The sequence below is a fragment of the Delphinapterus leucas genome, chromosome 4 (assembly GCF_059928025.1).
Source record: "Delphinapterus leucas isolate spDelLeu-1000000601 "Yukka" chromosome 4, BTC_Dleu_Yukka2, whole genome shotgun sequence".
NCBI lineage: Eukaryota > Metazoa > Chordata > Mammalia > Artiodactyla > Monodontidae > Delphinapterus > Delphinapterus leucas.
In genome coordinates, this window is record NC_143132.1 from 61,966,885 (window position 1) to 62,038,973 (window position 72,089).

The following is a 72,089-nucleotide window of genomic DNA, read 5'->3' on the forward strand; positions in this document are numbered from 1 at the left end:
TTTTCTTGAAGCTGTACACCATTTACCTGACATCCTCACCTCTTTCCACCAAAAACATTCATTTGTTTTTTCCACGCATGGAAGAATAAAACAACATATCTTCTAGAATCAGAAAGAAAACATACCTGCTCTTTTTTTTCTTTAGATTTCTCAGGTACTGTTCTAAATGTGCAATCACTTACCTGGTGATTGATACAGACCATTAAGGCATCTGCAAACTATTGTTGACAGATAGCAATGTCTCTGCAAAATCATCCCACCTCCTAGATATAAGCATATTGTACAAAGAAATATGCTTGCTGTGCCACTGCAATTTCAAGAAAAATCACCTAGTTCCCCTTTTCAAACATGTTCCTGCCCCCAATTCCTCCTATATAGAGATTCTGGAGCCACCTCTGTTATAAGATCAGAAATATAGACCAATTCTGATTCTGTTCATTAAAAAGTAATTCAACTAGTCTCAGTACTGATATTAGGATTGCTACATATTCGGTGACACTTTTTTCTTTTTCTTTTTTCTTTTTCTGAGTGTTTAGTGTTCAATTCTTAGACTGAATTCTCTGTTAGGTTCCTTAAAATGTAGGGAGATGGGAGGCCTAGGTTTAAGACCTGTTCTAGCATTTGTGGGGCCTTCCATCAATCCGGGATTTGGTTTCTTCATTTTACAAAGGGGATAGCACACTTGCTCAGCCTACTTCATTGTAATTCCTCGAGGAACTTTTTTATGAGGTGGAAAGTACTTCATAACCTGGAATATAAAAATTTAAGTTACTGTCATTTTTTTTAAAGCAAATGGCGTCTCAAGTTCTCCAGCTCCCATCAGCTAGGCTTCATGATGAAGTGCGCTCTGATGACATGTTATGTACCCCCCTGCATATTATGTACACTGACACTCGGAGAGGCTTCACTAACTAGCCAATGCGGGTACACTGGGTAGAACTGGAAATCCCAAATCTCGAAGTCCCTCTTTCCTCAGGGCCACAAGCTCCTAAGCTAATTCCCCACAAAGTGTCTGGTGTCTGCATCCACAGCTTTTACCAATGATGTGTAAATAGAGGAGCTCTCAGAACCTGCAGGGCAGTTGTTTTCTTGAATGTGGAAGGGATATACCCAGATGGTGAGATAGAAATATGACACAGTAGCTATATGAGATTTTTTTTTGTGGGATGAGGGATGTCAGGTAAAAGGTATATATTTTGAGAATGAACAGACTTCTAGTCTAAGTGAATTTCCATCACCAAGTTGCTGGACCAGGTAGAGGTTTAGACATGGATAAGATTAGAGAGAGTTGGTGTGTGTTAGGTGGTAGAAGAGTGGGATTTATCCTTGACAATGTAAACAGATCTGCCCCCTTGCCAAGGATAGGAAAGAACTAGATTGAGTATGTGGCATACTTCAGATGGTTTTTTGCTTATCTCTCTGAGGATAAGTTCTCGTGGACTCAGTAATGGTAACGTAGAAATTACTCTGAGATGAGGGTGATGATGACAATGATTATGAGAAAATTAGCTGTCCCTTTTTGAGCACGTAAAATATGTCAGGAACTGTGCTAAGTACTTTATATATATTAACTCATATAATCCTCACAACAATCCAGTGAGATAGCCCTGTTACTCCCCCATCTTACAGATAAAGAAACTGAAGTTATCTTACCCAAGGTCAAGAGCTGGTAATTAAGTGGGCAGAGCTGTGATTTGAACCTATACATATCTAACTCTACAGCCCATGTTCTTACCCACCAGGGAATATTAGCTTCCTACAATCTATTTTAAAAAGCACTAAACATGGAGTGGGCTTGAGGGCAGGCCTGGTCTTTAGAAGCTGGATCACACTGAGCTCCTTTCTGTTTCCTAATTTACCTCGATTATAAAACAGGCTCAGTGATGTGTTCCTCACATGGTTATGATGAGAAATGAACTGAAATACTAACATATGTGGTATACTCATTATAAAAGTAAGAGGCGGGGGCTTCCCTGGTGGTGCAGTGGTTGAGAGTCCGCCTGCCGATGCAGGGAACACGGGTTCGTGCTCCGGTCCGGGAAGATCCCACATGCCGCAGAGCGGCTGGGCCCGTGAGCCATGGCCGCTGAGCCTGCGTGTCCGGAGCCTGTGCTCCGCAATGAGAGAGGCCACAACGGTGAGGGCCCGTGTACCGCAAAAAAAAAAAAAAAGTAAGAGAGAGGGATATGGCTGCTGGAGAACAGTTTGAGGAAGGCCCAGAGCATTAGTTTCCCAGAGAGAAGCACTGATACCCAGCCAGTTGGCTGTGTACCGCCCATTTACATGCTCTCTGATCACTAACATAACACAGCACATAGTTACTTAACAACAACTCCAAATAAATATTTTTGGAGCATCAGCCATGTGCCAGCACTGTTTTAGCCACCAAGGCTTTGAGGATTGTACAAAACCGACAAGGTCCTGCTTCCAGAGAGTTTATAGTCCAGGGGAAGAGTCAGTGAAAAATGAAATACAAATGTAAGTCAGGAGAATATAAGCACAGAAAAGGAAAAACAAGATAAACAGACCAACAGTGACAATATTTGGAGAAAGGCATATAGTAGAGCGGGTGAGGAATGTCTCTCTCACTCACTTGTTCACTGAACAAAATTTATCAGGTACTGCTGACTTAGAATGTAATAAATTACATTTCATAATGAAAAAGGTTTAATTAAGAAAAAATAAATCAATAATCACTATCCAGTAGAGCAGGAAGAAATAGCAATTTAATTAAATATTTATCTCATCATGTTTTATATTCCTGAACATCCAACCAGAGACATTTTGTGGCATCATACCTGAAAGGAAGGCAGTTTTTGGCAGAGTTACCTGGGCCTTCTCTTCCTGCTGGTTGGCTCTGAGCACCTTCTCCAGCAGCTTGGGGTGTGGTTTGCTCTCGGGAATGCTCAACTGGGTGGAATTCACCAGTGATGGTGGTACAATGGTCTGTCTGCTGGTTAGGCGGCTTTTCTATCTTTTCCCAGATGTACTGGCTGCCTGCTATTCTCTTGTCTTTCCCCAGTTGTTAGCAAAAGCCTCACAGTCCCTCTCATAGTCTGGTGTGTGAGTCCAGCCTCTTCAGCAGCCTGATAGGGAGTCCCTCTATCTTGTTCCCAGCTCAGTGGCCACTGTAGGCACCGAGACCTCTCCCAGAGCAAGGTTTAGTATCCCCTCACCTTGTCCACCTCTCCCTCCTTCCAGTGTGCCACTTAAGAGGTAGTGAACGACTTCTTGAGGTAGTGAACACTAGTAACTGTAGTGAACACTAGCAGAGGTAGTGAACTACAGTCAGCAACTCTCATCAGGGGGTCTGCTTTTGCTGTTCAACAGTTGAGCCCCTTCCTTTCAGAGTTGACTCTCAGCAGGTATTTGCTTAGGCATCACTGACTTTGACCCTTTGTTCAGTTAGGTGACTTATATCTCTGTTTGCCATACCTAAAGCTTTTCTGAAAGAATTTAGTCAAATTATTCTGTCTAGCATGAGTCCTGAGAGATAGACCAGCATACGTATGTGCCTCATCTCATAAGTATGTGCATCTTCCCAGCCCCTATCTGAGGAAGAGGGGCTTCCTTCCTTGAATATCTGAGGGACTAGTCATCTCCAGCCTACAACCTTAGTAGGACATGGGGCTCATTATACAGATCAACTCTAAACAGAGGGAAGGAGAGAGTCTCCAACAATCCTCTATGAATATTTTCACCTCTTTAACTTATGAAGAAGCAGAGATATATATTTGAAAAATAATTTGATTGCTATGATTCCAGACAACCCATGGAGAAAATGTCAGTTGTTATATCTTAGATTTATTTCCAAGTGCTTTTAAAATTATTATTATCAATGTCATTTTGTGCCTTCTTTCCTTGTCTGACTCCTGTACCTTTATTTCCATAATTGGCTTCTTTGTTCAACCTCACTGCATGAAGTCAGTTCCTCAGTTAGGTGTTGGGGAAACATATACCTGTCTTAGACAGATGCTCTTGAAGTCCATCACTGGGAAATGAAGGGTATGAAAAGTTGACAAAATGGAATCCCATATTAATTTGCCTATCATCATCTTTCTGAAATGGCACTAATTGAGAGGTTCGAATTTTGGATTCATTCAACAAATATTAATTGAGCATCTGCTATATGCCAGACACCATTCTAGAAACTGGAGATTCAGGTGTGAATGAAATAGACAAAGTGTTTCATTTGCTGACTTCTGTCTGTTAGAAGGTGCCAATGATAATATGCTCTTTGCCTCATCTCCATCTTTGTGGGACAGCTGGAGTTCTACATATACAAAATAAAATAAAAGATAAGTCTTTTGGATGGAAACTGAGTTCTCCACCAGGAGTACTTTATACTGGGTTGAATATGCCACTTCATATTCTTTAGGAAGTAGCTGGGCTGTACATGTTATAAATAATATATGAAAATGAGCTGAAGACCCATCTTTTGATCACCAGCTATTTTCTGAAAAGTTCACATTACTATTCCAGTTTCCAATGTGGGATATTTGGTTTTCTATATAGTCAGCCAATCAATGAGCATTTCTTGCCCACTTAATTAGGACTGTGGAGCTGCAGCATTATGCTGCACACTTCATCTGAAGTGGAAAAGAGAATCCCCTCGCTACCACTGTGCCAGGATTTGCAAAGTCACTCTTGATGTCTCACGTTCCCCTGGAGAATTGCTCAGTTGTCATATGTCAGTGCTCCCACCTGCCCAGGAACTAAAAGAAGACTCTTCACTGGACTGAAAATCAGAGTTAAAAAAATGGTGGCCATTGCTGGCAAATGCACAACTGTTTCATTATACCTACTTGCATCCTGCCCCCCATCCCCTCACACTGTTAGTTGGATTTCCAAACCACATTGAGTGTTAAGGGACCCCTGTATCCCAGCTGTGCCTATTCATCTTTTAAATGACACCTTCTTCCCTAGAACTGCCCAGAAACCTGAAGACACTTCCGCTACAGAACTGGAGAAGGTTTGCCCATCCTCCTTTGGCTCCTCCATAAGGGGCCGTTCTCTGGACTTCTGATCTTTGACTAGATTCAAAGCAGGTACAGAAGCTCCACTGGGAGCTTCTTTAATACTTGGACATTTCTCCTAAAGTATATGCTTTCAACTGTGCTCAAAGCCAACTAAGCTGAAAAATAGAGTGAAATTTTCTTATGTGACTTTCACCTCACTAAATTATTAATAAAAACTAGAGTGAGCCATAAGTAGGTATTTGTTAGATTCATACATATCCATCCACACTTTATTCTGGTTCTGATATCCCTGGCCTTTCAATTTTGCTTCTCGGAAATATCTTTTGCTCAATCAAATTGAAAATATTTTGGTTTACTAAAGATGTTCTTAGAAAGAAGAAGTGGTGCACACTAATGATTTTTAAAAGCATTTAAAATTCAATCCTGTTTCAGAGAAAATTTGAAGTATTATCATCGTAGTGTTTAGAGCTAGCAGAAGTAGATTCAGGCCACATTTTTCTGTGCTTGGAAGGTTGAAGTATTCCTATGATAATTAGAAATAGTTAAATGAATTGAAGTGTCCCAGATGAATGGATGACATTATTTTAAGTCCTGAAAGTTAGGCATTTATAGATTTTTTTGCCTAAAGCTCTTTTGGAACATAATAAATGCAAATTTTGGACATCTTAGACTGAATCCTAATTTGTTCACTCTCTCCTCCCCCAAGAGGAAAAGGAAACTACTAACCACAGCAACAATGTTGGGTATGAAATAGTGCTTCTTACATTTGGCTTTCTTATCTGTGATTCTTAAATGTTGATGAAAAGTATTGCCCTTTCACCTAATGGACTTTAAAATTTGACCAGATCCCAGCAACTTAGTAGAATGGTACCCTTCATCTTCTTCAAACCAATATTCATCCAAGGTTTTAGCCTTGGTTGAACAGTTAATATTTCCCATACTTGGTTTCCTTTAAGACTTCATAAATTACAGAGTTCCTGAACAAATTAATCAGTCAAAATTCTAAACTATAGCAATGAAGATTCCTGAAAAAAAAGTATGGCAACTAATAATGATCCTCTTCCTACACGTAAGGAACTGCATTGGCATGTCCACATTAGTTAATTCATGGATAGCAACAATTCCATGTAAAAATGAAAGAATTTTATCAGAGCTCAGCACAAAGCTTGTTTGTGGCAACGCTGAGTTTAAAAAATAAATCTATTTTTATGAGACTATGAACTAACTCTTTTTAGCCATTAAGTACCAGAATCCCCTTTTTTCTGGACTTCCTCCATCTCTAACTGACATATTTAGACTATTGGCCTTGCTTTATAGACAGGTGTAATGTCGGGTGTCTCCTTGAATTCCTGGGAAATTATTGATTGTTAAATACTATGAGCTTATTTTTTTTAAAGTGTATTTTAAAAAGCGTCCTGTGTGGATAGATACAGTCTCTGTCTGCTCACTAGTGTGTCTGTGGTGCTAGCATAGGCACTCAGTATTGCTAAATGAATAGATGAATCAGGATGTTGACATGATGCTTTATGCACAATCGGCTACCAGGAAGACTAAGCTGTTCTAGGTCATGGATGCAATAAAATTGGACTTGGGGTTGGGTGGGAGGGGAGAAGACCTGAGTTCAAATACAAACGGGGCCACTGACTGATTCACTCATGCTATCAAGTGAAACAAGCGACAACTTTTCAGGGCACAGTTTTTCCCTTTTAGAAGCTAAAAGGGTTGTGCTGAATGTAATGAGTAATCTCCAGTTTCTCTGGGCTCACATGCTCTTTGTTTTAGGCAAGCTCTTCTATTTCCAGCTGGGAAAAGGTCTATGTAGCCTGACATCTTGGGGTTCCCCCACAGCCAGTCTTGGGAAATGTTCTCTTTATTATTGTCACCTCTCTCAGCAAAATACACTCCCAATGCAATTACCTCTAGCACTGTGAAAGGAATTTTACCAGAAAATAACCTGTAGTTTAAGCCGTATTTATGGAATTAATTACAGGTATAAAAGAAAGACACACACAAACACATCCAGAATTGTCTGGCCTAAGACCCAGTTTTAACTTAAAATATTCTTATTTCTGGATGCCTCTGTTCAATCACCTCATCTTAGGCTGGTTTCCTCCCTCCCTTCCCTTCCTTCCCACTCCCCTTCTCCCCTTCCTTCCCCTCTCTTCCCTTCTCTTCCCCTTCCCTCTTTGTCTCTGTCTCTTTCCCTCTATCTGTACAATTTGTATTAGTTGTCTATTTTCAACCAATTTCTAAAATCCAATTCCCCTAAATCTCTAATAATATTAAGTGGCCCAGCAATTCCTCCTGGAGAAGCTGCATGCCTGTGGGGGTACTTTGATCACCTACTTGGGTATCCAGCTCTTGCAGGATTGTCTCACTTCTCTCCTAACTATGGTTTTTCACATTCTCTCCCTTCCTGCCCACACCTTTCTGTCTTGTGTCCCTTATACTCTTGGATTTTTCAGGTGAGACTGATCCCACAATCTTGGCACCCAAGTCTAGTCTGAGCGTTTCTAAATAGTCATTTCAACATAGAGGCTGTGCACAGAAGCTTAAGTCCTGATCATGTGGAAAGTTACAGTGGCAGATGATCTGAGAAATTGAGAGAGAGAGAGCGAGAGCGAGCGAGCGAGCGAGAGAGAGAGAGAGAGAGAGAGAGAGAGAGATTGGAGTTGGAGGTGTAAAGAACTTAGAGGGACTCTTCCTTTATCCTTGTAAAGCATCTTCTTTATGTCATTCAGACTCTTGGCTTCCTTCTTTTTATGTTTTCTAGCATTTTAAGTTTCATCTCCTTTTCTCTGTGTTCTTAAAGAGAAAAGGGTGATGTAGCTTTCTTGAGTCACCAGAGGGTTTTTTCTGTCCACTTGCCTACTCTGAAAGAATTGGTTTGTTTACCTTCACAAGGAGCAGTATTTGTATTAAAGAACCACTGGGCATCAAGGCCCAAGTGCAGATGTCATATCATGTAAGATGGTGCCTCATTCAGAAAATGCAAGATAGAGTAAAATAAATTAACAACATCTTGGCTGCATGCTCCATTCATAACTATTAATTTAAGAGGGTTATGCTTCCATCTCTGAGCAGAGAGCTCCTGGCATGGACAGCTGCTCCCGTGCCCCAGATCGTGTTGTGTGCACCCCAGTAGGAGTCATCAAGAGCAGTAGGAGTCACCAAGAGCAGTAGGAGAGCGGGAAGGTGGTAGTGTATCAGAGCACTGAGCAGTGTGGCAGCATGGCACTGGAAAGAGGCAGCAGAATGGGCCCTTCCAAAGTGCTTTCATGCACTCCTTCATTTTTTGTATGGATACATGCACCATTAACTGAGGAAGAAGAGAAACTTGCCTTGAGTTTTACTGGAAATTTATTAATCCTGCTTTTACTCTCACATGCAGCTTATTTTCAAAAATACCTTTGTATACGCACTAGCATGTTGATGGACCTAAGCAATACAGGCCCATATGCTTGTCCAAAGAATGTCAGACAGGTCTACATCACGATGAACAGGATCTGGGTCCCTCGGGCAGAGCTTGTATGACAGGTGGAAAGCATGCCTTGTGTTGGCCTGCTGTGATTTGCATCCTAAACTGGAGCAAAAGCCAAGGTCAGGCCAAGGTCGAGACTGGGGCCAAGCAGAGGACTTGGTACATGAGAAGCATTCTTTAATTATTGGTCTTTTGCTGCATTGTTCACTGCTGTATTTCCGTATTGCTAAGACAGTGTTCTCAGAAGTTAACCAGACTTATTGTTGCAATATATACAAATGTTGAATTGCTGTGTTGTATACCTGAAACTAATATAATGGCTATATGGGGACTATAAGTGACCACACTGGGGCACCATAGTGGGCAACGGAGCTATATAGAATTCTGAGTGCTTGCCTAGGCATTTCTTTTCATGACTATACCTTCTATTCCTATCCTGTGATTTAATTTCCATGTGGAAAAAAGTTATTTGCAGCCTATGTTACGTTGTAACATGATCAAATGGTAAAAATTTTGTATTCTAGTCTCTTGCCTTCAGTGCTAGGATGGCTCTGTTGATGATAATATAAAACTAATTTTAAGTTTAAATTGCTTTGGGAATAAGAAATTGTGATGTAGTGAATATATGCCACTCTTTCAAAAGCGGAAGCAGTGTTTTCCACTCTTTTTTTAAAACTCAGGAATAATGACCATTTTCTGAATTCAAATTTTGAAGGCCTGGTATGTTCATTACTGATGTTGGACCACACACAGAGGAAAGCAGACGTCATTTTGTGACCAGCATTCTGACTTGTCACATCCTGAACAAACCCCTCAAAGCCCTGGAACTCATCTGCATTTTGCACAAGACCCTGATGGAATTTGCTGTTTAAACCTGAACCATATTCTTTGCCCCGAACCTACTGGTTTCCTGATGAGACCTGAAATCTTGGGGAAACAAATAGGCTTTTCCACAATATTTTTTTAAATCATAAGTTTTTCACAGGGACCCTCTCAGAAACCCTGAAAAACCAATATCTTTCAGAGGTCACTGATGAAAACCTAGGCTGGGTGGACTTGAGTTGTCAAAGTACATCCGCAAAAAGGCTGATTTAAGTTTAGCAAAGGAGAGACATTGAGTTGGGGGAAGAAAGACATATAAAATAATGCCAGTGATTCGGGAAGGCCAGAAGGACATTAATTTTCCCAGAAACTAATGTGTTCTCTCCTAAATTCTTCATCAGAAAGAGAGGGGGGTTGGTTTGAATTTCCAGGGTATTGCTGATTTCTTAACTCCAAGTATGGAGCCTGGCACAGAATAAGCCATTCAGTATGCATTTATTGAATGCTGTGATGTGAAGGAAAAGAACATTGCTCCATCTCTCCTTTTTTCCCCCCTTTTCTCCATAAAGGTTGAAAAAAATGATGAGGACCAAAAGATTGAACAAGATGGCATCAAACCAGAAGATAAAGCTCATAAGGCCGCGACCAAAATTCAGGCTAGCTTCCGTGGACACATAACGAGGAAAAAGCTCAAAGGAGAGAAGAAGGGTGATGCCCCAACCGCTGAGGCGGAGGCGAATGAGAAGGATGAAGCCCCCGTCGCTGAGGGTGCGGAGAAGAAGGAGGGAGAAGGTTCCACTCCCGCTGAAGCGGCCCCAGCCGCCGGCCCCAAGCCGGAAGAGACCGGCAAAGCGGGCGAAACTCCTTCCGAGGAGAAGAAGGGGGAGGGCGCCCCCGAGGCTGCCACAGAGCAGGCAGCGCCCCAGGCTCCTGCCCCCTCGGAGGAGAAGGCCGGCTCTGCTGAGACAGAAAGTGCCACTAAAGCTTCCACTGACAACTCGCCGTCCTCCAAGGCCGAAGACGCGCCAGCCAAGGAGGAGCCTAAACAAGCCGACGTGCCTGCTGCTGTCACTGCTGCTGCTGCCGCCACCACCCCTGCCGCAGAGGATGCTGCTGCCAAGGCAACAGCCCAGCCTCCATCGGAGACTGCGGAGAGCAGCCAAGCGGAGGAGAAGATAGGTGAGCGACCTCCAGGGTCAGACGCCATGGGGGGCCAGGCCACCTGTACTTGGGGGCCTATTTGGAAGGCCAGGCCCCCTGTGCCTTCAAGGGAGAGGGGACATTTCTAGAAGGTGTATTCAGGAAATCAAGGGAAGCTGCGCTGAATTCCCCAAAGTGGCAGGGCTGAGAGCTAACTCTGGCCACTACGTTCCCAAATATCTCCAAGCCTGAGAAAGAACTTGGGCAGGTTTGTGTAGCAGCCGGTACTAGACAGGTCTGACAATTACCTTGTTAACTGGATTGGCATAAAGAGTAAAACTAGGTAATCCTGGTTGACAAAAATATTCTGTGTGCTGGATAGACTTAGTTTAATAAGTAATTACTGAGGTTACATATATTTTATGGATGGGAATTAGCTAATGTGATTATTTAGCTCTGGGAAGTGCCTGGTGTAGATGCAGCCAACTCCCTATTGATTCAGATGATGTAGTTTGTGAATTACCAGCAGCTAAAACATACTCTCAGACCACCTATTCCTAGCCCACAATATGTTTCTGGGCGTTCTCCCCCATCAATTGGTGAGCAGTGTGCGTATGTGTATGTACGCTCAGAGAATGTTAATTGTAACCTTAATCGGGGTCAGACTAATTAGGAAAATAAGTCTGTTGATGTTGCCAAAAACAAAAGAAAAACCCCAAATATGGAACACGTTGTGAAGTCAAACATAAATTATTTTATTATCAAAGACACTACTTTCTACCATACACATACATAATTGAGGGTTGACTGTGATTTTAAAAAGTTCCTAGATTCTCTTTGGTTTAGAGCTCTAACCTGGAGTGTTTTCACTATTATTGCCCAAAGAGCCTGTGTAGAATTGGAATAAAGCATTCACAGTACAAGATAAATTTAAGGGAACTTCACCCCTCAGCACTAGATCTGTCCCTCCACTCCAACCCATCCATAGTGGTGAAGGAGGCCAATGGTCTCCAAGGTCTTTCTCTAGCCTAGTGTGACCCATGAATACCTTTCAGCCCCAAACATTAAAGATAAAGTTTCTTCTGTGCCAGTTGAAAAGGTTGGGTTTACTCCTTTAGAATTTAGTGATTTAACCCACTATGTGTCCAAGGACCCAAATTTGGACTGGACCACACTGTGCCCTTGGGAAAACACCTACTCCATGAGGATGCTCTGGGAAATGCCTTGCTATCTGACCATTAGATTGAGAAAGTAATTATTGAATATTTGCCATGATATCCATCTCTCCACATTAGATACTGCAGGATAGTGGAAGATTATTCTAGATATTTTCTGGTCTACTTCTTTCAGTTTACCCCCAAATTCTGTGAGTAAACAGCCAGATTATATTAACTATTATTGTTATTAGCATTATCTAACTTCAGATAAAATACACACCTCTTTCTACCAGTGGCTCATCTTAAATCTTTATTCTAACTATATACCTGCCCCAGGGGCCAGACCTTGAGGTTAAGAAGATGGGAATATTTCCCTGGAAAAGGTAAGGCATGTGATAAAAATGGTTTTGGTTTTAATTTACTCAGCAAAACAAACCTTGTTAACTACGCTTCTTTAGTTTTAAGTTCCAGCCTTAGATACAATGGCTAGAAATCACTTTGCATATGACCGACTACCTATTGGTAATTTTCATAAATCTTAGAAATTAATCATGATTTTAAATATAGAAAATATTTGACATTACTCAGATCATATTTTTAAACTGGGATTTCTGAAATTGTAAGTAGAGACAGAAAGACATAATGTGATTTTAGGTATATGCTCGTGATTTGGATTAATAGAAAGGAAGACTGCTTGAATCAATGGAAAGTCTAAAAATAATATATTTTAAAGGAAATTCAGTTTTATTGTTTTTCAAGTTATGATAATTCCAATGAATCAATGAAATACGTTATGTAGTACATGCTCAATAAATGTCAAGTGATGAATGAATGAAAATTGGACAGATTCAATTTATAGATAATAATTTGTTTACTCATTCATATATTCTTTGTGCAGCCTTGCTTACTCCATTCACTTATTTAATTAAAAATATGTCTGGTCAGTAAAAGCAATAGGGATCATGCTCTGTCCTAAATCTTACAATTTCTGACTAAAAAATGCCTCAGTTAGTCTGAGCGTAATATGTACATTGAAAGGTAATTGAAAAGTATAAATGAAGTTCAACTTGAAGGTAATCACAAAGGGCAATTTATTTTACATTGTTTCTGAGCTTTGGGTAGGTATTGCCCTCTTGGTTAGATCTTGAAATGCTGCCTATAGCTTCTTTCTGGACCGATGTATCTATTAGCCTTGCCTGCTGTAGGTGACAAGCACAAATTACCCAAATATGATGAGTCTTATGGAATCACAGAAGCTACAGGTGACAAGGAGATCTATCACAGCATATCAAGCCCAAATTCCCATGGGCCCTGTACCACATTTTCATCTATCTCGTATTGGATTTCATTCTAATCCTGGTTAAAAGAACAATATTCCCCGTTGAGCACTACTGTTTGGGAATGGATGGCTACCCTGGGTGGCTTTAGGATTCTGTGACTGCCTGGAGGGGTGTAGAGAGACAGTCTGATACGGTGGAGTAGGGTTGGGGGGGCAGAACAAGCCAAAAGAGAGATTCAAGACAAAAATTGCTGTCAGTAAGAGGGTCAGAATTTTGGACCACTCTGATCACTACTTTAATACAAACGGGAATTCTTTCTAAATTATAAATGTTTTCTTTATTTTACTTCCTTTACTATTAGTGGGTTTATTACAGGTGGATGCCACTTGCATTAGGACATTTGGAATTTTTTTTTTTCATTTTTTTTTTAAATCTTCCAACTATATCTTCCTGTCTCTGCTTTGCCACTCTGCACATCTCTGCATATGTCTATGGCCAAAAAACTTCCGTGCATTTCTGACGATGATTCCTTTATAGGAGGAGAAGTGTTTGTGGTATCTTTAGGGTACTGCCTCCTTTCAGCCATGAGGAGAGGACTTTCAAGCCTCTTTGAATGATAATGTCTTTGGTGTCTCCTGCTGGATAGTATCACAGTGCTCATTGGACTCACGGTAAAAGAATTCTCTGCTATGTCTCTTCTTCTCCATGATAACCTGCTGACTTTCCCTAGTAGAGGACTCTAAAACTTCTGCTCTGGCTATATTCAGTGATGTCGTATTACCAAGGGAACACATCCAGGAGGCTAGAAATCAGAGATGTTGACTGGGTAGCTCTCACAGGGTACTTGACTAGCACTTAGTAGAAAGTGTAACTGGGTTATCCTAGATTTTCTGTATGTTGATTTTGGCTGCATTTTATTTTCGTGGTCTCTTTACCCTTTTCTAACTGAGGCCATCAATAATGATCCAGGAAAGAGAGGAGTTCTATTCATCATTCCTCTGAATAGAAACTCAGTGTCTTCCTACCTCTCTTCCTTCTTTTTCTTCCTCCTTCTTCTTCCCTCCCTTCCTCTCTTCCTCTCTCCCTTTGTTCTTTCCTTTTTCCCTTTCATTTATATTTACTTTCTACCATGCTAGGCATTAGCGTCACAAAGATGCATTAGTTATGGTCGCTGATCTTAAGGAGTTCTGATTTGGTAGTAGGCGTGGGATGAAATTCAGGGAGCGGTTTTGAAAACTATCACAGTAATAATCTCAACTCAGTTAAATTCTACAAAAAGATATGGAGTATCTTTATATGCCAATATACTGTGGGACAAAATATGGATGAGACAGTGCTTCGTGCAGTTTGCTACACGCTAAAAAGGTTTTAATGTGTGCCTCTATAGCCAAATTATTAGCAAAAGAATAATGCAAATTTTATAGTTTCTGGAAAGATAATTATGTGTAAAAAAATGAAATACCCAACCCACATTTTTGGAGTTGGAGAAATTCTTTACTTTCCCCAGAACAAAATGTTCCAAAGGCCCAAGATAACCATCCATAATATTCTTAGCTCTCCGGAGGATAGACCCACTTCCACCACACTCTGTGTTACATGTGAGATTAACCAAGAATATTTACACTTATTTGACACAGTGCCTCAGAAGCAGTTTTGATTTGATATGTGGTTTCAACCGCTTCCCAAATTTATACACAATTCATAAAGAGTGAAAATTTGGGATGTGAAAGTCCATAAATGCTATCTATAAAACAGGAGCACCCTGTCAGCTACTCAGGAGCACGCTGCTTAAATACTGTTGATTATTAAGCTTTTATAGAGCACTTTTATATTGCTCTAGTAATCATTTTTATTGGCTTTTCTTGAAAACACTCCAGTGGCATTCGATAATATTTTTCTTTCTGCTTTTACATTCTGAGAACAGGGGCAAAGTAAATGGGTATTCTGCCCACAGACACAGTGACAAAGTAGGGGTCAAACTGATAGACCCCCTAAATCCTCACCTTAATCTTGGCCTTGCAGTTCTTTATCTCTCTTTTAAGGTGCTATGTTTTATCTCAATTCCTGCGTTTTCTCTTTATCTTAGCAGTTGTGACAATTTCTGATTATTGTCAGGAAATACTAGCCAGGTCCTAGGACATTCTGTGCCCTCCATGCCCAGTAAGATATACCAAGGAAAGAATGCTGGAGACCAGGGGTATAGCCTCAATAATTTTACTAATGAGATGTGTGATATGAGGCAAGTCATTGCTTCTCTCTGGGCTTCAGTTGTCTCTTCATTAAGAGAAGGGGTTATGGTAGTTGGTTTTTAAGGTTTAAAATATATAGTTTCTACTGAGCCTGCGCTCTAGAGCTCACGTGCCACAACTACTGAAGCCTGCGCGCCTAGAGCCCGTGCTTCTCAACAAGAGAAGACACCGCACCGCAACGAATAGTAGCCCCCGCTTGCCGCAACCAGAGAAAGCCCGCGCGCAGCAACAAAGACCCAATGCAGCCAAAAATAAAAAAATTTAAGAAATAAACTTCAAAAAAAAAAAATCAGCCAAGTAAATAAATAATAAAATATATAGTTTCTATATTAGGTAGCACTTAATGAGCATATATGAAGTGTCAGACCCTGTACTAAGTGCTCTGTGGGGATTATCCTATTTAATCATCAGAACCGTTCTGTGGTGTAAGTGCTTCAATTTCCCCTTCCACTTTTACAGATGTGGAAACTGAGGTTAAGAGACATTGAGGCATCTCATCAGCATCAACAGCTGGCAAGTAGCTAAACCACAAGCTGAACCCCGGCAGCTTGATTGCCGAGGTCATACATTGAACCCTGACACCCAGGGAGAAATGAAGACGAGAGGAATGTCTAAGAACCCAGGCATCGTGTCCTAATCTAAGACCATCCCCCTCATTTGTATAATTGGATACTCCAGACTCTTGTCTGGGAATCATTAATGATTGCATTTATAGGCGGGTATCCAGTAACTAACCACACTCCTTGGTCATAACTTTCTCACAGCTCCGTCACCCCAGAGTTATTGGGGATATTAAACTGGTTTTGAGTCTTGAGTTCTTAGTTTGAAAATCCTTCAAGTACTGTTTGATTAGGCCCCAGAGAGCTGCAAGATCAGTTAAAATTGATTGTTCTTAACAGGAGTACTGCTGACTCCATTAAATATGCCAGAGCTGAAATTTAGAAATTGAAATGTTCGGAATTCGATCAGATGAAAGCAATTTCATGTATTCTAGACAATTTCTATCCTAAATTTATCAGAATTAGTATCTTTCAAAATTCTTGTTAATATTGTTGCTCCCTTTTGGCAAGCACATTTCCAAAGGACCCCCGATACCTTTATATTTATAACTAGAATAGTATAAAGAACTTAATAGGTAGAACAGATAGGAGAGCAATCACTGTCTCTTCAAACAAAAAATTTAAGCAGACAGAAGATAGGAAGAGATGTAATTTAGAGTCAAGAAACTCATATTACGAGGCTTTTTATCCATTCTTTTATAGCTCATATTTAATAACTACTATCACCTTATTAAAAAAGCCAATAAACAGAAAAGCATGTAGCTCCCCCAATTTTAAAGTGGTGAAACTATATTTGGAAGTGAAACTCAAACAATATTTCTTAAAGTGTAGAATATTTTTCAGACACTAATGCATGTTTATCAAATATTTTTTCCTCTTTTTTCTCTGCGTACACACACGCACACATGCATATCTACCCAATTCTAAAAGGATTACAAGGAGGAAAAACCAAGAGTAGCAAGAGTTACATAGTCAGTCCATTTGGCTGAACATGGGGAGAGAGCAGAACACCCGATCTAATGGACTAGAAAGCACTGAGTGGTCGTTACTCTTATTTTGTCCTCACAATCATAGCTTAATTAAGTAAAGAACGAAAAGCTTTCTATAACCAGGCATAAAAGGAAGGGAAGAAGGAAACCAATAATGCTGCTTAAAGCTGCAAGACTGGAGCCCTTGAAGATCTCCCAAGACTATACGGTTTACAGTATGCACAGAGGAGGGAAAGGTTTGGAAGGATGTGTAAGTTTTGCCAGCCGTCTTAGTCATGTTTTAATTTTGTGCCCTAAGAAAATGCCTGAATCAGGTGCTGAACCGCAGACCAATTCATATCATCAAGAACATTTGAGTCACTGCTTTCTTCAAAAAGTCTTTAGCCAGTTGTTAATCTCACAACACTAAAGCTTGGCTCTCTAAGCAAATAATTTATTTTGAGGCTTATTTAAAAGAATTGCCCATAAATTGTTTTCACAAGGATGATGAATAACATCATGTTTTTTAATAGATCCAGTATCTTGTAGGAAGTACATAGAGCAAATGCTCTGTATTTCCAGCGTAATAGACTAAAGACTGCCTATAGTCAAGGGACCTGGATTCTTGTTCAGATTCTGCTGATGATTTCAGTCCAGCTCTTTTGCCCTCTAGAGGAGCCTGGTTTCAACATCTTCAAAGTAAATGGGTTCAACTAGGTTTTCTCTGCTTTCTAGCTTCAGAAGGCAAGTGTGCAGTGGTAGACTAAAGAGGCATCTGGAAGAGTGGGCATATGGCCTCTCACTCAACCATTCTCACTTCCCTGTAGTGCCTTATTTTCTAAACTATTAGATAGTGGGTTTAGGGGACAGGGCAGATAGTAGAAGAAGTCTGGATGGACGGGCGAAGATTTCAGGAAGAGACAGCACTAAGACAGTTTATGGTTACACTGGAAGCCCAGGAGACTGCAAGGAAATCTCAGTGGAATTTTCTAACCCACCTTACACTTGAGATTGAAAATAAAGGGTTGACAATGATGTTTTCAGATATGGTTAGACTTGCTTTTAACCTCCCTGAGATGGAAAACTACAGCTCGAGTGGCTATAATTTACTGTCAATAGTTTCACTTTCATCTTAGACTTAATTTATTATTAGTTTATTTTTTAATACCCATCTTATTTCATTAAAGTAATTTAAACAGCTTCAAGGGTATATAAAGCCTTGGATTCTTGTGTAGAGCAATGGATGCATTTGACAGACAGTTGTTGTTGATAAGCTTTTCAAAGATTTTGTCAGTAGACCTTCATTAAAACATAAGAATGATAGGAATAGGCCTAATACAACTTTCCTCCAATTCTTTTATTTACTGTACAGTCACATAATTGGATCTTCGACCATCAGTGAAACTGACTAACAGGCCCAAGTGTTTGGAATTGGGTTATTGTACATCCCAAGAAAAGATGCACAAGTTAGATATGCTTACTCAGCAATTCTCACATGTATTGTCACTTTTTGAATCACAAATTAGGAGACTGTGGAAGATAAAATATTTTAGTTCGATCATCTCACACCATTCTATTTGGAATGGAAACTGCAGCATCTTCAGGGGAAAAGAAAGTACCCTAGGAGGGCTATTTGCCTTTCCTTATGAATCATGTTCAATATTAATGTTCTTTCCTGGAGGCATATATATGGTCAAGTAAGTCCTGAGGCTAATTTTTTGTTTTTATTTTTTTTCAGTATGAGTTGGTAGAATCTTTTGGAATTCAGAATAGAAACCAGAAACGATTCACCTAAATGGTCCCTTCTGTGTGTCTCTCAGAGTGGAGATGAACATTTTTATAGATCCACAAGAATATTCTCTTTGCCTTGGGGTATGAAAAAGTGAAGAATATAATTTAGATATGTTTTAGGACCGTATCCATGACTATAGCATAATTGTCTGCCAACTCACAAGCACATACATACACATACAAACACACACACACACACACACACATACACAGATTCAATATGTAGGGAAAGGCCTGCCCAGGGGTTCAGGCCATTAGAGAAAATCTAGAAGAACAATGAACTACACATTTTTTCACTCTTCAGGCCAACAAGAAGTGGAAAATGGCTCCAGGCACATCTCTCTGTCTCTTAGAGGGGGTGTGGGGAGAGTAAAGCTCTTTTCTCTGCTGGTTGTGTTATTGAGACGTGTTTGTGAATCTACAATGAGATGGGGAGAGCTAGGCATTAGGATTAAGGCTACCTATGATGAAATTTATAGTGTATGAAAATTAAAGTCGCGATTAGGCTAATTAGGGAGAGAGAGTCCAGGAAGACTTCTTGGTGTAGAGTTACTGCAGCTGAATCTTGAAGGACAAGATGTATGTAATAAAAAGGGATATCTTTTATTTAAAAAAACTTGAGAAACCGCCTTTCATTCAAATTAACACAAAAATACAGATAACTTAATTCATGTCATAATTCAGCAGTAGCTTTCAAAGATTAACCATCAGTGGAAAAAGTAGCTCCATCATATGTTTTGTTTATTGTTGAAACTCTTGCACCTATAACAATGGGAAATAGAAGGCAACCAGTAAGTATTTGCTGAATGAGTTAAGAATGAATGAACAGGGACTTCTCTGGTGGTCCAGTGGTTAAGGCTTCGCCTTCCAGTGCAGGGGCTGAGGGTTCAATCCCTGGTCAGGGAGCTAAGATCCCACATGCCTCGCCGCCAAAAAACAGAAGCAATATTGTAACAAATTCAATAAAGACTTTAAAAATGGTCCACATCAAAAAAATCATTAAAAAAAAAGAATGAATGAACAATGTTATCACAGTAGAGAAAGTACTAAAATTGACCTAAAAGACTGAATTCTAACCTTAACCTAATTCTAACTTTAAGCACTCAGATTACTTCGAGTGTGAGTTTACCCTTTCATAAAACAAAAATGTTGGGCAGAGGGTTTCCAAATCACTACCGTTTCTAAGATAGCTCAACAATGCCCATTATGACACTTCCAACTTATTTGCAGATTCTAAGTGACAAGGGGACGCAGACACTTGCTCAAACAGAAAGCTGTGCCGCTGTCCCCCTTTCTTGTATTTTGGAAGCTGAATACACAAGCTTCCCAGAAAGTTCTGTTGTTACTCAGGGGCATACATCATCCTCGAGGTAGCCAGAATCCACACCACTTAGGGCTTCAGAGACCAATGTGAGCATTTTGCATTATGTTCAGGAACATATTGAAAACTAGAGGAAACCAAAGCTGCTCCCTTCTGAAAGCAGGTGATTAATTTCATTCCAGCCCCATGAGTGACCTGTGTGGCTCTTGCCAGTGTGTGACAGGTACACCCAGGGAAGGAATGATCTGCCAGGTTCCTTGGCACCTTTTCCTCATCTGACACGTTTAAGTAATCTTTGCAGGGTGTTAAGAGTCTCCTGAACCTGCTGTGCCCCTGCTATAGGATGAATTGTTAATAGGTTCCCAAACTAACAGCGCTGGGACAGAGACCAGAAAATAGTCTTTCCCACTCCCGTTGCTGATTCTCCTTTTCCACAGTAGTGTAAACATAATTTGCATACAGCTTGTGAGCTGTTCAGACTGCAGACCACAGGGGACATTGGACTGGGAGGCTGAATAGATTCCCCCCGCCACATGTAAACTGTAACTTGCAGCAACTCTCATGTATTTGATAAAAAGACAGAAAGGACTCCTCTTTGTGAAACTACTCTAGTTCAATCTAAAGGGCTAAGAAAGGCCAGGTTTAGCAATGTGATTATTGCATTCTCCCCAGTGCTGTAATCAGATCCTGTGAGAAAGAAAAGCAGTTATGAAAGATGTTTGTCTCCCTCCTTCCTTCTCCTTCAATACAGGTGGCTTAACTCTAGTAGGTGGAGAAGAGAACCTGGCTTCTATTGGAAGATACAAGCCGGTTCCCTTTTCCTAGCCTGTTTTTAAAAAAGGAAAAACAGAGGGTAAAAAAATGAAGCAAAACCTTGTCACTTTCTGATTGGCTATTTATGTATGCTTTTTACCCCAGCAGAAAAGTAGACGTTTAAGATGTACCATTGTATTTGTAGTACATGGAGAGTGGTCTGGATACAAGGCTGGTGTAGTTGTCAAAGTATGTAACGCCTGGGAGGAGGAACCCTTCTCTGTTTTCCTAACATCCTGATAGAGCAGGTTTTTGTAAGAGTGCCATACAATAAGTGAAGAAATTGTTTTGCATGTTCAAGATTAATCTGGAATTCTGGTTACATGTTTATCACATTAGGAGTCTCCACCAAAAGGTTAGTTTGAAATATGAGTTAGAATGAGCATTTATCACACTTTCAGGTACTACTGAATAATATTTCTCTTTCCCACTCCTCTCCCTATATTTCTCTTAGTCACTGTCTGGCCATCTGCCCTGAGGTACATGATGATTGTGACTATACGTGGGTATATGTTGCAGTGTAAAAAAAACAAAACAAAACCCCAAAACATAAAAATCATTCATGATTGATGGTTTTATTAGATATCTGCAGTAATGTGTTGGTAAACTGGCTCTCAAAACGAAACAACAAACAAACAAAAAACCCCAAACTCAAAAAGCCCTGATCTGTAGTGTTTGTTGCAAATACACCCATTGTGGCTGATTTCAGGCTACCCATGTGTTGCCACTGAACACACAGTTGGGAAGCGAGGCTGACAACTTGCTCTCAGTAGCCAGTGGGAGCCAACTCCATCGTATCCCAAATCAATATATTTTAATAATTTAATAAACTTTACTTTTGGTAACTAAAATACGAGAACAATAATTATCAGTTCCCAAACAATGTATTAGTATGGAAACACACAAATATCAATTTATAACATTCACTTACTTATATGCATATGTATGTGAGGCCTTGAGAACTAGTTTTAACGTTTGCAGTGAATTCTGTTGTGCATTGTACCCTTATTATAAAGGTTAAGAAAAAGGATAAAGTTTAGAATTGCAGTAATTACTACTGAAGGGATGGATGGATATATGCCCTCAAAAATGATCTGAGCTACATCTTTTTAATGAATTGAAAGGCCTTTTATCTTTTCAGAGATGAATTCAGCATTTGGGTTGAATTGTGACCATGGCTGACTTTTCTAATTTCTAGTGCACAGCAAGGGTTGCCTCTTTCCTTTCCTCCTAGTAATTTTTAGTGCAGATGACGCTTTTTTTTTTTTTTTTTTTTTTTGCGGCACGCGGGCCTCTCACTGCTGTGGCGCCTCCCGTTGCGGAGCACAGGCTCCGGACGCGCAGGCTCAGCGGCCATGGCTCGCGGGCCCAGCCGCTCCGCGGCATGTGGGATCTTTCTGGACCGGGGCACGAACCCGCGTCCCCTGCATCGGCAGGCGGACTCCCAACCACTGCGCCACCAGGGAAGCCCACAGATGATGCTTTTAATTCTAGGCAGAGCATTGTGAAACAATGAATTCACAGACGGTATGATCAGATTAGGGAGTAATTTTTGAAGAGTGAAGCTTTCAACATTTTTGGCCTGGGCATCATTTGTTCAAATAAGTTTCAAATATATATACTAATCCCCCAAACAGAGCTGATCTGGTTGAGAATGGGAGGGGGAAATGGCGATGGCTGGAGAGGCCCAGAGTTCCTTTTACTCTGCTTCTCTCCCTCCCGTCTAAATGGACCTTCTCTGGGCTCTGAAGTATAGTTTGAAAAATATAAATTTAAGGAATTTCTCTGGTACTGACTTTCTACACATGTCCAGCAAAATGGTCAAGTCAGATCTGAACCTGTCAGTCTCACTGTAGTGGTCTTCAAAATGAGTATGAATGGCTGCAGTCACACTGATTAAGTAGTAGGTTCTGTATATTACTTAGAAGGTGAAGAGAACTACCCCCGCACCCCATATTGTAGTGCAACTGTTTAGTCATAGATAGGATTGGTCTGAGTAACCTCCAGGCACGGAGTTAGGTACATTAAACTATGTTCTATTTTCTTTTGGTTCCAAATAGTATTAAAGCCATGCAAATTTATTTTATAAACAAGAAGCCCAAGTTTTATTTTCTGAAACCTTGTTTTAAAATCCTAACTCAGTGAATTTTGAATCGTTTTCCTTGGAGCCCTGAAGTTCCAGGGAGTAGGACCTCAGAAGTGGTTTCTGGGAATTAAGTTGTTTCACAGAGGCCAGGTTGGTCGGCATCGGGGTCCTCTACCATCCCACAATCCCCTATTCCTCCACTGACTATTTCTGGATCTTAGTAAAACTTTGGCATTTTAACTAATAATAATTGAAAATTACTGTTGTCAACTTAAGGCCATTTCAAAAGTCTTTGAGTTTTGGCATGATTAAAAGTCAACTGAATGTAATTCGGAACCCATATTTTAATTCGGGCATCACTCTATACTCAACTTCAATTGTTTGTTTTACAAACAGATGATCTTCCCAGATACAGGACTTGTTCAAATTCTAATTGTTCAAATTCAAATAGGAATTGTTCGGATTGTTCAGATTCTATAAGAATTTGTTTCTTATTCAAATTGTTAAAAAATGGAAGTTGGATGACTCACCCAGGGTTACTTACCAAGGCTAAATAAGATTACTACATCCATAGCTTCTGAGTCTAAACAAAAGGAAACAGACTAATAATGCAACAATATTTTTTAGTTCTACTCCAATTTGCAACATAATTGTATAAACAAAACATTCTCTCTGATGAGATACCACTTAAGGAATTCCGTCTATGTAATTGTGAAATATCCACAAAAATAAGATTTCTAGAAAGCTAAAGCCCAAAATCTGTCTCAAGAATTCTAAAAAATCTGTCACCTTTCTTTCTTCTGCTCCTCAACCCCAGTGAATAATGGATGTCTGTGCCTCTGTCTAAAAGGATGCCGAAAGTGAAATACCCATGTGCAACAGTCAGTTCTTATTTAACTCTGCAGGTTAACATCCTAAATGTCACTTGAATGATTAACATCATGTTGTGAAACAGCCCAGCTGGGTAAAAAGGAGTAGATCCAATAATGACAAGATAATCTTAGGCTTAGGGTTAGAGGGGCTTTGACTTGTAATTTCTAACAGGCAACTTGAAGACCACTCATACAAAGCTACAAATACCTTACACCTATCCATACAAATACCCTACACAATACCTTCCACTGTTTACCTTTGGAATGAAATCTAACTTATAACCATGACCTACAAGGCCCCATATGATCTGACTCCTGCTTCTCTCTCTGATCATATGTGCTACTCTGCCCTTCCTCACTCTTCTCCAGCCATCCCACATTTCTTAGTGTCTCTTGAACACACTCAGCTTGTTCCTACTTAGGACCATTGCATTTGCTTTCTCCCTCAATCTTCCCATAGCTATTTCTTAGCCCCGAGGTCTCCATTTGGATACCACTTGCTCAGAGAAGACTTCCCTGACTGTTTTGACAAGAACAGCACCACACCTGCCAGCCCCATCAGTTCTACCCGATTTGTGTTCACATTATTACTCTCAGTGTCTAAAATGACTGTGTTTATCTACCTAAAGTGACTTCTCTGTCTCTCACTAGACTTTCTGTTCCCTGAAGGCAGGGATGTGGCATCCTTTAGCACAGCATCCCCAGGGCTCAGAATGGACCCCAGCATGTAGATAGCCCTCCATGGACATCACTGATTGACTAATAATATGAATTTCACCTATGGAGAGATTTTTCTTCGTAAGCAACTTGAGAAAGAAAAAACATCATTTTATTTTTGAAATGTGAAGACCCGCAAAAAAAGCTAAGAATTTTTTAGGCAAGGGTCCAACTTTATTGCTTACAGCCAAACTCTCATAGACTTTATAAATCAGGATCCTCTTTTCCATGACTTGTCATCCAGGCAGCAGACACTCTACATCTGGAGGAGGGTGTTTGGCTCAGAAGGGAAATTGGTCTGAGTGTGAAAAGAAGTTGGGACCCCTAGGAAGAACCAGGTGAGGTGTTGGTGGGAACTCTGCCCTGAAGAAAGACGAAAGAGGAAGTAGAAGGGTGCAAGAATGAGGTAGAAAATGGCAGAGGAAAAAGGGAGAAGGAAAGTCCAGCAGTGGAAATATCAGAGGGGACAGAAAGAAGAGAAGATGAAAGGAGAAAGGGGAGAAAGCAGGACTGGAGGGGCAGTGATGGGCGAAGCAGAGGAGAGGCATGAGAGCTGTGGGTGCCCTCTAACTCTGCTGCCAGCACACCCTCTGGAATGGGCGGGACACATTTACCTTCCCCTCTGGTAAGAGGATATGGTTTGGAAGGTGTCTTTCCTGTCTAGCACTCTCTATTCTCCACTGCACAAATAGCAGGCCCTAAAGGGCTCTCTGGCAAATGGATTTTCTGTCTCGGAGCAGATCTTAGTGGCAGATGGGGCTCGGCTCCCCAAGGACAGACCCGTCCCCCCTCCCCACCCCCAAGGCTCACTATTGTTCCAGCCCTTCTGCAGCATCAGTCCGCAGCCAACGCAGCTTCAGCAGCCAGTGCAGCCTCAGCAAAGCGAGAGACGCTGCCTCTGCCTGCTTCCAGGCAGGAAAAGAAAAGAGGAGGTGAGCTTTACTGCCCCACAAGTTTAGATGGAGCTCTGTTTTCATCCTAATACGTTATGGACTCCAAGGCACGTATCAGAAACATTCTTTACTTAGAATGCCTCACAGGGAAACAGTTTTGGAACTGTATTATCCTGGGTTCTCACTGTGTGGCTCTCATGATTTGTTTAATCCCCAACCTCTTTATTTATAAGATGGAGATAATAACACCACCCTCAAACAGATGCTGTGAGGATTTAATAATTTAACATATTTAAAGAACCTGGTACACGGTAGGTCTTCAGAGAACATTACTTTGCTTTACCTTTTTTTCTGATAATCTGAAATAAGGAGTTCTCATACTCCCCTCTCCCCATATGGAAATCCTCTGGACAGATCTTCAAACTGAAGAGGGTGAAAGCAAGGATCTTCTATCATCCTTTCATGTGTAAATTTATTAGTAGAAGAGATTCTTTTATTCAGTAAATAAATAACCACCTTTTTTATTTTTTGGTGACCCAAAGTAAAATATCTCAAAGAGTATCAAGTACTACAAAAGAAAAATGCATTACTTAATGGATGCTGCAACAGTAGACAGAGAACTGCAACAGCCGTGGCTTTAGCCAGCTCTCTTCCTGGAAGACTGCAGTGCAAGGGAAAGCTCACAGGTGCTAGAATTGGACCTACCTATGTTTGAATCAAAGGCCTGGTCTCTAATCAACTTTATGCCACTAGCTCAACATCAGATTTGTCATCTTTGAAATAATATAATATCTTCGTTGCTGAACTTGGTAGTTGCTAGTACTAAATAGATCACATGTAAGGTGCCTACTATGGTATTTTATTGAACACATAGTAAGTGTCTGATAGAAAGTCACCATTGCTTCTGGTTTCTTTCAATTGAAGCTACTGGGAAACTTTTTTTTTTCCCTTGGTACTACTTCTAGTTTTATAAAGGAAATTGATGAGCAAATAGGACGTGTTTTATGGCCAAAAGGAGAGACATAATGATTTGCAGCCTCTTCTGGGAGTCAGAGACTATTCTATTTGGCCTACCTTATAGCTCAGCAAGATTACCAAGTCCTTACATTATCAGTAATGATTGAGCTTGGAAGCCAGCCAAGGCCACCAGGTAGTGATGTTAGGATTAATTTAGGCTCCATGTAATTGGTCCCTGGGAAACTGCAGTCTAGGGATTCAACAGAAAATGTTGGGGTCCCTTAAGGGAAATAACCAATAAACTCTTTCTGGGTAGATACCACCTATAAACTGTCACATCTTGGATTTCAATCTTACAAACTTACACCTAAAAGGAAACTTAAAAATCTCCTAGACATGGGAACTGGGTGGACTTCAGAAGGGTCCTTTAATCCCCTGAAATTATTTGCAAAATGTTATACTGGGTGTGAATATGGGTGATATTCTGGTGTCCTTGTCTTTTATCAGATATTCAACTGGGACCATGACACATAAAGATTAAGATCCACTGGACTCGGACACCCTCCAGGAGATGTTGTATTGTGGTGTGTTTTAATGAAAGATGAAACATGCTCTGGGATCCAGCTTGCACGGTCTGTCCATGGTCACACACTGAGTTTGGGTCAGAATAGAGGAGATAAACCCAGAAGTTGCAGAGACTGTATTTATTGATTAATATGCATAATTTCCATACTGCACTAGGCACTATGGGGGATATCCATGCTTAAAAGTGAATATCTGTTATCATGGAAGTTACAGTCTGGTTGAGAAAGAAAAGTAAGTGTCGTAAAAGAAAAACAAATCCAGGACCAGTCAAGAGCAATGTACGGAAGTGCCAGTTTGCAGGCTGCAGTCTGTAATTGCAAAGAAGGAATTCTGAGGTTGGGATGATGGGTAGGGTCCTAAGGAAAGAAATGAACATTTCTATGATGGATTGGTGAAGATGCTGGCCTAGTAGCTCGTGTCAGTGTGGGAGGATGGGATATGCCGAACCTACTTATTAGAAGCCTTAAAGTGGTCAGAGGACTTCACCCTCAGTGTAGTAGTTAATAGAGGGCGAATAGAGGGTGGTTGAAGTTTTTACTTTATTATATTATTTTTGCTCCAAGAATGACTCCGATGTTTCTACAAGTTCTACACATAGCACAATCTACACGTACTAATAATTTTAGCTTATTCGTTAAAGGAGCTCCAATGAACAGTTTTAGACTGAGCTTTCAATCGTGTTGGAAAGACTGAAAAATAAAAAATAATTTCAGGACAGCTTAAAAATAGAATCCAGTCACAATAGGCGGTTCCAACCCTATTGCATGGCTCTGTCACTTGCCCGAAGCCCTTTCTTCCTGGAGAGTGATTCCGGACTTTGCCTTCCACCCAGGCTTCCAGGCTGGGAACGGAATTACGCTAGTGCCCTCTGCTGGGAGGACTTGGGAAGTTCAGCAGGAAACAATGGTGTCCTGGTCTTTGCACTGTAGGGGCTGAGTCGGTGATTCTGGGCCCACGGCAGCCTCCAGGCTGGATTCATTTAGTGCTATTTACAGACTTCCCAGTCAGGTATGCTCTGGCATCATGCCCAAATTCATTAACCAGGAGTAATCAGATTTTTACTGTAAGGAAATTGTCAGCTAGTTTTTTAAAATAGTCCAAGAAGACTGTCCCCTTTTACCCCGGCAGTTTGAGAGCTGGACCCTCCTTTCACTGAACACAATACCATGACTCATGGTGGGTGGTGGCCATCTTGCTACCAAACAATACCTCTTGAGGGGCCAGGGAGAGACTCTGAGGCCATTTTTTTTTATCCTGTTCAATTATTGTTTTCTTTTAATGGCGGGGAGAGCACATTGAAATTCATCGCTGACTTCCTGGCTCAGATCATCAGAATTAATGGCATGGTGTTAAATTAGATTTAGAGTGCCTACTCTGGTGTTCCTGTAGTACCCTGCTCAGCTGATTTTTTGCTAGAGGGGAAAAAAAATCAGTTGTAATTATAATTAGGAAAGGGGTAGGGGAGTGCTGAGAAGGAACCCAAAAGAGCGAAGAGCTGTGAATTCTCATGTGTGGAAATTGGAGGCAAACTTCTAAAATAAAATGATGGGCATGGGGGAGGAGAGGATAGATTGAAACGATCATTTCCAATACTCCACTTTTATTTTATTTTATTTTTTTAGGATCAATAGCCTGGACATGGAGGTCTGCCTCTGGTTTCCATAACAACCTGGCTTATTGAGAGACTGCAGGCTCCGCAAATCCCCAATTATCAGCCTTGCAGGCCTTATTAATGGAGCTGAGGATCCCAGTGAGGCAGGCAGCTTATTGCTGCCACGTGCCTGGCGGGCTGGCGGGAGGGGGGAGGAGATGGGAAGGGGAGATGTATGATGAGACAGGAGCTATTTGTCCCCCTGTCACTTAGGGGGCTGCAGCCGTACAGCAGGCTGTGTGAGTGGCTCTTGAAGCCTTGAGTGGCAACGGCCGCTGTTGCAGAAATCGAAGTGGAGATTGTTTTCTCCAGCCCCACCCCAAAAGCCATCCATCTGGAATAAATCCATATGAATATATCACATGCCCCGTATGCTTATTGAGCTCCTATAATTAATTGAGGCTTCCTCACAAAGACAGTGGTGACTCTATATTACTAATATTAACTCAAGCCTTAATTAACATGTGAAGCCAACCTAATGCATATTAGATAGCTTTGAATTACTCAGCCTTTGGTTTGGTGCTCGCTTATTAAGTCTTCACTATAGAGTAACTGCAATAGCAACAGTAATACTGAGGATGGTAACAATATAAATAACACTTACTTGTCTTGTGCCAGGCTCTCTGCTAAATGCTCTACATGGAGTTTCTTGTTTAAGCCTCATAATGACCCTATGATGAGCGGTATCATTGTCCCTTTTACAGAAGTCAGAGAACTTAAACGACTTAGGTCACATGGCTAGTGAGTGTGAATACATCAGGGTCTCATTTCTGCTCCCTGCATATAATTATTTTTATTCTCCCCTTTTATTTAATTTGGTGTCCTCAAGGCAGAAAAGGAACAGCACATTTACAGTAAATTCTGTGTTCTCCAGTGTGATTGGGGAATGGGACATTCTGGCTAATCAAATGTTTTGATTAATATTTGCCATCATATGTTTATTGGATTTCCAATTGGGAAAGGTTTGGGATGTAATAAAATATATACAACATTAGAATTATAGTAAGCATAGTCATAAAATGCTTCAGGACCATTATACGAATGTCAATTTTTATTGTGATGCAGAAGTGTTAGCCGATAAAGATGTCTGTTTGACAGCATGACAGATGAACTGTTTTTGTGACATAGAGATATCAATGCCTTAGCACTTTGAACTTTATATATTTCAAAGTACTTTATGTGAACCACCACTGAAGCTCCATGGGATCAGAAAAAAATCTTTTGGGGTCTTCCAGAGTTAAAGAATATTAGTGCTTGGAAAACCTCAAACTCATTAAGCACTGTGGATCCCTAGACTAAGTTTTTATTAAACCAGAACCTTACGCTGTGTGGAAAATGAAATATGACACTCCCTTGAGGTGGTTCAATCCAAATGTGCCATAGAGCACTGTGAGAGTGGATCAAGGTTGGCAGAATTTTCATTATAGTTGCTCAAACAATTTTTTTTATGCTTTTAGTCTCCAGAACCAGGAATAGAACTTGTTCACAAGGACCATATCTTATTAAGGATTAAGAGAAGTGATGATAAGGGCTGTTCAAGTTAATACTTACTGAACACATCGACTAAGCATCTTATATGTATCATACTTTACAGCAATCCTATGAGGTAGGTACTATCCCCATTCAGTAGATGAAGAAATCAAGGTACAGAGGGGTTATATAACATGCTCAGAGTATCACATTTGGGAAGTGGTGGGTTCTCAATTCAAACTCAGGCTGTCAAGCTCCTGACTCTGTATTAATCAGAGCTGTCTACATTCAGTGGCTCAAATTTGTTTCTTCCCAGCCTTGAATCCATGACAATCACACCTACCCTCTCACCCTCCAATGAAACTTTTGCCAGAGGCACAGATGACTTCCTCATTGCTAAAATCCAGTGGTCCATCCCATGGCTCGTCTTCTTTGGCCTACCAATAGCATTTCATAGTTGATCGCTTTCTACTCTTTGAAGTACTTTAGTTACTCTTCTTCCAGCATATTACCTATTCCTGAGTTTTTCTGCTAACACATTGGCTATTCCTTTTCAGTTTCTCTTGTCCTTGCTTCTTCATCTCCTGGTTTCTAGTTGTTGGAGTCTCTCACAGCTCAGCCTTGGACCTCCTCTTCTCCATCTACATTTACTCTTTTGGTGACTGCTCCCAGTTCATGGCTTCAAGTATTGCCTACAACCTGATAAATCCCAATGATCCCTCAGTAGCCCAGACCTCTCTCCCCACTCCAGACCACCGCTTACTCAACTTGTGTATCGAATAGACACCACAAGCTAAACATTTTGAAAACCAAACTCCTATCTTTTCTCCCTGAACCTGCTCCTTCTTGAGTCTCCCCACCTCAGGAAATGGCAAGCTCACCTTTTCCTGAACCTCAGGCCACATATCTTGGAATTATCCCCAACTCTTTTGTCTTTTCCAATATTAAATCTGTCAGCAAATCTTGTTGGCTCCACGTTCAAAATATATCTAGAATCTGAGCACAATTTCACTTTCTCTTGCATCCATCTCATTTCAATAAAAGCCAAGGTCTTAACATGGCCTCAGAGCCCTCCATGATTAGCGTCCCGTGGAGGTCACCACTTGAAGTCCACTTTCTCCACGCCCCTCTCTTGCTCCCTTCCAGCAACATAATGCCTGTGCTACGGCCCTGGCAAACCACATGTGCTCACATCCAGGGCGTTTGAACTACCGGTCCCTCTGTCTAGAACCCCCCAACCCCCCCCCCGCCTTTTAGATCCTCATAGATTCCACTCTCTAACCTTCTTCAGCTTCTGTTCACATGTCACCGTCTCAACGAGACTTTCCCTCTGACGGAGATTGTCACACCACCCTCATTCCGTCACTATTGTCCTTCCCCACATTATGTTTTTCATAGCTCTTATCACCACCTGACATGCTATATATTTTACCTGTTAATCTATAGAATAATATAAGCTCCACAAACAGGGTATTGTCTGCTTTATTATTATTTTGTACACTGCTATACCCCAGCAACTAGAATAGGAACAGAATGCTCAGTAGAAGTGTGAAGATGAAGGTGCCTCCTTAGTCAAACAGAGTAGCTGAGTCAGTGCTGATGGTCAATGCATAGGCAGCAAAGGTGACCCAAAGTCCCTCTCACACTCAGTTGGTTTACTCCTTATCACCACTGAAGGAACTCCTCCTCTGCCTCCTGGACAGACATTCCTCCATCTTCCTCTTCCCTTGCAAGTTCCTTGGAGACTCCTATAATTCTTACATGTAATACCATCCCTCCTAGGGACTGGAAGATGTTGGCAGCTGGGCAGTGACTATAACCCGGCTGTCAGTGGCACCAGAGGACCAGATCTGTGTCCTAGACACTGCGTTATAGTCACTCCCTACATGGAACACAATCATAGGGAAGAAAGTGGTTTCATCTCCCCATGCAAAGTATCCATCTCTAAAAGAGGACCATTTTAGCAATTCCAGACCACTGGGAGTTCTGCCCTGACTGAAAATAGATGACATAAACACATTTTTGCTTAGGAGGGAGCTGCCTTTCTCTCAGGTTAAGTCATCAAATCAAAGTCATGAAAGCTTTAATGTCTAATAAGGAGTCTCTGGTGGATTAAAATGTTCTACTTATTACAAATGATAGTTAACTCAGTATTTACTTATTAGTAGCCCTTTCTGAGTATGTTGAATTTGCCTACATGTTGCTTATAGCTAAATACGGTTGGAACATTTTTTCATACAGGAGCATTTCTTCAGAGGAAACACTGCATAAAAATGTACAGAACGTATATATATATATACACACACACACACACACACACACATCTCTTGGTTTTGATCAGTCAGAGTCCAACGGTTAACTCCCACACCGTCTATTAGCTTTGCACAATTTAGGAAACAGTTTTGTGACCCAGATAACACCAATAAAGTTAGCACGTCTTCTGTTAGACTCTAACTGTGATGGGTAAGATTGCCTGAGTAAAGGCAAAACACTGTGAAGACAGATAATAAATGTAGTCTGTATAGCTGTAGACAAACTTTGGTGAGAAAGGGCTGCTCTGCATCACCAAAGGGTCTGGGGGTCCCTGGGGGGGGTTGTATGTGGTGGTACTTGGTCAAGGAAGTGGAGTGGAGAGATGGGGTGGGGGGGTGGGAATGGGTACAAAATTAGGTGGTGAGAGGGGTGGAGGGGAGGGGTGACAGTGCTACCTGAAAATCTCCATCCAAAAAGAATGTGTAGTGGGAAGGGACCAGGGTTACAGCAAGCAACTGTAACACTTCAAAATCTATGGATTGGAAACCTCTGATGATAGGCATCTGTCTATGAAGAAGAGAACAAAATAGATTTATATGACAGATGATTTGGCCCTAAACTGGTATCTCTTCATTTCTTACTCATTCCCTCAACAATCCCACCACCAACTTCCTTTATTTAAACAGCATCCTAACCCTTTCCTAGGACAAAGGAAAATGGGAGCAGCAGGAAGGGTGGACACTTCATGTACAGAGCTGTGAGTATTCTTTAAGTGCTTGTAAAAGTGACAACCGTTCTTAGGGACCGGAATTTCCCACTCCCAAGGCTGCCTCAGGCAATTGTTGATCATGTCTGTTTACTGTCAAAAGCTTTGGTTTACTGAGGAAGTTGATGGGAATGTAATCATTGCAACTCAGCTCTTCATCTTTAGCAACCTGTGTCCTGACACCTGCTGGGGATGGCACATTTGTATCTTGTCACCACTTGTGGAATGTGCATGAGAAAAATGGTAAGCGGGGTAATGCCCCCATTTCACAGAGAGTTGTGTTTCCTCTTGCTCTCTCCCCTATTACTCACACTCTCTCGCCATTATCCCAACCTTCCTTCCTCTCCCCGCTGCCACCAAGCTCCCAACAGGATCTCCTGAGAGTCGTTACTCCTCAGCCCATCAGTCAAAGTTGTGGGTTTCCATGGTTACCAAGCAGCTGGTGTCTAGACACTCTGAGAGATGCCTTGCAATTGATCTGTGGATCTAGCTTCTATCACACACACCCTTCCCCTCCCGCCTCCTCTTTCCTCCCATTTCCTCTTTATTTACAGCAGGCAGTAATGCCAACACAGGATGGAATTTCCTTTTGACAGGCCATTAAAGGAAGGAGGGGAAGAGAGAGAGGGTGAAAAACTCGAACTTGCTGTCTCGTCATATCAGGGAAGTGAGAAAACAACTGAAATGACAGACCCGACGTGGCTCGCTCTTTCTTCCTCAGGGAAGATTTTATTTAATTAAAATGTGTTAAATTAGGGGACAGTGCCACTAGTCCATCGGGAGCCATCAGCATCTTTAAGAGCCAGTAAAACCTTTCAGGATAGGGCTTTGGCTGATGACACTGGACTGAGGTAGAATCTTTTCACTGTCTCTGGGCAATCAGTGTGATTTCTCTTCCTATGCTCAGGGGAATCACACATTCGTTAAGTGCGACAAGAGGGAGAACTCTGGAGGGAGATACAGGCAATTACAAGGAAAGACCTGAACACTGACACCTCAAATCTGGAAAAGTTATGTTTAATCTCTCCCGTTTCTCCCAAGAAAGAGAAAAGCAGCTCCTAACAGCCAGGATCTGGCCTGGCACCTACAGGTGGGCTTTAGTCTTCTCCTATTAACATACACAGTTTCAGAGGACACAACATCGGACTTTGTGTGATGGTTCCAGACAAAGCAAGACCCCTGTAATCATGTCTGAACACGGACTAAGTATGGACATTGTCTAAACCATAAAATGGCCAAATATTTCCCTAGCCTGGCTGTATGAATGATAATGCTTACCTCATTCTTCCTTCCTTCTAGATAATATTTATTAAGATGACCAATCATAGGGACTTCCCTGGTAGTGCAGTGGTTAAGAATCCACCTACCAATGCAGGGGACACGGGTTCGATCCCTGGTCTGGGAAGATCCCGCATGCCATGGAGCAACTAAGCCCGTGGGCCACAACTACTGAGCCTGCATGCCACAACTACTGAAGCCCACGTGCCTAGAGCCTGTGCTCCGCAACAAGAGAAGCTACCGCAGTGAGAAGGCCGTGCACCGCAATGAAGAGTAGCCCCCACTCTCCACAACTAGAGAAAGCCTGAACACAACAACGAAGACCCAACACAGCCAAAAATAAATAAATTGAAAAATAATTTTTAAAAAGTGATGCCAAAAAAAAAGATGCCCAATCATAAAATGACACCTATTTTGTGATAGCATCCAATAAAGAGCAAAGCTCTGCTTCCTTGAATCTACCTCCAAATCCTGTAGCACAAGCCCAGATAAGTCCTTTCTAACCCCCCTCTTACTGCCATGCCTCATGGTTCCATGTTGTGTGCTCTCGCTAGCTGTGACGTGTCAATAGACCAAGCTGTGTTCAACTATGGGTATGTTTCTAGTAGTCTTTTGCGAGACTCTGCCACATAAAATTTCTTTCTACGTTATAATTTATACTCAAGTTAGCTTCAGTAAAAAAGTCATTTTCTCCCACATTTTCAGAATATTTTCAATACTTTATCCCCAAATTTATTACTAACTCTCCCTGAGTTCACCAATTCTCCTTCTAAGATCTCATAAAAACCTAACCTAGAAAACAAAATTAACTGCTATTTTATTTTTCCTATCCCTAGTATTTTCTTGTGTTTGGTCTCAACATTGGACAAGAAGGCCCAGGTCCCTGGATGAGTTTAAAAGCCTTTGGGAATTCTATGAACTTAGCAGTGATGGCAAAGACATGAGAGTCAGACAGCAGACATGAAACATGTCCAAGCAAATTATAGTGAGACTTCGACCAAAAAATTTTATTTAGTACACTTTCATTTAAATCGCAAGGAAAGTCATGTCCCCTCTTTTAGACTCAGTGATGTACAATAGTTTGTTGGGACAGCAGCTATATCCTCTTTCTTTTCGCATTATCATCTGTAGGCTTTAAATAACTATTATAGTTACCCCTATCAGCGACAGCGGAGGAGCGTGCAAGAGGGCCACCTTGGAGGCAGAAAGATGTGCTAAGAGGTGGCTCTATTGGCTCAGACGTTAGTGTTGCCACCACCCCCTGAAGTGCTAGCCTGGTGTACTGTCCTGTGTCCCTTTAGGCCACACCAATGAGGTCACTTGCTGCCATCTGTTTTCCAAGTTGAGTTCTATGTCTGGTTCTGGAATCAATGTCATTCTCATTCCTAGACTAGGAAGAATTAAAGAGCCCTACACACAATTGGCTCAGCCTCAAGTCAACTTGTGCCCAAACACCAATAATTGGTCTCTCACTTGGGAACAGTTCTACTAACTAAACTTCATCTTGGTTTTGCTCTACCTAGGTCCCTGTCTCATTCATTTCATTTGAACTCTGATTTCTCTTGAGACTAAGACCCTGCCTTATTCTCATCCTGTCTCCTAGAGATGGGAATCTTGTTCTTGGTCCCATGATTAGGGGACCCTATTGCTGGCTGAGAGACTTGCCCGCATGTCCATGGTCTGTCTATACTGGCCTCTTTCTAGCTGCTGTGTTCTTTCAGCTTCCAACGCCTGTTGACTATCCTTGCTGTTGACCTTCTATTTGACTATTGCCTTTAACCATATATACTTCAGATATTGTGTTATTATTACCTACCTGTCCTTCCTTCCTCTGACTACTACTGGCTCCGTGCCCAAGCTGTAGTAGTATTGCTAGTCTCTTTTCCCTGTGAGTTTGGCACATTTTTCATCAAGTATATCAGTACAGCACTTATATTTAATTGTTTTTTCCATTTCATGGCCTCAATTGGAAATATGTGTTGCTGAGAAAGGAGAATCAATAGACACAGATAGATGCACATAGAGAGGGAGGATTTTAAATCTGGATCTCTGAAAGAATGATAAGGCCAATCTCATTATATTTGTAGCGATAGTGGTTGTGTGATGTCCGGTATAGACTGAGATATAGAATTGGAGCCAGGAGTAGAGTCAAGGATGTAGAGAAGTATTTGGCAGTAGAAATTGGAATTTGATGTATACGAGGCCAGGAGTCATTAAAGCTTGTGTTAAAGAAAGTAATATGCTTACAGTGATGTATAGGGATTAACAATATGACAATGATAATATAAATGTGGTGGTTACCTGGTTATGGGGTCTGGGTCAAAGTCATTAGAGAGAATGAGTTATTTGATGCAGAGCCTGCAAAGAGAATGTAGAATTGAATCTTGGATTGTGTCTTGTTAGGGGATAAGGAACAAACACTAGACCCAGAATGGCAAAGAAAAGTGAGGAAACAGCAAACACAGATCCAGAACATGGTCTTCATTAAAGTTAAGAAAAAAGGAATATTTTAAGAAGATGTCAAAAACAAAAATACACCAACAATTAAGGAGTTGGTTTTGTTCAAACTGTTGCAATAGGGACCCCAGCTCCCAAGATCACAGTGTCTTGGCAGGGTGGCTTTTCCTTAGACTTTTACAGGAGGAGTAGACAAATTACAGGTGGGGTGATTTACAAATGAGGTTATTTTGCAATCAGGGGAAGTCTAGTCAGTTAGCTGAACAAGATTTATTTATCACTGGTCTACCTTGTTTCAAAGAGACAAACAATTCTATCCTCATTCATGAAACAAAGAATAGAAAGTTCAAGGCAAAGGAGGAAAGATCTGTGTTTGGCCTTGTTACAGGTAAACAAGGGAATCACCCATGAGTCTTCTGGAGTCATGAGAGAAAGTGGACAGCAGATCATATGGAGAAGAGTATTTTACAGTAAGCCATTTCCTAGAGCATAAAAGGATGGGGAGACTTCAGAAAACAAAAGGTTGGGAGAATTTCTTAACTGCCCCTATTTTCTGGAGCATAGAGCTCAAGTAAAAGTCAACACTGTCAAAAGGAGTAGTCAGAAAAAGATCAAGAGCAATGGTAAATGAGAAAAGGCCTTATGATGTGGATATAATTTTGAGGGAGGGGGTGAATTTGAGGAGAGCACTGTTAGAAAAATGATAGAGTTGAAGTCAGCTCCTAGAGAACTAAGAGAGGTGAGATGAAGAAAAGGCGTAATTTGAATTTATTTTTTCATGAAGTTTGTTGATTGAAGAGGAAAAGAACAGGTTGGTAAATTTCTTGAAGAAAGAGGCTGTTATCTTTGCATTTTTGGACCCTCTTGTACAAAAGAAAACATATTGAGGACATATTTTGTTCTGTGTTATTCTAGAGGAAAGAACTCCATAAAAACTTAGGAGAGGTAGGTGTTAGATGACTATCAGGAAGAATTTACAGTTAGAGCTGGAGTGGCCTGTTGAAGCAGAGTCTGCCTGTCTGCTAGGAGGATTCTGGGAGATTCCTGTATTAGGTGAGTTGTTGCTGGCGGGCCTCCAGAGCCCCTTTCTATTCTAAGGTCTCTGTATGCAGTCTGATTACTTTCAAATAAATAGGGTTTTGAAAGAAAGAAGAGAGTAGGAGGTAGATTCTAGACATAAGGTATGTCTTAGAAAATAGTTTTATTGGAGAAAAAACACTGGATGGAGAAGATAGAAAGCCTTCAGCAGGATGATTTTTCCAATGGCAGTGCTATAGGATGGGCAGGACACATATGGTTCTATGGTTCTATCTAAGGTAAGCTATAGACTCACCATGCATCTTTATTCTTTAACTGCTAATTGTCCCAATGTCTCTAAATAGCCAAGACTATTACATTCTTTGCCACTAAATATAAGAGCTCTGAGATCTTCCCTAAAAAGAGAGAAATCACTACAAATAAGAATATCACTTTTTCGATATAGTTCTGGTTGTGTTCCAGTGAGTACTATTGATTCTTAAAGCAATTTTTCATTCGAAGGCAGTGCCATAATTTGACAGGTCCTAGGAAGCCAAAACACACAATGAGTGCAAAATGAATTGTCCCAGCAAGAGATGGGGATTGCATCTGTTTACCTGCACACAAGCATATAACAACAAACAACTTTTATAGGGCTTTCTTTTTACAATAATATTTTTTTTAATTAATTTCAAAATTGAGTTAACCTTCTCAGTGGGCTTTTGAACACTCTGCTTTCGTTGGGAGGTGGAGGGGGTGATAGATGGGGGAATGATATGCACTTTTATTTGCTCTTATCAGGACATAGTACTGATCTCTTAGAGATTTCTAGGTGTGACAGCATTTGTAGTAATTTCAGCTACTTCTGGACTTTCATTACCCAGCAACTCTTTAGTCATTGAGTTTATGAAACCTGCCATAATCAGTGATTGCTATTCAGCCTAAGCCACCAATTTTAGAGGTCCCCATTTTTTCCCCTCTCTATATAGAATATTCACATCACCTCTCACCAGTTGTGCATAATGTGTTGAAGTTTGATGCAACAGTAATCCTCAGCCCTGGTTCTGCAAGCCTCCGGAGTATCTAAAATTACTTCTGGTAGCTCTTAAAGTAAAATTATATTGAGTTTACCTTTTATTCCACAAAGGAGAGAAGGAATGGAGGGAGTGAGGGGGAAGGAGGGAGGGAGGAACAGACTTACACAGTGCATTTAGGATTAGTGGAGAGAGATGCCACTAAAAATCAAGCAGTGGAATTCATCATCCCCAAAGGTTGTGAGAGACATTATGGTGTTATGGGAGGATCACTGAATTCTCATTAGCTGTGAGACTTTGGGCAAGTCACAGAAATGCTCTACCTTCAGTTTTTCTCAGAGGGAGTGAGGGGCTGAGATCAGATAATCTCTAAGATCTCCTTCAGCTTTCATTATTCTGTAATTTTACAATTAGGAGCTCACTCTGTAACAATATATACAGATTTTGTATTTTTGTCCTGAATTATGTGGTTTATCCATTTGCAATGATAAAATTAGCAAGACAACTGCCAAGTCTTTAGTTTTCTTTGTGCTGTGTAGATACAGCCATAAGGGAAAATTAAACAACACAGATAAATAATTGTTTAGCTAATCTCAGTTACTACCCAAACACATCATGGTGAGACATGGCAAGGCATGAGCTGAATATGACTCATAAGTATAGTGCTTCTCTTTTAAAATTTAAATGTTATCCAAGCAATAGATATTCATACGTAGGAAAATTTTTTAGGCCGCTCTAGTCACTACTGGAGAGACCCTTATAGAGTTAGAATTGTTTCTAGTTTGGGTTTCTATATTTTAACTGTGGAGTCAGATAAATCATGTAATCAAATATCAGATCATGAGATTTGGCAAATCTAGACCTGCTTTTGATTTTAAAGACAAATGTTGAAAATATTTGTAATATTTTTTGTAATACAGCATATTAACTCAATATATGTTAAAACATTACAAATCATTGGTTGAATTTTTAAAACCAGTATAATCTAGAAAATAGTTCACTAACTTTCTCAAGGTCTGCCAAACACAAATTACTACACTTTTGTAACTGATCACTAGATAAGATCTAGGATGACTCATTGTTGAAAACAGTGAGCAATAGAAATATCTAAGGAAACACAATTGTTTGAAATGGCTGGTATAATACCTAAGCAACTTGTTTCGATAGATGTGAAAAACTTCAAGAAAGAATAGCTAAGAGAGTAGATTCAATGAAAAATGACCAACAAACACAATTAGCCTGTCCAACATTTCCTCATCTCCTAAGTGTGGACCTACATAATTAACATCAAATACATGAAGTTTGATTTTTAGAAAATTATTAACTTTCTCTGAAATGCAGGAAGAGGAATTATGAATAAACTTTAGTGGAGAAAAAAAATGCTAACTTCAATCACGTTTGATCAAGATTTCAAAAGAAGTATGGCGTTTCTTTGCCTGTAATTCTTGTAAGAAAGTGGCCACTTCCTACTCCATCTTTAATCTCTTTACTCTTCAAGGTTTGCTGGAATTCCATGCTTGAGAAGTCCCAGAAACGAGACAGTACGGTGCATAGACAGAAGGAATAACCCACTCAGAGCAGTCTTCCACACAGCCCTAGGGATTTCTCCCCCCAAACATGCCTTGTCCACAGAGGACTGCAAGCCTTTCCGGAAATGGAAAGTTCTTTCTCATAATAAAGCTGAAAATTTTCACTGTAAATGATCATTTTCCTTAAGGTTAAGGGACAAAAAGTCCTAGCTTTCTTTCAAGTCTTGGGTTCAATAATTATAATGAATCAGGGCATTTTTCTTAAAATTGGATGTACTGTCTTAAGCCTGGATAATTGCCATCCCCCCTGTAACTTGCCTACTGGAACAAGATTTACGACACATCTGAGGGCAAGGGGTTCCTTGATTCTTGCTGAGTCAGTATAGTAAATGTACTTTTGCTACAAACTGGAGGGAATCCAATGGAGCGAAGCCCATGGATAAGGTGGTTTCCTTTGAAATCAACTGACTGCTATTTAAGTGTGAAATAGAGAAGATTGTCCTCTTCTGAAGTAGAGGCAATAGCAGAGAAGGTCTTGCCTTTTGAGACATTACTATTTACCAGCCTTGATTCTTGCATCATAGAATCATGCCTCTCAAGTTTGGCCAACAGTCAGCTTTGCCCTGGTGATCATTTTTGGACTTTAGATTTTGACTTCAAAGCCTTTTTTTCAAAGAATTTTTTTTTTTTTACTCTACAAGCAGAAACTTTATAAGGAACAAACTTCTCTCTCCCTCTCTCGGGATACTTGAAGAAAGTTTCTCTTTGGCTGTAGTCTAAGAGTGGATACGCATGAATTAGTGGAGAGAGAGAGAAGATAATTCTCATTTATTAGGCACATAGGTGAGCAAGGGAGTGACACCATGTTAGGTTGTCTTTTTTTTTCCCTCTCATTTACTGCTCATCACAAATCTATGAGGTAGATATTATTACTTCCACTTTACTGACAAAGGACTAGGAGAGCACGGATGATATATATGGAACACCAGTATGCGAAAGCCCTTAGCACTGGGCTTGGCACATAGTAAACATTAAACCAATGTTAGTTCCCTCCCACTCACTTAATAATAATCGCCAATATTTACTGAGCAGTTTACTGAAACATGCCATTCATTATTAAGTACTTTAAATAATTAACACATTTGAGTGTTTTAGTAACCCCATGAGGTGGGTACCAATGTTAATACCAATTACAGATAAGGAAAGTGAGGCAATAAGAGGTTAAATAACTCACTCCAAATCATGGTGTCAGAGATAGAATTTAAATGCAAATAGCTGGCTCCAGAACCAGCTGTCTTAACCACTACCCTGTGCTGTCTAAAAACAGTGATGCTTATAGTAGATGTCTATCTTTTACATTTGGGTTTCTTTATCTCTGAATAATTTGTTATAAAATTAGAAGACATAAAATTAAAATTAGTATAAAAAAAGGAAGATGATGGAATAATTCTTTCCATGCCTGATGCCTATAAATCGGAATAATATCGTTTCCTTTTCATAATACAATATTTTGAAATTCAGGCTCTTGGTCATGACAACAATACAGGTCCACAGTTTTTAGGCTTGAGGTAATTAAGGTTTTATCTACATGACACAAAGCATATTTGGAACTGTCCCCTTTTTTCATCACTTTCGTCCCTCCTATAAATATTAAACGCCTATCTTGTGATAAGCATGACGCTAGGAGTTGATGTTAATATAGAGGCCTTGATTCATTAAAAAAATATATATTTGCCAGCACTTTCCTAAGCATTTGAGATTCATCAGTGAACAAAATTAAAAATCTCTGCCTCTGTGGAGTTCAAATTATAGCAAATGTATCAGACTTTCCGTTTGAGAAATTAGTTCACAGTCAAGAAGACTAGAAAAGATACCACAAACTAGGATATAATGCAAGGGATATAATTTCTATACAAATAAAGAGTAGGAAGTGATTAATTCCATGTAGGATAGGTTTGGAGGTATGGAAACAACAATTGAGCTGGGTCATGAGGGCTAAGCTGCAAACCCAAATGATTCAAACCTTGAAGACTTGCTATGTACATTGACTAAGGAAATTGACTGGCCTGCCTCCCATCTCCAGTCCTTGATTTTTGGTTAAAGGAATAACTTTGGTGCCATTCCCCAGAATCAGAGCCTGAGAAGGGACTCTTGTGCGAATACTTTATTGGTGGAAATCCATAAGGGAATGAAGAAAGAAGAGAAGCCAGGGGAAGAAGACAGCAAAATGGGTTCAGGAAAAGCATGGTCTCAGCCTAATCCCACAATTTGTGCTGAAGCACAAGTTGCATCACAGACAGAGATTGTGTCTGGAGTCACAGGGGGCAGAAGGGGTATCACCTCTCAGGCACCTCAGGTTGAGGTGATTCAGTTTACATCCCCCGCCCAAGGAGCAGGTGTGGGTCATTGGCAGCCAACCCCTCCAGCAGCTGGGAGCTGGGGACATGAGCCTGGTAAAAGGGATCTGAGGATGTCACCAACAACATCTGTAAAAGGAGCCTAGGACAACTGGAAGGTATAGGTAGGGATGTAGAGATGTTGAGAATATTTGAACAGCAAGTGAGGGGAGAGAGAATATTGAGAATTGGATTTTTTGGTATCTCTTTTTGCTTTGGTAGGCCATTTATAATATCTGCCATAGTCATTCTTTATTTTTTACTTCATTCACTAAAAATATCTTGAGATGTGAGTAATTTAAATTTAGCAAATTGGAAAAGTTCACACTGTTAGTTAGGACTCCTGATTTGGAGTTAGTTCTTGAAGACAAATACAGTGTGACTATCTTTTATCCTGATTAAAGGGAACTGCTTCCATTTTGAAGTCAGAGTCCAGAAATGTATCTTCCTGGTATAATTTAAGAGTCTTATGTCAGACACTCCTTCCCCTTTTATTTTTCCAGTGATAGTGTTTTAAAATTTTTAAATGCCTTCAGGCAATACCTGCTCTTACAAGGCCTCCGTTGACCGCGCCACTGGATTTTACCTGTGGCTAGATTTTCACATTCACATGAGCTGCCTGGCACCGTAGACAGTTGAATTTGTAAAGGCTTAGAGCGATGCAGCTAAGATTTTCTCCTAGCTAGATTCTCCTCACCTGGGATACTATGAGGTGAAAGGGGAGATGCAGAGTTGAACTCTGGTCAGATGGGATTTTGAATTTTTAAATATATATATAATCTACAGAAGAGGGTAAGACAATTTTTAGGCTGAACTTCTTCGGATAGTCACTACTATCAACACACTATATCACAACATCACTTCTCTATCCCTGACACAGCCCTTCTCAAAGTGTCTCAGTGTCATAGGAGCCGTCATTGTTTGTACTGACTCCCCATTCCTCCACTCCTCCCGCATCCTAACCGTAAGGAATGCCTCGGAAGATCTACAGATTCAACTTCCAGCTCAGCACAATGTAGCTGAGGGGAGGGTTGAAGGAGTGAGTGTACTTGACTTTTATGCTAGAGTGGAAATATCCCCCAAATTTTTATTTTTATTTTCAGCCTTTAAAAATTGACTTATTCACTGTAATAATGATAAGAGATCATGTTAACTCCATTCAGCTTTACATGTTTATCCCATCTTGCTCCAAAAATGACTTAAGGCAACTATGCAAGCCACATAAATTGCAATTTTTGATCTTTCTACGTGTTTCTAATGGAGGAAGAAGGTAGGACACTCGTTTTTGATGGTTTGATAGACATTTTGTAGAGAGAATGTTTAAGATGTTTTCAAGGCCAACTTGTACCGTCTTTGACTTTTGTTTTAATTTTTTAAAGTCTCTGGGTCATTTGTGTTTCAGAATAAAACACTAAATTTTGTTCCAAAGGCTAGAAATCCTAGATTCGTTCTCAATTTCTGTAACAGAGTAGATCTATTTAACTAATAAATCACTTGTATTCTTATTTAGAGACTTTATAGGAACATTCTAGGGGAGAAGTCCTCTTAGTCGTTTACCTGAGAAAGATGATTTTTTTTTTTTCCTGTGGGAAATTGCTTTCTTTCCTCCTGGGATGAAACTGTTAAACTTAATGGATGTTTTTTCCGAATCCCACAGGCTGGATTAAAATCTCAACATACTACATGCTGCACTTTAAATTTTATACAGTGCTTTTAAATACCTTCCTTCAGTAAGGTGAGGCAGTCATTATTATCCATACTTCTTATAGATTAGAAAATGGAGGCAAAGAAAAGTAACTTCTCTGAGGTCAGATGACTAATTGGTAGCAAGGCTAGATAGAAATCAGCTTGGTCCTAGGCTGAAACTTTTGAGAGAAGAAGACTTGTATGGGACTTCGCCTCTGAATTTTCTCCTTGGTTAGGTTTTTGTCTGCTACTCTGAAATCCTCAAGTGAGTAGTGTGGTAAACAATAGGATTAGTTGCTTTCAAAGTCTCAGAAAGCATTGAGCGGGAGCATAGGTGATACTTGCACCACTCTGCTGACACAAAATGCTGTATACTGGCTCAGTGTTTTGAGAGGGACTTGAAATGGAAAACATGATAAAAATGAAAAACAAAAAATAGCAAAATGTGACCACCCAAAGCCATGATCCAGGCTCCAGACTGATATCTGGTACACAGCTCAAGAGGAAGACCATGTAAGTAACAAAGGGATGTATGTGAGGTAGCTACAGAATGTTTTTTTTATTACTCTTCTTTGAGCCTTTGAGGTAAGGATGCTTAATATTCAAGAAAAGTGAAAATCAAAAGGGAAAGGAAGCAAACAGCCCAGCCCAGTGGTGATTGGTAGAGTAATTGTGGGCATGGCCCCAGGATGATAGCAGCTTCAATTTAATCAATGTTGACAAGGCTGGGGAGAGCTGGGCAGGTCCCAAGAGGTAATGTTTTACTGGGAAATCCACTCAACCTAATTTCAGTAATGGAGGGCTGTGGAGGGGCCTGGACCGGTGCCAGTAAACAGGGCCATTAGAGCTCAGTGTAGGCGATGGCAGCTGGGAACACCGCCATCTCTCCAGCAGCACTGCAGCCGGGCTGCCTGGCTGAGCACACAAGCAGCCGCTGCTGCATATGCTCCTGGTATTTGCTCACCAACAGAATGTGCAGACGTGCTGGTCTCACCCTTTCGAGGAAATGAATGGAATGCATAAAGACAAGAGCTGCTTCCAGAATCTATTTCAGCAAGAATCAGAGAGCCGGTTAGAGGCACATATTTCAAGGACCACTGTGAAATCATCCACCGGGGTCCCCTACCACCACCCGGTTCCAAATGGGTGTAGAAATGACTTTTATTTTTATTGCTGACTTAATGTGGTCTTGATCTTTCTTAGGACTGGTAGTTGTGGGTCAAGAATAAGAAAACTACTAGAGTTTTCCATATTTCAAAATTTATGAGATTCATTAGAGATGCTCAACTTTGCAAGTCCAAGAGAAGTGGCCTAGGAGAAAATATGCCCCTTTGCGCTGAGCTCTTCTTGTCTAGATATTACTTTTTCCTTTATCACCCCTTCTCCCACAAACAATAATTACTAGCATATGAATTCCAAGGAGGCAGAGCTTTTTGCTTGATGTTTTCATTGTTGTATCACCACTGCACTGCATTGCATTTGAAATGCATGGCACATATCACTTCTCGGCCTTTTGGCTAAGATCAAGTGAAATGCATGGCACATTCCCTGGTGGCGCAGTGGTTGAGAGTCTGCCTGCCAATGCAGGGGACACGGGTTCGAGCCCTGGTCTGGGAAGATCCCACATGCCGCGGAGCAGCTAGGCCCGTGAGCCACAACTACTGAGCCTGCGCGTCTGGAGCTTGTGCTCGGCAACAAGAGAGCCCGCGACAGTGAGAGGCCCGCGCACTGCGGTGAAGAGTGGCCCCCGCTCGCCGCAACTAGAGAAAGCCCTCGCAAGAAACGAAGACCCAACATAGCCAAAAATAAATAAATAAAATTTAAAAGAAAACTATTAGAAATGCATGGCACAGTGTGTGGCATGTAGTAAAGGCCCAGGACCTTTTACTGAATAAATAAATGAATTAATGAACACATTTCTTTCTTCCCTTTTGAAGCAACCTTCAACTCTAGAACATGAAGAATACATGGCTTTACTGTCCTGATGTTAACTTTCTCTTTTTAAAGTAACAGAAATGATAAAATTCATGGCAGCTGCTAGTGAACGTAGTTATTTCTAAGAGGTCTTTGGGCCCAGAAGAAGTAATATTTTTGTCAAGGCTAACATGCCACGGCTGGAGAAGGGTATAGCTCTTTATCAGATTCTAACATTATCTCTTCAAATTGACTGCAATTTTTGAGAATTTATTTAATACAAATAATATTTAGTAAAATGGCTCAATTTTATTTTATTAAGAGACAAATTTTTCCCCCTTTTAGACCAAACTGCTAAAACACATCAGTTTTTTGTTTTATTTATTTATTTGGGGGCATAGTCTAGATCATAATAAAACTGGATTTCAGGGTTGATTTCCGGGGTGAAGACTGATTTTGGGGAAGAAACCCATCCTAGGTAGAATAATAATGATTCCTAGTGAGGATGCTCGCTAGTCACATGATATATACACATAGATAGGAGATATATACAGTCGACCCTTGAACAACACAGGTTTGAACTGCACGGGTCCGCTTATATGTGGATTCATTTTAATAGTGAATACTACAGTACTACACGATCCGTGTTGGTTGAATCTATGGACGTTGGATGTTGGATACAGAGGAACTGCAGATATGGATGAACCATGTATACGGAGGGCCCACTATAAATTATACATGGATTATTTTCAACTACACAGAGGGTCGGCGTCCCCAACCCAGTTGTTGTTCAAGGGTCAACTGTGATTCACTTTGTGATCTTTCTTTTCCTGTAATGCATTAACCAAAATAACAGTATTAATGTTAGGTTTTCATGTTTAATATGAGTAAAAGTACTATTCAGAGCTAAACTGAAATAAGGAGAACACTTTCTGTTCTTTAACTTGCTGGATTTCAGCTGTCACATCAGGCTTTCCTCATTCACCAGCTCCGGGCCCATTTACTTCCCTCACTTGTTTTATGTCACTTGGTATTGAAAATCCCTTTCAGTCTTTAGCTTCCACAGCCTCTTCTTAAGCAACAACTGTCTCAGAGAGAGGTTGAGCCTCTAGATGGGGAATGTGATTATTTACGCTAATTGGATCACGATCACTGGAGTGACCAGCTGGCCTCAGCCATTCATCCATCTTTGAACTCACCATGATGATCAAAGGTTTTGCATAAAATCCTAAAAAGAATACATATTAACTCATCTCTAGCATTTACAAATTATGTAATTAGTGCCGGAAAGGGCCAAGACCAGATTTCATATTATTCAAGACTAATCAGAATTCTTCCCTCTGTTCTGAACTGCTTTTACAAAGACCAATTTTTAGACTTCATAGTCTCCAGGCCTACATACCTGTGGACCCCCTGCTATAGCTCCTACTCTGAGCCCATCCACCCTTCTTGGGCAAAGGGATGAGCTGGGAGAGCAATGTAACATAGATGCTACCTAGATGGCTCTGCCCTAGGTTGAAATTCACTGTTGCCATTCACAGAGAGTGTGTTCCTTTACCTTGTTGTGCATCAGCTTCCCCGCCTATAAAACTGGGATGAAAAAGGTATAGCTGTGAGAATTAATCAGATGGCACAAGTGCACTCAGAACTGTTCTAAACATGTAGGAAAGACTCAAATATGGTAGCTATAGCTAAACACTTTATACAAGGGGTCAGGAAAGTGACAATTTATGGTTCTTTCCGTAAAGACCTTCTTGACCTTCTCTGGTCAAATTTGACTACCTGATATAATGGGGAAACCTGGACAAGTAGAAGACCTAGATTTTAGTCCTGGCTTGACATGAGCAAACCATATGATTTAGAGGAAAATCTCTTTATTTGAACTTCAGTTTCCTCTTCTATGAAATGAGGATGTCCATTCATTCTTTCATTCAGCAAGTATTTATTGAAGGCCTTCCCTGCACGGGGTTCTGTGCTGGACATGGGGGATTCAAAGTTGTACAAAAGTAGATACTGTCATTACCCTTGAAGACTTATGGTTTAGTCACTGGGTGATCTTAGAGGTCCCTCTCACTGCCAATATTCTATAATTATGGATTCCATTGCCTATGAAATGTTTATTACAAAAGGCTTAAACAAGAGCGAGGGTATTTACTGGTTTTCTCACTTTACTTCTCACTACCTAGAAGAATGTCTGGCACATTGCAGGTGTTCGATACCAATTTATAGAACAACTAAATGAATAAATAATTATATTTCAAACACTGGAAAGCATTTGAGAGAAAGAAGCATTTGAGAGAAAGAATATGTAGATATTGAAGCTCTTTTAATAAGGAACAGAGAGCAATGACTTCCTGTCACAATAAACAGATGCATGTCAAGTTTCACTGTTTCTCCTGGGCCTAGGCAAAGAATGACAAGAGAAAGTGGGGGAATTTGGAAGGATTTAACCTGATTCCACTCCAGAAGTGGACAGAAACTGTGGCTACTTAAAATTATCTGGATCTTCTTTCCTTCTTTTTCTCCTTTTGAACTGTGTTCCCTTATTTCACAAATATACCTCTGTTCTCACCTTAACCAGCCTGATTTCACCTTTTCTCTTGAGTTTCCTAATCTCCTTTAAATCATATATAATAGCTCCCAAGTCTTTATTTTAGTAAGAGAGGTTTGAAGTCTTCTCTTGCTCCTGTAGCTAATCCTTCTATGTTCTTCTAGACAGTTTAAATCAATATTCTGTTTCTTTTGCAGTTTGAAGAGGGCACTAAATATGTGGTTTCTTGGAACCGGTAAAGATGATAAACCACTGTGGGCATACCTGTAGTCTCCGAAATTTGGGCATAGCTAGGGAACTAAATAAATTATCTGAAAGAATTGAAAATTACTATAAAAAGATCTAACAAATATGGAAGCTTTCTTCTGATAGAAAATTAAATGATCCATTAGCGCACCAAAGTTCTATAATACACGAGGAACACTGCTGGTACATAGAGTATTATGAAGATCAGAACTGAGTTAGTTTCACCCAAAAATTTTTGTTAGAAAATGTGATCAGTGTGCTGGTTCTTCAAGAGTTAATAATAATCACCTTGGAGGGATCTAGCCTTAAAAAATTCTTTATGAGTTGTAGTAGATAGCCTCACTAGGATAACTACATTTTGAAAGTAACTTACAGTCTGTTTCAAATCCCACAAAATAAATCAGACTTAAAAACTTTGGTCAAAAACAAGTCATTGTAAGATAAAATGACCTATCATAGTTACTATTTACCAGACCAGCCTCATTTGATTCTTAAAAAAACACATCTGTTTTCAAAACGATAAGCATTTTCTGCTACTGAAGAGACTTAAAAGAATATTAATAGATAGGTGTCCAAAGAAGGAATCCCCAAAATTATATTTAGCGGCAGTGGTCTTGTTTGGATATAAGTGTTCAGCTTTATCTGAATATAAATATATAGCTGACTGATTTCAAAGAAACATACATTTTTATGAGCTCTTCTAATGGTCTCCTAAAAGTTCCCCATTTCTCTAGTCTCAACATCTCTCAAGTCTTAGAAATACTTGTGTGAAATATTGACCCTTGGCTGGCATCCGGGAACTTGAATTTTGAGAGGGTTCTCACCACTTCCTAACTAAGAGTGTTCACTGTGCCTAAACTCTTTGCGCCAACAATGTGGTTTATGCTGGACATCTGTTTTCCTCCTGGGAGTCTGGATTTGGTACATGCTAGGTAGAGGGTGCCTACACAACCAGTCTCCAATAAAAACCCTGGACTTGTAAGCTCAGGTGAGCTTCCCTAGTCTCTGACGTCTCACACATGTCACATTTCATTGCTGGAGGAATTAAGCACATCTTGTATGAGTCCATGAGGAGAGGACTCATGGAATCTTGTGCCTGGTTTCCTCCAAACATCGCTCCATACAACTTTTCCCTTTGCTTTTTTTGGTTTTATATCCTTTCACTGTAGTAAATGGTAGCCATGAGTAGGACTATATGCTGAGTCTTGTGAGTCCTCCTAGCAAATCGCTGAATCTGGGGGGAGTCTTGGGGACCCTGATACAGGAGTTTTGTTTAATAACAGATGTGATGTCAAGGCAAATTCTCTTTCCATTAGCTGGCATACTAGTAAGCTGTCTGTAGTATGAAATCAGTTGACTGAGTTCTAGCAGGAAACCAGGCAGAAGAGTAATTAGAAAATCACCTCTTTCCTAAGGACAAAAATGATCCTTTAAAAAGAAACAAAGTCTTTCTTATTAAGCAAAACACACTTGCCCTACGGATAAGTGTACTCATTTGGAATGTTTTTGACTGCCAGAAACTAAAAACTACTACAGTGGCTTAAAGAAGTTAGTTATTTGTCTCACATCAATAAGAAAAAGTCTGAGGAAAAGTGTCCAGGAGTAGTATGGTCGGTCACAAGTAGGTTTTTTTCTCTCTTTGTGCTTCACCATTCTTAGTGTATAGTTTTTATCTTCATGGTCACAAGATGACTGCTACACTACCAGGTAGTTTGATGTCACAGTCATCAAGAATAGGAGAAAATAAAGAGCAAACACCTTCTCTGGAGCCTTCCCAGGGAAGTCTGTCTCTATCGATTTGGCCATCACTGTGTGATATGGACATCCCTAGCTCCAAGGGGAGCTGAAAATGCAAGCATTTCACTTTCCAGCCTTTATAATACTAGAAATAAGGGGTGAGAGAGTTGGAATGGATGTTGAATGATCCACATAAAGTATCTGTCATGATAAGTCTGACATTAATGCAAAAGAAATACAAGATCATTGTGGACCCCCCATGTGTGGATACCTTAACTGTAAGGCCGAAAGATTAAAGACCATAGTAGTTTCTCTTTAGTGAACTCCTTGCGCACGATATCACAGCTTTGTTCCTGAGCTCTTCCCTATGTGTCACTGAACAATTTCCTGGGGGTAAACTCTTCTGAACCTGGAAATTACATTACTGAGATAGCAATAATCTCTTTTTATCTTAAATCTTTTATGAAGTGGTATGAAAAGAAGAAATGCATTGCACTATCATCTGAACAGATGAGACAAAATACTAACTCTGCTTCCCCTGCCCTAACCCCATCTGTTTTCTTCCTCAGAAGCTGTAGACGAAACCAAACCTAAGGAAAGTGCCCGGCAGGATGAGGGTAAAGGAGAAGAACGCGAGGCGGACCAAGAACATGCCTGAACTTTAAGAAATGGCTTTCCACATCCCCACTCTCCCCTCTCCTGAACCCTGTCGCTCCTCACCCTCTTCTCAACTCCTCTCTGAAGTTTCCCTTCCTGTCCTACTCACGTCTGTGAGTCTGTCCTCTCCCACCCACTAGCCCTCTTTCTCTCTGTGTGGCAAACATTTAAAAAAAAAAAAAAAAGCAGGAAAGATCCCAAGTCAAACAGTGTGGCTTAAACATTTTTTGTTTCTTGGTGTTGTTATGGCAAGTTTTTGGTAATGATGATCCAATCATTTTGGGAAATTCTTGCACTGTATCCAAGTTTTTTGATCTGGTGCGTGTGGCCCTGTGGGAGTCCACTTTCCTCTCTATCTCTCTCTGTTCCAAGTGTGTGTGCAATGTTCCGTTCATCTGAGGAGTCCAAAATATCGAGTGAATTCAAAACCATTTTTCTTTTCCTCCTTTTCAATGTGATGGAATGAACAAAAAGGAAAAAAATCAAAACCCAGTTTGTTTTGAAAATAAAGAAATAAAGCAAATGTGCCAATTAGCGTTAACTTGCGGCTCTAAGGCTCCTTTTTCAATCTGAATATTAATAAACCATGAGAGTAATCAAACTCCCAGTGGCTCTGTGTTTCTGTTCCATCTTCTCATGAGTTGGTTTGACACACTGGGATTCTTACATTTTATCTTTGTTCTGGCCTCCCAGTCTGACGCCAACCACCCTGACAAAGAAAAGATGGATGAAACCATAAGGCTTCAGTCAGAACCAATGGCGTAGGTCCTTGATGGGGCTCTCGGGCGCTATTTTATTTTGTAGGGCTGCTGTAACAAAGTGCCACAGACTGGGTGGTTTAAACAACAACAGACATTTATTTGCTAACGGTTCTGGAGGCTTGAAGTCCAAAATCAAGGTGCTGGCAGGGTTGACTCCTTCTCAGAATTGTGAGGGAAGCATCTGTTCCAGACCTCTCTCCTCAGCTTGTAAATGGCCATCTTCTTCCTACATCTCTTCACATCGTCTCTGGGTATCTCAATAGCCAGATTTCCCCTTTTTGCCATGTTGGATTAGGGCCCACCCTAATGACCTCACCTTAACTTTATTACCTCTGTCAAATCCCTGTCTCCAAATAAGGTCTCATCTGAAGGTATTTGGGGTTAGGATTTCAACATGTGAATTGGGGGAGGAGGGGCGCAACTCAACCCATATCAGGCACTAAGACTTGCTTCTACTAAAATCACTTCAGCATATTTTCATGACTCAGGAGAAGTATCCAATGGAAAGTTATTCTAGGTTTTGCTAAGTTAAATAATGTAAGACATGCATAACTCTTAGAAACCGCCAGGCTTTTGTTTAGATAATTTATTTTTAACCCAAGTATTGACATGGTCCATTTAATTTTTTCAGTTTATTAACTTCTCTTAGACTTATCCCCACACAAGGCAGCTGACAGACTCTTGATTAGTCATAATCATTGTTCCTGCCAATGGTGATAGTATACAAAGAAAAGGTCTATATTTAGCACATCTATCCTTTTCAAATTTCCTTCCAGTTTCTGTTTTCTAATACCCTCTACTAGAAGGTAAGCAGTTCCCATGAGAAACAAAACAATGTCCCTAAATCTTAAGCATCTGATGCTCCCTCTAAATTTCCTAAGTCAATCCTGGTACAAATTCTTAACATGTCGTACTCTGTCCTGACCCTGATTCTCATAGACAAGCATTGCCAATGGACTCCCTTAAGCTTTCTGCATTCATCTGCACATAGAATTTCCCAACAAGGAAGAGAAAATTGTGTCAAAGCCTTCAAAATAATGAAGATCATGGAAATAAGTGATCTTAGGAGATACAACCTACACCTCGGGAACTCTCCTCAGCTTTGTGTGGAGCTGGTGCCCAGTTAATGCTTTGAAGAAAGCTGATGTCGCATGAAAGATGAGTCCTTACTGGATCAAGGGGTTTTTCCTCATCACTGACACTAAGTGGAAGAAGAAATCACAAGGAAAAAGGTCTATAAGGAAAAGCATAAAAAGGTCAAAAGGAAAGCATCAATAACATATTAAAACAATTAAAGAGTTTTGAATTTATTCTGAGTTGGTATGATTTCCACAGAGGACTTTGCAAGTATCTGGGACTCAATCTTGTTCGGATTATGGTCTCATCAGATGTGAGAAAAGGTGTTGAAAAATGTTATCCATGGGTTGGAGCCATATTGGCAGGATATTGCTTTAAGAGTTGTTTTACCCCAAAGTTTTTTGGTAGGATAAATGCTTTCATTTCTTTCCCAAATCTACACTTCAAAGCAACATTCCTGTGACCTGACACAATTCAACTCCTTCAAAGTATAATTCTAACCTTCTTGCACTGAATCCATATTCATAGAAAATAATAGCATATGACCTTTTAAGTCTATATTAACATACACTGTTCAGTGGTCTTACTAGTTGTGTCAGAGTTGGAATTTCGTTTTTACTTATGAATATCTATTTTTATTTGATTTTTAAAACTTGTCTCCTTAATAGAATTATAAAAATGGAGGAAGGCACATCAGAGAAGCTTGTAATGATCCTAAAAGACATGCCAAGGATAATTGCAGCCCTCACACTGGTACAAAACAATGTGACTCAAATATATACACAACACACACAAAGTCAGGTGATACTGGGAAATATAGACCATTCAAGATACAAAAACAAATAGATTCTAAATTCTGTTTAGAATTTGATGACTCTAAAACATCTACATCTGGATTACTGTTTAAAAAATAAAAACTAAGTTGAGGACAAGTTAAAAATCTCTCAACAGTGACAAGTGATTCTTTCAGGTGGTAATAAGATCACATTCTGGGCACCAGGCCCAATGTTCAGTTTATAGCAAAACCATGGCCATTTGTGCATGAAGTAAACTCTTTGGACCAAGCTATGTTATTTAGGTCTAAAATGTTCTGGCATGACGTAATACATTTGATCTCTTTGAAGATGAAGAGGTTTCTAAAATAGAACCTTTTATTCCCATTGCCCTACACACACTTTGCTCATCCTTCAATCTTTTCCACCATCATCCACCCAGTGGCTTAGTTCAGAAATCTAGAAAGCAGCCTGATTCCTCTTTTTCTCATATAACATTTAATTCATGAGCAAACCTGCTGATGTTGATTCCAAAAGAGAATGAGGATAAAACTTGTGCCTGCTGTTCTGACCAAACCTACACTTTCCGTAGTTACTTTGAGGTGATCTAAGGTTTTCTGTTTTTTGTTTTTTTTAGTAGTAGTCTCTTCCCATATTCAGCTCATAAGAGAGACCGAGGCGGGATTACCAAACTCTCTATCTCAACTCCCCTAGAGAAAGGCACACTGGAGCTCTCAAAAATGCATTATTTCCAACATCAGCCAGTCCCAGGAAAGCTGGTTTTGCAGTTGGCATGGAATCCTGAGCAACAGGAAAATCAGATTAATGAATGATTTTCATAGAGCATTATTAAGATCACCACAAACTCCATTCACTTTTTTTTTTACCTTCCATACATTGTCTGTTGTCATGGAAACAGCTTCTGCTAAGCTGCCTATGAAAATAATTTAATGATTGGTGACCCTTCTAGCTAAATGTTAGCTAATGAACATTAAAACTGTGGGCTTTTGGGGCTTCCCTGGTGGCACAGTGGTTGAGAGTCCGCCTGCCGATGCAGGGGACGCGGGTTCGCGCCCCCGTCCGGGAGGATCCCACTATACCGCGGAGCGGCTGGGCCCGTGAGCCATGGCCGCTGAGCCTGCGCATCCGGAGCCTGTGCTCCGCAACAGGAGAGGCCACAACAGTGAGAGGCCCGCGTACCGCAAAAAACTGTGGGCTTTCTTTATTTCAAAAAAACTCACTTTTTTTCCCTAGGGGATTAAAACTCATGCCTGCGTATCATGTAGGAAAAGGCTGCATCCATACTCACCACCTCTTTCAGTTACATATTTACTTGTATATAACTGCAATTTTGTGCTTCCTTCCTAGAAAGAAATTCACAGTCATAAGGAATGAGGGCAAGATTATAGCTATGAGAATGATGAGTCATTAAATGTTCTTGGAGAATTTTATTAAAGTGGCAAGGACATTTTAAATGTACATTTTCTAGCAGATTGGTTACCTGGTTTGTTTTTTTACAGGTATGCATCTTTGTTGGTAAATACAGCATATTTAGTGTCACAGATGGTACCTTACTAAGTACATCTTTGATGAAGCGAGATGCCTCCATACAAAGAAAAATTTTGCCAATTAACATTGCCTTGTATATAATCAGGCTATGAAAGCACATGGGAGTGTCATTAGAACCTTAAAATAATTTTATTGTTTAATTACCCAAATAATACTCTTTCATTGTAGAAGGTAGAAAATATAAATTAAAAAAAGAAGTTAAAAATAATCTACAGTTTACCACCCAGAACTGAGCATCTAACCATTTAGAGATACATCTTCATATTGACTGTCTGTGTGCTTATCTTCCTTCCTCCTTTCCCATATATTACCCACTTATCTCTTAAGCTATATTCTTATGTGTATATAGATACATATTTAAAGCTAAAATAGGCTCATGCTGTACATATTATTTTGTAAACTGCTTTCCACCCTGCAGACATTTTCATTCAGACTGCTAAATAAGAGAGGACCTTGTGGTTTCCACGTCTGCTTTCCAGTGCCTTAGTGAAGCCTGAGGTAAAAGGAAAAGTGTGCAATTCTGTATACACTTATTAAAATATCATTCTGTATTTTGAACCAAATGGAAAGTTTAATAAAAGCTCTACAATAAAAAACATAACTATATAGAAAGCTCCACATTGCCCGATCAGTTGGCACACCATCGTCAGCCCTCACAAACCCGCCTGCTGGTGGACATGGGCCGTGTTGCCTGGCCAGGGAGCTGAGGGTTGATGGGGAAGGAATGGTGCTATTGTGCAATAATATAGGGTCATGAAACAAACAAAGAACAAACAAAAATTTTTATTTGAAATTTTAATATTCTGTTTATCATAGATATTTTTACATTAATTTTGATTTTTAAAATATTGCATTAAATATTATTTATCTTGATCACTCATTTTTTGATATACCTCACTACCCTCACCCTAACCTTGGCCTTGCTGCTCCCAAAGGAAATGCTAGAATTGTGTTCTCTAGATAAACATTTTCTAATGATGGTTGGGTAGCTGTGATTATGTGAGGTCTTGGTGATACCCAGGGACTGTAAGGCTTGAGAGTGGGTTGGCCCATCAGGACCTGAGAATTAAATGTATAATATTCCCAAAAGTTTCCTTGCTTTCGACAGATATAGACACCATGGAGTGGTTCCAAGTTGGTCAGGGCTGGGACAAACTGAAGAATTCATGACCTGGGCTTGCCTCGTGGCACAGTGGTTGAGAATCCGCCTGCCAAAGCAGGGGACACGGGTTCGATTCCTGGTCCGGGAAGATCCCACATGCCACAGAGCAACTAAGCCTGTGCACCACAACTACTGAGCCTGCGCTCCAGAGCCCGTGAGCCACAACTACTGAAACCCCTGCGCCTAGAACCCATGCTCCGCAACAAGAAGCCACCGCAATGAGAAGCCTGCGCACCACAATGAAGAGTAGCCCCCGCTCCCCTCAACTAGAGAAAGCCTGCACGCAGCAACAAAGACCCAATACAGCCAAAAATAAAATAAATAAATGTAAAGAATTCATGACCTACCTTAACATTCTGAAAATAAATTAAAAATAAACAAGAATAATCTAGGGCTGCCAAACCAAACCACCAGTTTGCGATGCCTGGTGGGCTTTCACCACCCGTCCCAGCTGTGTTTATCTCTATGCTGGGGAGAGCACGGTTATAAAGCAAGACTCAGTCAGTTCAAAACTCATGTTCATGAAGGGCTCATTGATTGTACACCATTGGTACAAATTTATTTTTAAACTCTAGATAAGAAGATGATGGATATTTCATTTTATGCAGTGAAGTAAAAAGAAGGTATCTCTCTCCCTTGGAATTTTTTTTAAGCCTGGAGAGAAGAATTATACTTTTTAAAAATTCCCCACCATATTAGGGAAAAAATGATGCAGAGTAGAAACAAAAGGAAGAGTTTTGTGTCTGTCTTTTTTCTTTTTTCTACCCTCATGGTCCTTCCCCCTTCTTCCTTTAGTAAGTAGAATAGGGTAGCGCCTAGAAGCCCAGGAGTGTTAATTAAGCAAGGGAGGATAGGCAGTGGCAGGGTGAGGAAAGCAGCACCTGGGTCTCAGCTCTTACAGCAGCAAGAGACAGGGAAGGCTCTAAGTATTGCTTCCACCCGGGAGGGAAGGCAGCCTCTGCCTTAGCAATGGGGTCACCAACAGTGCTCTGCAGTGCTGCCCTCGCCGAATTTCTAAGCTCCTGCCAGCCTGGACCTAGGAATCCTGCCTTCCCATCCCTGATGTAGCCCACCCTGTCTGCATAAACGATTCCTGCCAGACTGCAAACTGCTTAGGTGTAGAATTTTTGTCCTACTTAGTCTTATACTTTGGTTACCCAAGTGTCTGAAAATAGCAGGCAGATACGAAATAAATGCTTCAAGACTGCACGAATGGACGAATAAATAAATGAATACAAGGGCTTTGATTCTTGCCTGTCACTCTCTAACTCTTTTCTCCTTCCTTCAGTTTTGCAAACTTCCCGTGGGAGTTCCAAGTTGCAACTCAGGCCCCTTGTATGAGAAGAGAGAGAAGCATTTGCCTGAGAACTTAGCACTCTCATGTATCTACCCAATGATGAACTTGGGGTAACAATGGCTACATGACTCTCTCAAGTCTCGATTCAGTCACTCAATGGTGGCTGAGAGATTCCATCCACTGCAGCCTCCTCATTGTCCCTGCTTGCTCCACTCCTGACATTGCATCTTGGTCCTCCATTGCCGCTTCTGCCCCTCCTATTCCTTCTGCTTGAATGCTCTTCCCTAGAAATCCACGTGTTTCTTTCAAGTCGTTTCTGAAACATCACCTTCTCATCAGAGCCTCCCAAGAGCAGCTTGCTCAATATTTTCTATCACCCTTTCCTCTGAAAGTATTTCAAGTAGAGATAAGTCTTATCTCCATTAAAATACTGTATCCTTTACTCAATTGCTTTATTCACCTATCTTCCATCACTAGATCGCTAGACTATAAGCTTCATGAAATTAAGAACTTTCTCTCTTTTGTTTCTGTTTCCAGCTCTTAAGACACTGCCTGGCATTTAGTAGGATCTCAGTAAATGGAAATGAATGACTCTCTCTCAAAACTGTAATCACAAATTTTACTTTAAGTGTTTTATTTAAATTTGGCACATGCTTTTTGACCTTATCACTTTTAAAACAATAGAGTTATCCATAGGGCAGTGTCTCATAACATTACTTAGCAGTGGACATCTGTTGTTCTTGCCCACCTGACATCCTTTCCATTCCTCTGGCAATAGACTACCTCTTTCTTATGTTGAATCTATGCTGTTTAGTTTTAATGGAGCTGACTCAGAATCTTTTCCTCTCCTCCTCAACATAGGATAGATATAAGAACCAAGCCTGGCCAATCAGACCCTACATCTCCTGGACACAGTGATTGGATTAAGCCAGTCCTCCCATGGAATTTTCTGCCAGAGATAGCAGGAAAAAAACTTTTTTCCTGGTAGCATTTCTAGACAAGTGAATGCATTTCACAGATGATAACTGTTTTCTCACCACATGGAAAGAGCCTACCCCCAAAATGGAGAGAGACACAGTTCTGGTGACATTGTTTGGTCGCCTAGTTCTAACAATGCCTGAAGCAAGCACTATTCTTGGACTTTTCAGTTATGTGTGTTAATTCCCGTTTTTGCTTGAGCTAGTTTGAATCGTGCTTCTGCCATGTACAATGTAAAAGATTCCTGATACATCAGTCCCTCCTTCTTGCCCCAGCTCCAGTAACCTCCCACCCAGTTGGTCCTGGTTCCTTGGCCCCTGGACATTTTCACAATATCTGTGGCATAAGCATGGTGATTTGCTGTCCAAAGTATATAGTATATCCTCATTCTTCCCTCACATTTTGATTTGATATTTTCAAGATTTAACTAACAAACTGAAAATGCTGAGAGACAATACTGAGGCTACTGAGGCTACAATGGCTACTGAGGAGAAAAACATGGTAGCCAAGGTTGGAAGTGAGTTTCAGGAATGCCAATGACACTTTCCCCACCCCCAAACTCGGAGTGAAAGTCATAAAGCATGTTGTATATTTAGAAGAGTGGGATATTGGATGTGATCTAATTTTGAAATCATAGGTATCACCTTTAAATATCAAACCTTATTTTACAACAGAACAGCATATGGTATGAAAGTAATTATACATCTTATGAACATGGATCTTTCCTATTAGCAAATTATGTTGAACAAATATTTTTAAATATTTACTCTGGGTATGTTACTGTTATGCTGCAATAGAGTAGGTGTTTAATAACATAAAAATTAGTATAATTTTTTTGCCAGATGAGAAAGATACTATATATATATATATTTATTTATTTATATTTATATTTATACATGATACACACACATATATGTAAATATGAGTATATATGCATGTATACATATATACATATTTAATATGTGTATGGTGTGTGTGTATATATATATATGTGTATATAATAATTTGATAAGGTGTAGAAAGTGAGGTAAGAAATAAAAAATTGAAAACAAAAATAAAAACTAAAACACTGGAGCCTCACCTTAACAGCTGTAATAAAACCAGTTGTCACTAGTATCTATCCTGGATATAGGAAGAACTCATTTAACCAGGGTATCACTTAAAATAGGGATGATTATCCAGCACCCCAGGCCTGCTCTGGAAAGGGGCTTTATCATATTCCTGAACAGGCAAAGTCATGATGTTTTGCCTCCCCTCTTTGCTGGCCTTTTCTCCAAATAGTCTTTGTGATGCATAAATTGGTGCTATTGTGTCATGTTGTATATTATTAAGTTCAAATCCTTACCTGCTACTTTAAAGCCATTACCAGGGCAACTCAGATGGACTCACTTCTCCTAGTTATACATGCTCAGTCTCTGTTTTCTGACTACTCCACAGGAGCCTAGAATCTGCTACAGTTTCAGGACATCAATTGATTCCACAGAAATGTATTAAACCCTTGCACTGCCCTAAACACAGGAGATAACACAAGAAATAAGATGTGCTCCATACAGTTAAAGGATGCTGACATGAAACAAGGGCAGGGCAGGGCTGTGAGGGCTGCTGTAGGGGAATAAACAGTTCTGTGAGAACCAGGTAGACGTGTACCTAAACTGTGCAGAGAATAATAAAGGCTTCCTGGAGGACAGGAAGAAGTCAGAAGTGCTTAGTCTTAAGTGATGAAGAAGACTGTTGGGTGAAGAAGTTGGAGAGAGATATTCCAGCCAGAGAGACCACCCTTAGACTTAAAGACACAAAACAACTTGATAGAATTGGACATGGCAAGAGGTCTGTATGTCTGGAGATTAGATTATAAGGGGATATGTGGTTTTGTATACAGATGAGGCTGGAAAAAAGTGCTGGAATTATTTGTAAATTGTTTAGAAAACTAAGGAGTTTTGACTTTATTGTAAAAATAGTTGGTATATAGGGACTCAACTACTAGAATCCATCTGGGATAGAAGTCAAGGGGTTTGTAAACTTAGATGGAAAATAAAATATATCTTTATTTTTACTGATTATTATGTAAAATAATAATTATTATAGTGTTTCCTTCTGTCTTTGTCTTCTTGGGCTGCTAAAACAAAATACATAGACTGAATGGCTTAAACAACAGACATTTATTTCTCACAGATTTGGAGGTTGGGAAATCCAAGATCAAGGTGATAGCAGATTTGATTCTTGATGTGGACCCTCTTCCTGGCTTACAGATTGCCACCTTCTTGCTGTATCTTCACATGGCAGAGAAAGAGCTCTGGTGTCTTTCACATCCTACAACGGCACTAATCCCATCATGGGGGCTCCACCCTCATGACCTCATCCAAATCTATTTACCTCCCCAAAGCCTCACATTTGGTACTGTAATGTTGAGAGTTAGGGCTTTAGTCTACGAATTTTGGGGGGGGGGAAGAAACATTGAGTAATAACACCTTCAATTATGAATGTAGCTAACAAAATATAGTGGTACTGAAATGGAGCAGGACCCTATGGTCCTCGCCCCCCACCCCCATGTCCTCAACCTGCCTTTTGTCTGTGGAAAAAATTTAGCCAAAGAATAAGTTTAATTGGACAAGTGAGAAAATGCAGAAACAAAGGAAAACAGTCAAAGGAGACCAAATAATAGTAGTTTAGTCATTAAGCATAGTCAAGGACCTTTAGTTCCTCCTTAAGGGCTATAGATAATATTCTGAGCCATATCCCGTGAGCTGTCTTATAGATACTGAAACCCCCCACCAAGTGGAAGAAGTTAACTACATGATGACCAGGCTGTAGCCATGACATAAGTTGCCACAATTCCAAGAATTGGCCTCAAAGAAATGGAAACAAACCTGCCCTGGAACTGAAGATTAACTGTACCTAAACCAATCAAGATGATGCAGGTCAGACCACTGATGACCAATTTCAAGATGACTGTCAGAGCTGCCTGTATTATTTCGGCATGTAGCCCCCTCCCTCTGTCTATAAAAGCTCTTGACCCCTGACTGACGGGAGGGGAGTCGGCCTTTGGGCAGGCATCCGCCCTCCCCGCCTCCATTTGCCGGCATCCAAAATAAAGCAAACTTTCCTTTCCACCAACCTGGCCTCTTTAGTGGCTTTTGAGCCGTGAGCAGCCGGACCCCACTTTTGGTTACAGCACTAGCAATACCTGTGACCCTGTTATCAAAAGAAATTAGGTATTTTTATTTCATATTACAGTTGTTACAGATACCTTAAAATGTTTATGCTAATCTCATCTTCAAAATTTTGGTGATGAGATCTACTGCTACATCGTGTTATTAACAAAGAAGCACATTGATAACTGTATCACAAATTTTTGAAAAAATTCAGTAACTTATTTCACAATAATGTGTGCTGTAATTGTATGCATACTATTTGATTATTTTCAGGCAATAGTCTGAGAAGGAGAATAATGAGTGCTGATTCTTGGTCAGCTGCCAAAGGATCTATGGAACAAAAAAGGTTAAGAACTTTATATTAGAGATATTTTAGAGACTAGATTTGCAGTTTAAAAAGAAAACTAAGGGTAACCTGGGACAAAGTGAGAGAGTGGCATGGACGTATATACACTACCAAACGTAAAATAGACAGCTAGTGGGAAGCAGCCGCATGGCACAGGGAGATCAGCTCGGTGCTTTGTGACCACCTAGAGGGGTGGGATAGGGAGGGTGGGAGGGAGGGAGGCGCAAGAGGGAAGAGATATGGGAACATATGTGTATGTATAACTGATTCACTTTGTTATAAGGCAGAAACTAACACACCATTTAAAGCAATTATACTCCAATAAAGATTTAAAAAAAAAAAGAAAACTGAAAACACTGCAGAGTACAAAGATGTTGCGAAGGTGAAGCATCTTGCGAGGAGGCTAAAGTTATTCTTTAGGTGAGATATGATGGGGAATGAACAGAAACACTGGAAATGAGAGTGAGAGGAAGGAAGCTGTGGGAAGAAGTGAGGAGGAAAAGATGAGGCAGTGGAAACAGCATGTGCAAAGCCCTGAAGTGGGCAAGAGCTGGCTGTGTTCTAGGAAACAAAAGCAGGGCAGTCTGGCTAGAGGTGATGATTAGCGGGGAGAGTGGGATAGTGTGAGACTGCCAGGGTAGAATAGGCCAGGTCACTGGGTCATGGTAGCCTTGATAAGGAGATTGCACCTTACCCTAAGTAGAACAGGAAGCTGCTGAGGAACTCAAGGGAGTCAGTGTGATTTGATTTATCTTAAAAAAGTAAACTCTGATTGTTGTGTAAAGTGAGGATTGCAGGCAAAAAAGAATGGAAGTGGGAGGCTGAAAGATGATGGTGGCTAGGACTGGGGAAATGATGGTAGAGAAGGAGGGGAGAGGTTAAATATGATGTGATGGTTAATTTTATGTGTTCTTTGGCTGGGCCATGGTGTCCAGCTAATTGATCAAACATTATTCTAGGTTTTCCGTGAGGGTGTTTTTGGATGAGATTAATATTTAAATTGGAGGGCTTCGAGTAAAGCAGATCACCCTTAAATATGTGGTTGGACCTCATCCAATCAGTTGAAGACCTGAATAAAATAAAAAGATTAACCCTTCCCCAAGTAAGAGAGAGTTCTCCAGTAGACAGACTGAACTCAAACTGGAACATTAGCCCTTCTGTTTCTCCAGTCTGCCAGTTCATCCTGCAGATTTTGGACTTGTCAGCCTCCATAATTATGTGAGCCAATCCTTATAATAAAACCTCTTTTCCTCTATGTACGTATCCTGTTGGTTCAGTTTCTCTGGAGAACACTAACTAATACATATGGTATGGTTAAGTGTTGCTGATAGACTGTATCTGAAGTGCGAGAGAAAGGGAGGTATACAGGATGTTTCCCAAACTTTTGTCATGAATAACTAGGTATACAATGGTGCTATTCACTGGGGAAGCAAAGAGTGGGGGAGAAACAGGTTTGAAAGATTAAATGAGTTCAGCTTGGATATGTTAATTTTGAGATGCGTATGATACATTTAATTGGAGATGTCAAGTAGGAAGATGAATTTATGGAACTCTAACATAGAAGAAAGAGCTGAGCTGGAGCTATAAAAGTTGAATACTGTAGATAGTATTTCAATCAAACTGAAGAGAGAAGACTAAGCCCTGGGAAGCTCATAGAAAGGAACTAATAAAACAAACCAAGAGGCAACACCAAGAAAGTCAGGAGAAAGGCCATGAAAGTGTAAAATTCTTGAAAAAGAGGAGTGTTTCAAGAAGGAAGGAAATATGGGTTCACCGTACTAAATATAAAATGTATTTTATTGGTGTATAATATACATACAATTAGAGGCATGTATTGTAACTATACTATTCAATAGGCTTTGATAAATGTATACACCTGTGTAACTCTCATTACAGTCAAGATACAGGATATTTTCATTACCCCTCCAAAGCTTTCTTTTTTGCCCTTTCCCAGTCCATTTCCAACCCTACCCCAACTCCCAGCAAACACTGATCCTCTTTCTATCACTATATATGTGAACTGTCCCTTCCAGATTCTCACATAAAAAGAATCATATGGTATGTACGCTTTTGTGTCTGGCTTCTTTCAAGCAGCATCTTTTTGAGATTTATCCGGCTTGTTTAACGTACCAGTAGTTCATGTCTTTGCATTGCTGAATATTATTCTATTGTATAAATACAATATGATCTATTTATGCACTCACCTGTTGTTGTATATTTGGATGGTTTCTAGTTTGAGGCTATTATGAATTAAATTGCTGTTAACATTTACATACAAGTCTTTGTGCTAACAATTGTTTTTATTTCTCTTGGGTAAATAATTAAGAGTGAAATTGCTGGATCATACAGTAAGTGAATATTTAATTTTTTAGGAAGCTGACAAACTGTTTTCCCAAGTGGTTATACCATTTTTTATTCTAATCAGCAATGCGGTATAGTTCCACTTATTCCAAATCGCCCCTCACCAATGTACCTGATAATGTCAGTCATTATAATTTTAGCACTTTAGTGGGTGTGTAGAGGTATGTCACTGTGCTTGTAATTTGTCTTCCACTGATTAGTGATCAAAATCCCAGCAAGCTTTATTGGGAAAAATTGACAAGCTGATTTTTAAATTTATTTGGAAAGGTAAAAGGCCTAAAATAGGCAACATAAATTGGGGAAAGAATTAGCTTGTACAACTTAATATAAATGTAAAATTTACTATAAATCTACAGGAATCAAGACAATATGTATTGCCATATGTTAAAGGAAAAGATTACCAAGTTAGGAAGTAGACCCACAGTTAATATGTTCAACTGATTTTTTTTTAAGATTTTTTTTTGATGTGGACCATTTTTTTAAAGTCTTATTGAATTTGTTACAATATTGTTTCTCTTTTTTTTTTTTTTTTTGTGGTAAGCTGGCCTCCCACTGTTGTGGCCTCTCCCGTTGCGGAGCACAGGCTCCGGACGCGCAGGCTCAGCGGCCATGGCTCACTGGCCCAGCCGCTCCGCGGCATGTAGGATCTTCGCGGACCGGGGCACGAACCCGGGTCGCCTGCATCGGCAGGCGGACTCTCAACCACTGCGCCACCAGGGAAGCCCTGTTTCTCTTTTACGTTTTGGGTTTTTTGGCCACAAGGCATGTGGGATCTTAGCTCCCCGACCAGGGATCAAACCCACTTCCCCTGCATTGGAAGGCGAAGTCTTAACCACTGCACCACCAGAGAAGGCCTTGTTCAATTGATTTTTGATAAAGAGTCAAGATAATTCAATGGGGAAAAGGATAGTTATTTCCATAAAAGGCACTAGAACAATGAATAACTGTATGGAATAAAATAAACCTCAACCCTTACATCAAATCATATATGAAACTGAACTCATACTCAAATTGAACTCAAACATTGTCTATTACACTTAGAGTCTGTTACTCTAGGTGTAATAGACTTGAATGTAAAAGCTAAAATTATAAAACATCTATAAAATATAAGAGAAAATCTTTGTAATCTTGGGATAGGCAATGATTTCTTATATAAGACAAAAAAAATCATGATTTATAAGAGAAAAATTTGATAAAATGAATCTCATTAAAGTTTGAAACACCTGATCTTTCAAAGACAGTAGAAAGGAAATGAATAGACAAACTACACACTGAGACAAATATTGAAAGAAAATTCTTACAACTCAATAGTAAAAGTACATATAAGATATATAAAATGTATATAATATGTAAATGATCCAATGAAACACTTACCAAAAGATTTTAACAGCGCTTTCATACAAATAGCCATTAAAATAATTCTAAATAACAGCTTCTTTTCTAACTGACTAACTAACTAGCTAACTAAATAAATAAAGGAACAGTATCACATTAGGTATATACATCTCTTGAAGATGAATCTCATTTTAGAAATATTAACATGTGAAAAATCCACATTTTAGGAATCAGAAAACATAATTTGTACCCATCTTCAAATTGTCTACCTTCCAGGTTGTGACTGTCCTAGCACTCAGGGACCTCCTGCCTCTCAGTTCCTCCCTAAATCTTTTTCAAATATATTAGAGAGGACCTTTTCACTCCATTTCCTATGTAGATTCAGAACTGACACTTTCTCCTGTTACTCAAGACTCCCCAAAAATCTCAATTTCAAACATCTTCAGCCCAGTTTAGAAGCCATCTTCCAGGTTTATTATAACTACTTTATATTCAATTAACATGAAATTGCTTAGAAAACTTGAGTAAATATAATGTCATTTGCAAAATGGCACCTCCCTCCTTGGCTTTGGCATCCTGCCGGCTAAATCTTCCTTAACACGGGTAAGCCCTTACCTTGAGAGCAATCTCAAATTATATAAAGTAAGAGCAAGCTGAATCATGCATCACTGACAAAATTTCCAGATCATTTCTAACTGCTTTGTCTTTGTATTAGACTTCGTCATAAGTAAAAGAAAGAATAGCTGGATTTTCTGCTGATGGTAAAATTTACAAAGCTGACGACTAGAAAAAAGAAAAGAACATGTTCTGATTGGTATGACCAGGTTGAATAGTTAAGAGAGTGAGCAGAGCATAAATCCAGAGTCCTCAAAATCTATATTAATACTCTATGCTGATTCTTTTTTCATCTCTCTCATATTAAGTTGGCTTATTTAACAAACGAAAGGGGAAATTTCTTTAGAAAGACAGAAATCTTCTCTTACTTTTCTGTAAGGAGCTAAAAGAAGGAAATATCTGCAGGGAAATGCTGAGGCATAATTATTATAAGTAGGGTTCCCTTTACCATTATTCCAGCTTCACATCACACCTTCAGAAACAATCGTTCTTCTTTCTTTGCCAGCACCAAGCAGAGCTAAAGTGGCAGGTGCTGAAGTGGGGTGAGAGAAACAGTTTTACCCTACTCCCACAATATCGACTCCAGCTCTGCTGACAGGTCTACTTCTGTGACTTAAGCAGACTGGAGGTGCATGATTACGCTGGGCAACATTCCTCTCCTCCAGGAAACTGCCCTCTTTGGGATTTGGTCATGTAGTGGACTCCTGAGAAATAACACAGGGAAGAATTTATCAGAAGTTGGTGATAGATTGCCAACGGGATGTAAAGGGTGAAAAAGAGAGAGAAATTGAGGGTGGCTGTTTGGTTGTGAGTCTGAGAATTTAGAAGGATGCTGGTGGCAAGGAAGACATATGGAACTGTGTGATCGCAGGGACATTTGACATTAGATAAACAACTTGGCTGTTTGCCTCTTTAAGCCCCATTTATTACTACTTAGACTGAATTGATTTTTGCATGGCAAATATTGACTCATCTTTCAAAAGCCCCAGCTAAAATGTCACCTCCATGGAGAAACCTTTCAGACACTCTCCAGACATTTAGTTGCCTCTCCAGGGCCCACAGAGTACACAGTGCATGCGCTGGTCATGCTGCTATATTTCCCATGCTGTAGTTTGCTGCTCATATACTTTCTCTCTTTGACCAGTGAGTCAGCATGGCATGGTGAAAAGAGCACTGCTTTGGAATAGACAGACCTAGTTCCAATCCTGCTCTGTCACTATAACATAGAGAACTCAGAGATAACTAGGTTACGTGTAACATGGGGACACTAGCGATTCTGTGGGATTGTGGTGAAGATCAAATCAGAAAGGTATCCCAGAGCTTGGCACAAAGGTGGCACTTAATTAACGCTCTTCTTGTCTCTTTCTTTATCTTGTCAAGATCATGTGCTCCTTGAAGGCAGGAATTGGATTCTTGGGATCCCTGGTTCCAGGCACAGTGTAGGCACCCAATAAATATTTTCTGAATGAATGAATTGGTCCACTGTGTCCCTTAGCTCTGTGAAGTCACCTCTTCTCACCATCACTGTGCCGTCTTTATGTTTCCATCTTCTTCACTACACTGGGAGATACTCAAAAGCAGTGGATCATTAATACCTGTACCACCAGAATACTCCTGCTATTCGCCAACTCTTCATGGCTCTCTGTCTTCTGGCCACATGCTAGGGTTGTACTTCTTGTTCTCCTTGTGGCTGTGTCTGGGTCATGTGACTAGCTCTAGGCACTGAGTTATAAGTAGTAGTGGCTTCCTGACATAAGCAAATATGTGCCCGTGTGAAACTCTCAAATTCTTTCTTACCATCTCTGCAACTGGTGGTACTCAAGATGGCCAATGGCTTGTGTCCCTGAGAGAATACAGAGCAGAGCTCCCACCTCCCAGCCGCAATCTAGGAGGGACAAGTTAAATAGTTAAGAATATACCTTAGTTGATTTGGGGGATGTTCACTAAGATTTGGGGGATGTTCATTATTGCAGCTTAATCTCACCTGTCCTGACTGATAGAGGCAGTAATGGATAGAATGTCTAGCATTCTAGTCAATAAAAGGCAATTAGCAGGAGGCATGTTCAATAAGCCCAATTTACAGTATTTTACTCTTTAAGAAGAATTTTAGAGGTATTCTCTCATTAACCTTACATAATCCCATGAAATGGCTAAGGGAGGGATATCATCCCCATCTTATAGATGGGGCAACTAAAACTGGCAATCAATATCCATGAGAACTTCAGCAAGTTATGCAAAAATTTTCAGAGTTGGGAGTAGAATCCATGGTTTTTGCCTTCCAGATAGTTGACCTTTGACAAAACCACACAGGAAATATTAGAAATATGTAATTCACATTGATAGAACTCCTACTCTTGAGAAGCTTACAAATTCAATGGGAGTGAAAAGACTTGAAATAGTTGTAAAGCAGCAATGAAAGCTTTGACTTTGTTTAAGTTCTAAATTATAGGTATAAGGGAATGAGCTACAGAAGATCAAAACCAGGTAAGATTAATTTGCAATAGGAGAGCAAAGCAGGAGTCTTCATAAAAAGACGAAATTTGAGATCAGGTATATAGCATTTTGTCTGAAAGAATTTGCTCTGATGAAACTACAAATTATGTCTTGTATCAGACAATTGGCTAATTCTTACTCATATTTCAGGACTCAGTTCAGATGCCGCCACTGCTGAGAGGTCTTTCCTGACTGTCCCCATCTGCTTTAAGGTTCCTCTTACCATGGCACTTAACTTCTCTGCTAACACTCCACTGTATTAAAATTAAAATCACCGATTTAATTGTCTACCCAGTGAGTTGCTGATTAGATGTTAAATTCAGTTATCTATTAGACTCTAGGTTACTAAGGGCAGGGACCAAGTGTGTTTTGCACACCCAGCATATAATGCTGAGGCTGATGATTCAGTAGTCATGCAATAATGTCTGTGATGTGGACTGAAAATTTGTGTCTCCCCAAAATTCGTATCTTAAAGCCTAGTCCCCAATGTGATGGTATTAGGAAGTGGGGCCTTTGAGAGGTGCTTAGGCCATGAGGGTGGAGCCCTCAAGAATGGGATTAGTGCCCTTATAAAAAAGGCCCCACAGAGCTCTCTAGTTCCTTCCACAATGTGAGGACACAAGGAGAAGTCAGCAGTCTGCAACCCGGAAGAGGGTCTTCTCCAGAAACCGACCATGCTGGCACCTTGATCTTGGACTTTTAGCCTCCAGAACTGTGAGAGATAAATTGTCATTTTTCATAAGCCATCCAGTCTATGGTATCTTGTTATAGCAGCCTGAACTGACTAGGATAGTTTGCAAGTAGAAACTGCAGTACTTTTCAATGGCCCAGAGAAAATTCTTTAATCTGGATAATACTTTACAGATTAACTGATTCCAAAACATCTTGGTCAGTGCCTAGGCCATCTCTACCCTTGAGGAGTTTACACAGAGCTCGTCAGTGGGAAAAGAGTTCCCATTTCTCCTACTCCAGTAATGCCAGAGTTCAAAAGAGACACCCATTTGGGCTCTGAATTGTTAATGACAAACATGCATGGTCTGACAACTCAGAATTGATTTTTATATTGTATGGAGGGGGCTAAAGAAAGGGAAAGAGGCATATTTTCCCACCAGACCAGAAAGCAGAAGGTATCCCCTATTATACGCCTACTGAATTAACTGGTCCTGATATTAATAAAGGCTTTCTAGCTTGTTGCATGCATGTGTGGGCTTAAAAGCCCTGTTTCCCCAGGGCCATTAGAAAGAGGACTGGGTCAGCTACGACATATGCGTCTGTCAGGCCGACGTTGACTGCTTGTCGGAGATGCCAGGCCTGGCTGCAGACTTGACCGATGGGGTTGAGGCAGTGCACAGCTGTGGTTTGGAAAGAAGTTGGGTAAAGAAGAGAGTTTCTACGAATATAGGAAAAAGTGTGGAAGAGGAATACATAATAAAAAGAAGGAACATTTAATAAGTGATTAATCTGTGCTCTGAGATGCATGTGATTTGCCATGTTTAAGTCTCATCACACTATTCTAAAGTGAGTGTCGGGACTTCCCTGACAGTCCGGTGGTTGGGACTTTGCCTTCCAGTACAGGGGGTGCAGGTTTGACTCCTGATCGGGAAGCTGGGATCCCACATGCCTTGCGGCCAAGAAATCAAAACATAAAACAGAAGCAATATTGTCACAAATTCAATAAAGACTTTAAAAAATGGTCCACATCAAAAAAAAAATCTTTTAAAAATAAATAAATAAATAAAATCAGTGTTGTATCACTCTCTCCCTGATCCTGAATTTCTTCATCTTAACATGGAAATAAAATGCCTTTCAAGATGATGCCAATGTGAGAAACCAGGACTCTTGGAAGAGAAAGGTTTATCTTTAACCACTTGCTATTTGGCTTCTGTGTGCCTTTTCGTGCTGATAGGCACAAGGATGTTGGATGTCTGAAAAGAATTGGCCAAGAGAAACTAGAGGGGGGAAGGCCAGAGAAGAAATGGAGATTTTGTCACTGTGAGAAGCATTTTATTTAGTCTCTGCCTGTTTTGCTCTGAAATCACCTTAGTACCTCTGAGCATTTCATTATTCAGCTCCTTCTCCATTTACAGAAAAGTGTACAAGGTTTAATGGAGTCCCTTGGCTTTTCCCTTTGAAATATTCATGGGCCTTTAGCAGTTTCTTTCATGCTCACCTTCTCCTCCATTAGGGAAGAGACCTTGGAGGAGACAGCTGAGAGGAAGCAGCACAGTAGGAGGTGTGTGCATGTGTGGCAGGGGCTTACTCCCAGGTCCAGGAGCAGAAAGAAAATGCTCATCCCCCCAAGGATCTTGCCAGCCTCTCCCAGATCTGAAAGAAAGGGAGTGAGGAATGGTGCATTCTGGGACATGGCGTTTGACTATGTCTTTTCTCTGCCTGAGTCTGCCCTCCCCACTAGACAAGGGTCTACCAGGGATCAAATAATGAGAAATTGCCTCCATGAAAGGGCTTGGTGAAGGGTCAGCAAACAAGACTAAAGCATGAATGGACCTCACGCTTCTCAAGAGGGCACCTTCGCATCACCACCTTGGGGCCCCTGTTCCACCTTCAGACCTGTTCACCCAGCTCCTTTCCCTGCTATCATCCATCTGATGTCTCTCAGCCATAGGAGTAACATAGCCTCATACAGTGACATAGCACGGACCCTCGATGATTTTAATCCTGGTTTACTAAAGTGAAAACAGGAAAAAATATATATATATATATGTAGCTTTCATTTAATACTACTGCCTATCTACCAAACATGAATCCTTTCTAGAGCAAAGTCTAGCTCTTTTAACAGCTGTCCTTTACAGAGTACCTATTATGTGCCAGGTACCATAACTATCTTGTCAAGTAAATC

At 40.3% G+C, this 72,089-nt stretch overlaps 1 protein-coding gene across 1 annotated transcript; it reads left to right on the forward strand.

Annotated features, from left to right (window-relative positions):
- Nucleotides 1-9,761: 9,761 nt before the first annotated feature.
- GAP43 (growth associated protein 43) lies at nucleotides 9,762-52,389 on the forward strand (the record flags this gene model as incomplete). Its single annotated transcript, XM_022557734.2, has 2 exons — nucleotides 9,762-10,461; nucleotides 51,226-52,389. Coding segments are annotated over 2 exons (789 nt in total), but the record flags the coding sequence as incomplete, so codon positions are not given.
- Nucleotides 52,390-72,089: the final 19,700 nt, after the last annotated feature.